The sequence below is a fragment of the Hetaerina americana genome, unplaced genomic scaffold, assembly GCF_022747635.1.
Source record: "Hetaerina americana unplaced genomic scaffold, ioHetAmer1.1.p SCAF_4, whole genome shotgun sequence".
NCBI classification, from domain to species: Eukaryota; Metazoa; Arthropoda; class Insecta; order Odonata; family Calopterygidae; genus Hetaerina; species Hetaerina americana.
In genome coordinates this window covers 39,939,112-40,000,059 of record NW_027286985.1, presented here as the reverse complement: position 1 = coordinate 40,000,059, position 60,948 = coordinate 39,939,112, and the positions used below count along the sequence as shown (strand labels likewise).

Sequence of the window (60,948 nt, the reverse complement as noted above, 5' to 3'; positions counted from 1 at the left end):
AAGGGATCCCATCCAGGACAGGTGCCATATTCTCTGCCTGGCTTTGCCACTAGATCACTTCCCGAGGGGTGATTTTGGCCTGCTGGAGTTAATTGCCCATGACAATCATATCGAGGAGAAGGGAGAGTGCACATAGGGTGTTGGGGTAGTATCTTCGTACTCTGGGAAGGGCCATTCAAAGTGCTCGTGCATCTCAAATGGTGTCATGCACTAAGGATTGGAGTCCCCACATTAGTGCCTGAATGCCTTTTCCTTGCTCACCTTACATGTTAACTGGAGCTCTTAAGGCATCAGCACCCTGTGGCCCCACCTTGGGCAGTCGTAGGAGAGAAAACTGGTGTATCAACTCCCATTATGGGAGTTGAGACATTATTTTGCATTCAATCATTCAACTGCATCAATGGTATCCAATACTCTTGGAGATTTGCAGATTCTGCCCTTCTCCTATGTTACCAGATCTAAGAACTACTGATCTACAAAATACTCGGTATGACATGTGGCAGTGAATGTTAACCTATCTCTGAAAACACATCTAAAAATATTTAAAATGAACTACCAGTCACCACAGTAACAAGGGGATAAAATGTTGATAGTAATTTTTCTGAATTTTAACGTACTTTAATATGGTTTCCACAAAACTCACAGCACATCATCAGTGCATGCATCACCAGGTTTGACAGGTGCAGTGTGGAAGATCTATTACAACATGAAACTTTATTGACAAGACAGCTATATCACTCACTTATAGAAATGTGGCTTTTAAACCAAAGGAATGACAACTATGTAAAGATGGAGATCCACAGCCAAAATTTAAAGAGTAATACATAAATACTGTTCTCCGACAGAAGGTGATATCTCTGTTAACATTATTTAGCTCAATTCCACAAATATTACTATCAATAAAAAGATCAAAGCACATACTCAATCAGAAGGCCAGTTTTATAGTTCTGGTCGGGGCCCATCAATTTTATTGAGCCATCTTCTGATTTTCCAGAAAATTCTAGAACCCAAAATATCACTAAGAGTTGGCTGATCTGTTACCCTGCCCTACAGAGATCCAAGATCTATTATTACTTAAAATATAGGAATTGTAGAATAATGCTGAGAAAAAAATGTACTATAAAATGCAAAAATATGCTCAAGAATCCTTTAATTACAAATAAATAATACAAAACATTCTTGTATGTTGACACAAAAATGTGAAGGGTGACAACAAATGAACTGAAAAATGAATTTATCGGCAGTTTTTGATGAAAATTCAAACTGCCACACAGTATTTTCTCGTAAAAATCTGAGGTCTATAGAGAGTTAGAGAGAGAAAAATACAATTAAATGAAATAGACCATTACATAGTTAATTACACAGAAAATGCAATTTTCCAATGCATTCTGAAGATAACAGAGCAAAATAAATCAGGTAACAAAATAATGAGGAATTCAAATCTAGAGGTAGTTTTAAAACATAGGAAGACTGCAGCATTCAAAGCTCAACTTCTCATCTCAAGTCATCCATATTTAATAGACTGAACATGCCATGAAAAGGAGCCTTTAGAAGTTTATCGGTCTAAAGCGTAATGTTCACAAAGCTTGATTACTGTTTTAAATAAAACTATAGCAACCGGCTTACTTAGTGAGATCTGTTCAATCATACATCTTAAGAGTTAAAGATGTATAGATGATAGATATATATATATATATACTGACAATTTGGCAGCATAATTATAGTTGTAAAGCATACACATTTTGTAAATTAGCTAAATATTTTAATCAACAACTGGCAAGGTATAAATAAAGAAAATATATGTATATATAAGCTCATGAGTTCAATAGGTAGTTAAGTATATTTATATACATGTGTAAATAAATAAAGATATAACAATATAACATTACTGGCACCATATCTGGGCTACAAATATCTTATCCCAAACATTTCATTAAAAATGGAAACAGTTAAATCAGTGTTCGTAAATTTTGAATATCAGCCCTGTCAAGACAAGATAAATAATGTGCAGGTACTGCATAAAACCCACATACAAGTTTAAAGAAAATGTACAGCCAACAATGACTAATTTAGATATGAGTAAACACTATTTGTACACTAATGTAAAGTACTCAGAAATGTATAAAGCTTTGAAGCAATATTTTCTTAGAAAATCCTGCTTTCAAAAAGAAAGTACTTTATATTTCAATTTTTCGAATGACTGTTAAAGTTCAGTCTCAAGTCCATCCAAATAAAAAGAGTACTTGACAAAAGCTTCACAGAATGCATCTTTGGCGATATTCTTACGTAAATGACAAGGCCTTTGTGAGTATCAGCAATAGGGCAGGTCTTCAGAAATATAGAAAGAGCATACCACTTCATAATTTTGCTCCATTATTCTCATAAATATCAAACCATAAAAGTTCCACTTTGGGCCAACATCACGTGTGGATGCACTTAAGTTTCTCATTTGCATTGTAACTTTTCACAGAGATAGTTAACTAATGAAGACTAATCAGGCTGCAATCCTTATCACACCCAAGATCGACAGAAGTTTCGGGAAGTCTATTTCAATAGCACCTCTTTCACCACTTAACTAACAGTACACTATCCCACTAGTAAGTTGTGAAGAACTGTCCAAGCTCTGCTTTCCTGATGAACAAAAGCACACATAGAATCAATATTCATACTTTGAAATATTGAAAATGATAATTTTAATGAACACAGACAGCTGACACATCTGAAGCGTTTGGCATTATTCTGATTTTGGTTGATCATGTTGTTTTTACTTAATTACCTAAGATACGAGTACAGGATTTCAGCTTCAAAATGTTACATTTAAAACATCTCAAGTCAATATTCTAGCTGCAATATTCCAAATGGCACATCATAAAATAAACTGCCAACCGACTGCTACAAAGCAACTGCCAACAGCTGTAATTGCAACTCATAATTCAATCCAGAGAATGAGAATAATGTTTTAGAGATACATTCCACAAGAAAGAGTTCGAGGTCACTTGACAACAGACATGAATTGATTCTTATTTCTACACTAATTAAAATGGAATTAATGGAAACACTCACCCATAAAGTTATCAGGTGCCAACACCTTAATAACCACACATGACAGGAAGTGGCTAATAGTGGATAGTGGTAAGGCTCTCCTGATATCTCATTGTGGCCTACTCCAGGAGGGGAGAGGAAAAGGGGCATAGAGATTGCATCTTCCTTCACTGTACCCATGAGGCAGGGACCCAGAGTGGTTCTGTTTCTACCTTGGCAACCGCTCTAACTAGCTGTTCAAATGCATTGGACAGGTCAGCATTTACAATAGTTTCATCAAACCAATGGCCATAGAGAAATTCTATCCTTTCCCCACTGTGAATTATTTCCAAGAATTCTTCATCCTTAAAAAACAAATATAATTGCAAAATGTATGAAACATTAGTCCAATGAGATTAAATTATTACACTACAATATATTGCCTGAGTCACGGTTGTAATATAAATTTTACAATGCAATTTTATGGGTCACAATAATATTTTAAACATTCATTCAGGCTAATTAATTTTTTATACTCGCAGATTACTCCCATTTTTGTAATTGCAATATTAGAACTTTTACAATTACAATTTTATGGAGTACTCGGGACAACACTGTCCTATTCATTAAATAAACCTTAATATCGTCTTCTGCATCAAGAATTATTTTACCTTGGATACCAAGGGTCCATATTCCGAAACTTTTTCTAAGAGCAGGTTGGTATTTGAAACACAACCCATGTTTAATTCAACATTGCAACCCATTTTACCTTGTTACTAATGTTGAGGTCAGTCCAAGCAAGCTTTATATAAATCTCTTCTTCATAAAGGAAATTTTCTCGTGGCAATGGCATTTACTCGTGAAACAATGCTTAGGACAGAACACTATTTCATAAAGATGAAATGAAAGCAAGCTTTTCATAACTCTCCTTTGTAAAGGAAAGTTTTTTGTGGCAATGGCATAACCACATGCTAGATGGCATTTACTCGTGAAACAATGCTTAGGACAGAACACTATTACATAAAGATGATGATGTATTTGTACGTAAACCAAGGGATCAAACAGTGAAATAAATTACTGAATTACATGCCATCATTTTAAAATGGATTTCTAATTGAATATTCTTTTGTAAACATAGGCTGGGAATGTTTCATTGTAAATGATTTCTGCTGATATGAGAGAATTACCTGTGAAACCAATTTTGAAACTAGTCCCTTGGAGACCAGGTTTTTCTAATTAAATGGGGGATGGCTGTTCAATTTACCATCCCAATAAAAATTATATTCGATTGCGTTATTTCCAAAAAGCACATTTTGAATTCAGACTTCTATATTAACAATGTAAGATGAATTGGAGACAAAAGGGGAATTAACAACAAAGAAAATATCAATTATTACCATTGAAACAAAATTGTCTCAGGATAATTATACCACAATAATGGTTATGGACAAAAAGTACGGGGAGAGCCATTCAGAGTATGAGCAAACAATATTATTTTTTGATTTGTGCAATGCTGCTCAGTGCAGTAAAATCATAATTCCCCTTCTATTTATTAAAAACAAACTTGTAATTTATTGTTTGAAGTTTATAAGTATTATTCAATTTATGTGTTTATAATTGTTTCTCTTGGAGAATATCAAAATGAAACTGTGAAAATATGGCTTATGACATTGGAAAAACTTTTACTTTAGTAACATTTTGCATAATTCACCCCTTCCTTGGGCTGAGAAGATGCATTTTAGAATATAAATTGTTTAAGCTCATCTCCAAGAAGGAAGGCCAGTGCATTATTGCAGAGGACCTCAACTTCATTTTTTAGAACATTGTAGAACATTATGGAGTATGCTCCTAAATGAAGAATTAGGTATAAATATGCCTGTTATCAGCAAAAATGGAAAATACAACAAAAAAGAGCATTTTATACATATGAACATATAACAGGCTTGTATCCTTGCACATTTTAATTAAAAACTGATAAGTGACTTTATTCCCTACAATTTAATTAATATGGTATTTTCTATGTTTCGAGAATTTCAACTTGCATCCTATAGTTTTCTCTGTATATTTTTCTCCATCTTCTTCCCGAATGTGTAGCATAGAGAATTATTCTCCCTTACAAAATTTATGATTATTATGTAGGATACTAACCTCCAATAATTTTCACCAAATTTAGATGAGAAAAGGTTCATTTAATTAGTTATTAGGTTAATTATCTATGTAAATCAGTGGTCAATGAGACAAAATAATTGTGACATAATTTAATTGCTGATATTTCATTTACTTTACATATATTGTTCTGAAAGGAAAGCAAAAAATGAAGTACTAGGCATAGTAAGGGAGAAGAGGAGATTGCCGGCAGAAATCCAAAGGAGGCAAGAAATATTAAGAACAAATTGACTGGTGGTGTGATGTTGAAGACTGATTGAAGAGAGAATGTTGGCCAACAGAGAAAGAGATGGATAGGGAGGTTGGATGAAATGAAGGTAGGTGGGTAGCATGAAGAATTGAAGATCAGTTTAATTTAGTGCCGCATTTCAGGTGGTGCTTTGTTAGGCAACACAAACAAAATTATCATTGTTCAATCTTGTGTTCATCCAAAACCTGCCTTAAATAATTAAATACCAATTAATATTATTTCTGGGAGTTAAATATTGCATATTGAATACAGAAAATGTATTCTATTATTTGAAATAAAATGTGTTCATCCTAGGAACAGATGGTAGGTGTCTATGGAAAAGACTATAATCAGGCAAATGAAACTTATCTAATTTGATATTAGAAATCAGTTTTTAAAAGGTACAGGGCTACAATTTGGAAATGAAATTATACTTCCATGCCAGTAAAAACAATTCCAATTTTTCTTAAATGTGCTTCCATCTTGCTTATAATAGGTACAATGAAATGGTAAAATTACAATACATTCAAAGTTACTGCAAAGGTACTCACTGTGAATCCTCGAGAATTATTCTCATCAAAAGTTGACCTGGCAAAAGCCTCATGCCGAGTTTCTTTTAAAACTTCAAAAGATGGTGGTTTAATATATATTATATATGGTTTCAGCTGGGGAATTCTCAGCATTTTCAAAGCCTAAAATATGAAATAATCACGGAAAAAAATTGATAGGGACTCAGTAACAGTCAACTCCATTTTTCCACTATGTAATTTTCAATATAATTTCAGCAATTACCACAACACTTTGTTTTACTAACTTGATAATGAGGGTTCAAAATACAAACATAGCCAGCATTGACCAGAGATTCAACACTTTCTGCTGAAGTTCCATATAAGTTTCCCTTGTACTCTCCAAATTCAATAAATTTACCAGCCTCCACATCCTCTTCCATTTTTTCTCTTGTGACAAAATAATATTCTTTTCCATTTATTTCTCCAGGACGAATTGGCCTTGATGTATCTGTAATATCAGATAAAACAAAATAATATTAGTCTAGCAATTAAGCCAGCAGACACATTTTTAAGGAGGCACATTATGCCCCATCCTGACAGTAGAAGAAAATACAATAATTTCTTATTTTTAACATAAAAAAGAAGTATCAAGCTTTTTTAGTATCATATAGTAATGATATGTAAATGTTATGTTGCTATAATGGTGGTAAGGAAGATTGTTTCTATTCCTGATTAGCGTGTTTCTACGTAGAGGACATATCCTTGGACTTCATTTACATGACAATAGTACTAGAAGCTGGAGTAAATGTTCATTTATACTTATAAATAGTAGGATAGGGAATATAAGATTTTGTTCAGGGGCTATCTAAAATATACCAACTTGAATTATAGTGTTGATAGTACCAGTTACAAATACATTGTTGATGGACTCAGAAAAACTATTACACAACATCATGCTTCTCTCAGGTACATGGCACAACCAAGCTTTTTAACATTGCATTTATGCTACAGAGCCTGGTGGTAACATAAGATGTTGAATGCAAAAATTGAATCAATTCTGCATCACAGTAAACAAGTTCCACATAGTCTCTGCCTCCTTCATACTGCCCAAAATTCCTAATCAGTTTTTCTTCTGCCTCCATTACCCAAAAGCCTTCTGTAACTGAAAATTATATGATGATCATTTCAAAATTACATAATTTATTTATGATTCAAACTTTTGCAAGCAAGGAATCAAAAGTCAACAGATGTATGTACATGTGAACCTTAATTCCTACTTGCACTGCTTTTAAAGCAATTTAAAAAAAAAACTTATTTCAGTAACTAAGTTCCAACTCCCAGTCCTCGATTATTATTCATCTAGGTTTGACTATGGGAGCACAAAAACTTATGGCTATAAATTAACAAAGTATGGGTAACACTTTCCTAACATTCATATTTATTAAAAACCCCAGTAACTCAAAACTAATAGGATGGTTTTCGTATTGCTGAATCAATCAGTACTTGAAAATATGAACAACTTGGCATTTACATTTTTAACAAAGGAGTACATTCCAAAGGATTTTGAAGGTACTTATTAATTTCAACCATAAATTTAACTTTCATTGCGAGCCAACATATATTGTCTCCTTCCTCAGATTTTCCTTCACCGTAATCACAATTCCTTGAGGAAAGTTCCCATTTCATATTCTTTAATCTTTGCCTTTCCATACTTGCCTTTGATGTCTTCCTGTCATAACTTCATATTCATCTTCTTCACCAGTTTGCCAACTTAATGCTAGAATTCTAGTTATTGCTAGGAGGTGGGAAAAGGGAGAGATCCAAATCACATTTGTCAATGTGTGGATGGAAATAAAATATTTTTTTAAACTGAGAATTGTAACTCAGATAGCATCAAACTTTTAATGCAAATGAACCAAAAATTATGATCCAGCAACAGGAAAAATATGCAATATACTTAGTTATGTTGACACTGGGAGGTGCAAGTTGGGACTGCTAAAGCAAGAAAAATCATCTATAGATGAGAAGATGTTACTGTGGGGTCAACTGACTTTATTTTTAGGGTATGAGAACCATAATCAAAAATTTCCTAAGTGTAACGTTTTACTTGTAACTTATAGAGACATTAACACTTTAAAAACACAACACTGTGGAGGGAACTGTAGTGTAATAGTTTAAGGTCCAGGTTTAGCATAGGGTGTTTAATTTTTTGGTTTGAAAATATTATTATTGGTTAGGAAATGGAATGCAGAAGCATTAACTGGATTAAAAGGAAGGAGTATCAGCAGACTGTGGAAAAAATCATGAGTGAAGGTACAGAGCTGAGTACTTTAGAGGAAAAATGGAAATACATAAAAAAAGGATATCAAAAGCCACAAAAGAAACTATAGGAACAGTTAATTAGGAAATGACAAGGAAACCAAGGGGTGTGGCTTTTTTATTTATTTATCGACTTAATTGGGCAAGACTGAGACTAATAGTCCCTTCTTCCACCTAACCCTTAGACATGACAGAAGACAATTTCATATACCCAAGCCCTAGGTTGAGGAAAATCCACCTCGAAGGGAACCGAACCCGTGACCTCTGGGGTTGACAGGCAAGAAGTTACCCCACCGCCACCGGCAAGATGAGATGATTAGAAAGATAGATGAGAGAAGTAAATGGAAGAATGTAAATACAGAGTTGGGTAGAAAGAAGTACTAAGAGTTAAATAATAAATTGAGATGTAACAAATAGAGTAAAAGAATAGTGGTGGAAGATTTAGTGCAAGGATATGGAAAGTTAACAGAGGAAGGGTGAAATTGGTGCACTGTACATGAAGGTTAAAACAATATCAGAAAGTAAGAAGGGAAGAGTTAAGTTAACAGTTAGAGATAAGTCAGATAAAATAATACTTAAAGCAGAAAAAATCCAAGAGAGATGGAAGGAACATATGGAACTGTATGGTCAAGAACTTAGATCAGCAAGGTTAGACATAGAAAGAGAATATGACGTAGATGAAGATAACTTAGGTCCAGGTATACTCAACGACGAGATAGGAAGGGTATTTAAGGAAATGAAATCAAATAAGGCCTCTGGGGAAGACAACATTCCTGCGGAACTACTTACTGGTTTAGGAAAATAGGAAGGAAGGGTCTTTGTGGACTAATTCATAGCATTTGTGAGAAAGGAATTTGGCCACAAAACATTGCCAGATCAGTTTTAAGTTCCTATTCCAAAAAAGGTAAAGGCTACATCATGTGAGGACTACATAACAATAAGTTTGATTTCGTATGCAGCTTAAGTGGTTCTCAGGATAATCAACAAATGGATAGAGAGCAGAGTAAATGGTTACTTAGGAGATGATCAGTTTGGGTTCTGGAAGTATAGAGGCACGTGCGATGCCATTGCAGTAATCCGATAACTAATCGAGAGAAAAATAGAATACAATCAGGACATATTTGTTGCCTGTTTCGTTGATTTCGAAAAGGCATTTGATAGAGTGAATTGGGAAAAACTAATGAGTATATTGCAGAAAATAGGAATAGATTTGAGGAACAGGGGGCTAATCCGCAACCTGTACATGTCTCAGACTGCTCGGGTGCGAGTAGGGAACGGAGAGTATGGATGGGCAGTGTAAGGAAGAAGATAAAGGCAGGGTTGTCAATTATCACTGGCACTGAACAACGTATACAAGGTGTGTTCAAAGAAAGACCGGACTGATTTTATTCTGTGCAAACCGTTCAACAGATCGAAACGTGATACAATGCGCCATCTAGCGACACATCTGACGACTAACATGAGAGGTGTTGTGTTTGTTTATGTTGAGTCATTACACAGCGGCAGCAGTATGTGTCTTAACCTGTTTGTCACCAAATGCAACGGCAGCAATGAAGGGGCTAGAGCAAAAGCGTGTGCACCTGAAATTATGTTTCAAACTTGGCAAAAGTCCAACGAAGACATTTGGAATGATTCAGCAACCCTTTGTTAATGAAGCTATGAGTCGAAGCCAGTGTTTTGAGTGGTGCAGTCGTTTTAAATAGAGCAAAACCTTGACAGATGAAGGTTCGTGAATGGGACAGCCTTCCACTTCGACAGACCCCAACCATGTCGAATTTGTGAACAACTTGTTGCGGGCAAATTGCTGTTTAACTGTTAGGGAGATAGCCGAGGAAGCACACATTAGTTTTGGATCCTGTCAGAAAATTTTGACAGACATTTGGGGCAAGAAGTGCGTCGCATCAAAATTTCCACCACGGTAATGCGCCGGCTTATATGGCACCGATCGTGACAGTTTTTTGCCAGAATTAGAACTTCCATGATCCTGCAGCCACCCTTCTCTCCAGACCTGGCTCCATCAGTATTTTTTTGTTTCCAGAGTTAAAATCAACCTTGAAACGGTGCCGATTCGACTCTATTGGGGACATTAAAACTAATTGTATGGTGGACCTGAAGAGGATCCCTAAGGTGGCTTACCAGGCAGGGTTCAAAAGCTTGAAGAAATATTGGCAAAGGTGTGTCGTCAGCCAATGCATGTACTTTGAGGGCGATAAGTTCGATTAAGCTGTGCCCGTCGAAATAAACAAGTTATAAAATCAGCCCTTTTTTTTTTTGATCACACCTTGTATGTGAGGGAAATGATGAAAGAGGCATGGGTGAAACTGGAGATAAAAATGAAATTTGGCGGAGAATTCATAAAATCAGTTATGCTTGCTTAAGACCAAGCATTGTTGAATGAATTGGAAATTCAGCACGATAGATATGGGATGAGAATAAATATAAATAAAACAAAGGTTGTGCAATTTTCTAGAAAGAGAAATACTACCAAATACTAAAAAACATTGAAATAGGAGGGTTAAAACTACAGCAATTGGAACAGTTTGGGCATCTCAGAAGTGTTCTGGATCAAGTTGGTCAAAGTTGAAGGGATGTAAGGAGAAGAATTGCACTAGGCAAAGAGGCTTTCACTAATAGGAGGGAATTGATGATAGGGGCATTGAGTATGGATGTTACGAAAAGTCTCGTTAAATCTTTGATATGGGGGGACGTTACAGGATGGAAACAAGGTCACTGAAGCAGAATTATAGGCAGATTGGAAGCTTTCAAAATGTGGCTTTGGAGAAGGTGAAGTGGACAGAAAGGAAAATATATGGAGTGCTAGGAATGGTGGGGGATGTGAGGGGATTGCTGGGAGAAATCCTGAGGAGACAGAAAAACTGGATGCAAAGCATATTGATTGGAAATGAGATGTTGGACGGAATGAAGGGAGGAAGGAACTATACAGAGATGATGAGGGGCATGTAGAGTATAATGTTGGGTTGTGTTCTGTTAGGAGAGACAAGATATTTATTTGGTAGTTCTGTCCACGCAAAACCTACCTCAATCGAAAGATTACCTGTAATAATGATAATTATTAATTTAAGATATTTTCAAATTAAAAATATTATATTGCCTCTATACATGAAAAGGGTTGTAACACAACTTATGACAGAGGAATATCACATCTTTGTGGTGAAACAAACAATTGACACACTTAAAGGAACACCTTAAGATTGCAATGCTACTCACTATCCTTCAGGCATCATTATGAACTCCAGATATTGGAATCTTTTCAGCAATTTATAGCTACATGTAATATTTGAGCTGGAAAACACTTATCTATGTTATCGGAGATCAAGGATGAAGGGCAGACTTAAACCAGATGTCATTATTAGCCTACTGTTGATAACAAGTACCCAGTGGCCAATAAGTTCAATTAGGTAGACAGTATACCATGAAACCTACCCAGTACACTATAAAAACTCAATGATATGTAAAATGGAAACTAATCAAATACTCATATTATAAATTTTTAATAAAAGACCATTGAATTTTATACTTAAAACACAACATTTCCTGAATTATTTCCTTACCCTTATGGTAACCCTACCCAAGGTAGCATTTATTATAAATAATTAAGTAGGTTGTAAGATTCCTATTTTCTGTTAATGGAAATACAGGGTAGTAACACTGGAGTCACAATGAAGCCAATGGTGTTACACTCATGTGCCTCTGGCCTGTATTGTAGGAGATAAAGTCGTTCTGTGATATTAATAACACCTTTTTAACCAATAAGGAAAAATTTGAAAGTAATCATTTACAAAGATTGAGGCAACATTGCTATATTATAATGATGATCAAACAATATTCATAGAGCAAGCTGTTCCTCCTTGAGAATCAAATTTAGTTTTTTTCTTTGCCTCCCCAATAACGTGTATTTCATAACCCTGAAAATAAAATAATTTTGTCCTTCAACTCTGATTTGAACTAACTCAATCTCAAAGTCAGTCTTACTGAAACTGGCTCAGCCATTTTCTTGATAATCAGCAAACTCAGGGTCTCATTACTTCTGCAACTACATTAGTTGTCCACACACAAATCTGATCTCTCCTGGCAGGTTTGTTAAACAGATACTTACATGGGATGGTAGTTTTATATTTCTCTGGATCAAGAGCAAGTAAACGACGCTTCAACTCATTTCGGCCAACCCCTGGCGGACCCACAAGCGCTATCGGGCGATGGAGACCGGGTCTTGGGTAAAGCCTGGCAACCTCTTCATAGGTGGCAATCTCCTCCCGGTCAAAGTCGTCATTCTCGGCTGTGTCGTACATAATCTTTTTAGTTTTAGGTTTGGAGGCACATCTAGGGGACTTTGGGGACTGGCATCCAGGGAGTGCTGAAAGAGAGCACAAACCTACGGGGAAGTTAGTGGGAAGCAGGTGTAGTGCAAGGGACCATACTGGCAGTTCACTACCCTTGCTTAATTCTGAGTCCACTGATTAGGGTCAATTGGGGGGGTGCAAATGAATTGGGAGGGAAAAGATGTAAGTGTAGGGAAGAGGTAGGGTAGAGAGAATAGAAGAGAATGAAGCATCAGTCATGTGTGTCATCTGACAACAGGTGAAAAAAAAAGACTTGAGAATAATCTTCAAGCACTTCAAACATGAAGGCAGACAGAATATTATGCAAAAATGAACATGCAAAACTCATGAGAAAAAATGCATCCAAACATGAGATAAGCCATCATTCTTATGCTTTAAGGCTCCAAGTCTGGTATTAAAAACTTGATGAAATAATTAAAGATAATCTCTGAAAACAAACAGACAACATGCACATGCAGTAAAGAAAACATTTTGTGAAGAGTAAATGAATTAGGGGAATAACATCAATACAAAATTAAGCAAGGATATTAAACATATACTTGTACACATTTGGTATCCCTCACACACTTAATAAGCATCAATCGAGAACAAATTTTAATAAGATTAAAATTTGCCAATTAAGAAGTATTGTCATTTCATGTACATAGATTAATCTACACAAATAAAGCCAAGGAAAGTATGCATCACATATTGCTGGGCCATAATTTATCTCACTGCGTTATTAATATAAATTGATATCGGGCAAAAATAAAATGCACAACATTAACATTTGCCGAATAATTATCTTGTTTCACCAAAATATTTTTTTAATTTTCTACAGAAAAACTATCCCATGATTGAGTTGCAAAATATGAAAAACATAACTAATTAGAATAAGCTAAATGTTTCCATGGAACCTGGCCTTTACCTATGTTTCATGTCATACATCCAAATTAATTGCATAAGCCATTATTTTAGCTGAAAAAGTCTTTCTTTCATTGCCCATTCCTCATTTAATATACCTACAGCACTAGAATTTTTTCATTTTTGACTAAGAAATTTGTTTCTCCCCAGCAAACTAGAAACCATTTCGGTTTCTTATGTGATGAAGGACATTAAGTGTTTCAAGCCTAAGAATGTCAACATGCTGTTCGAAGTCTTCAAATTGAATATTATATAGAACTGTAGTCAATGAATCTTAGAAACCTTTAACTAGAGTAAGGATGAGTTCATTTGTACAAAAAGTTCTATGCCATGTAAAATTTACAAATGCTGTCAACTAATACATCATTCTGATGTTCCAGCAAGGTAGGGGGTCAGTACATGAACCTTCCCCATGATGATCTGGTAGAGGAATAATCATAAGACCTTGGAACCCGAGCCCTCCAATTGGTAAAAATTTCTATCATTCAGGCCCCAAAATCTAGCCATTTACATTAAAACATAAAATCCCACACTATTTTATAGTTTCCCACATTTTCACCAATGCTGTAAAATAATGGTTTATTCTGATGCTCCAACATTTGGGGTTTCAGTTGAATGTACTTAATTGTATGATATGGAGAATTAGTGTTAATGACCTTCATAGGTACCTGGTAAATGACTTAATCGCATGAATCCTGGTAAATGCTTTTATGAAATGAAATCTTTATTAACCCAAGAAATCAAAAATGAAAACCTCGAAGGATATTTCAGATTGTGTACATATTGTGAAAATAGTATCATGAAGATTGCTGTCAATATATTTGTAATTTTATGTTGTGAATAATGTGTTGCCACATGTTTCTACCAAGTGATTGATATAGGTTTATTTGATGACTGAAAAATTGCACTTAACTATTGGTGAAATAAAACACTATTTTTATTTTTATACTTATTTTAATGAAAATTGACCATCTTTTCAACATATGGCATAAAAAATACACATTAAAGATGCTGGGGTGCAGAACCAGATGTTAAACTATATCCGGGTGTAACAAGGTAATAAAACCAGGTGAAGTGCTTTAAGAGCTATCCCAGCTTTATTAACCTAGTGGTTGAGGGAAGCCATCTATGATGCAACAGAATGAGGAGGGTAAAACATGAAACAAAACTGAATATGATAATCCTGGAGAAAAAATGCCATATAAAGAATTACTATAGCCACAAATGAAACACTGAGGAGAGGAAATGAGACCAGCTCTGTTGAAAGATTGGATGATCTGTAGATGAAAATTATAAAAGCAAGAAGAGAAGCAACTTAAGGACAATCCTTGATTTTAGGCAGTCAGGGATGAAGGCAGATAAGAGAGCTCACGAAAGAATCTTAAACACAAAAATTCAAGACACAGAAGATGAGTTGACCAAAGGTGGCTGTGATTAATGACAATATTAAAAACGAATGCCATTACATCAGTCTAAAGTAAATTGTGTTATGTTGACAGAAGACTTAAGACATTTGAAATAGATAGGGAATCAGAATTGAAGAAATATTTCAAGGGTCTTAGTCCTCTGGAATACTGCTTTAAGAAAGATAGAGAGATGTGGATGAAGGTGATCACAGTCAAGGTATAATTAAAAGTGACTTTGAGAGAGTGATTAAAAACTTAACCATAAAAATCAGATATCCAGTGTAGAATAAATGAGAGAAGATCAAGGCAAACAGAGGAACGTTAAAGATATTGTTTGATAACAATTAAAGACATCTGGGAATGTGTAAGATCTCCAGAGGCCTTCGGGAAGAGTGAAATGATTCAAAACTGAAAATAATGAGGACCAAGAGATGTGAGGAATATTTGACCTTTGAGTCTGATGTCACATGCTTTTCAAATTGTGACTTGAATAATCAGCGGAAGGTTGGAATATGCACTTTGGATATACTCTGACAGGAAACTATTTCGATGTTCAGAAAAACAGAGGAACGAAGGCAGCCAAATGCTGCTAAGGAATATTGGTAGAAAAATGATGCAAATCAATAATCTATCATAATATGGAATTCACAGACATGGTAAATACCTAATACAACATCAAGGAGATCAAAAGATCAACTCTACAGGAATAAAATCACCACAGTATGTGCGATAGATAAAAAAATAAAGCTAAAATAATTTTTAAAAATTAGAGATATCCCCAGTGGTACTCAATATATGCTTGGAAAATACAATAAAAGAAGCACAGATAATTTTTATCAATGGAACTAAGTGAAAGGCAAAGGCCATATGAAGGTCCTTATAGAACAAAACATATGGACGTGGCATACCCTGAGAGTCAAGGGAGGGACATATACAGGGGAAAATAGGGGGATGAGTCCCATGAGGAAGGCTATGACAAAACATTTAATTATAGAAGAGAGGGTAGTAAGGCTGAAGAGCTATTAAGGTAAATGAGAACTAAAATTTCAAAAGGGAGGGCAGATTTCAAAGGGCAAAATCAATCTAAATATGGATTTAAGCACTAATGAATTAGTCAATTGTAGTCGTTATTAAAATTGTAAAGGATATCTGAAATATCTGATACTGATAAAAGTCACTCTGTATGACCAATACATTTTTTCTGCTCAAGCTTTAGCGACACATTCAACCATGGCTGTCAAATCATGCTGATGACATAAATACACCACAATGTATCTCCATCACTTAATAAAATAAACACAATTATGCCTTAGTACACTGAAATTTTACAATGGACCAAGAGATACAACAAAGGAATAGATTTAAGATACATGCATAATTGTACTTATACAACATTTTAAGAAAAAGGTGCAAGGGGAATGCAAATGAATGTAATTTAATTTAAACTGTGCATCCCATTTTTCACCAAGATTTTGAAAAAAAAGGTAAATGGATTACATGAATAAACACAGTAAAACGTCATCTAAAAAATGCACAACACAAATTTTCAGTACTCTATGCTACTATTACAAAAAACAACAATAAGCCATGCAAAAACCACAATGACAATTTCTTTTAAAATGACCAGCCTAAGGTTGGGTTATTAGGCTTCAGTGATGCTTGGAGTCATTCTTGTGACACCACAGGAGTGCAAAATCTAATTTTTAATCTGGAACCAGAAACATAGGTGTTTAGCTATAAAACAAATACTTCAGATTAGAAATTCAGTAATTTTAATTTGCTTCCCTCTACCTTCTCCATAGAAACACCAACACTTTTATAGCAAGAACATTTAATTCACAACTGTAAAAAATTACCTCGATATCGTATGAACACTGCAATTGGAAATATTATGGACACTTTCAAACATTTGAGCAAATTTCTGGAGGTTTCATCCAAAGGAATACATTCTTGGAGCAAGTAAACATTAAAATTGTTCAGCATTATGCTGAATAAAATCCCCCACGTTTTCAGGTCCAGAAATGATTTCAAGTTGGTAGCAAATTATGTGTGATAAAAAGGGATAAATATACATGCAAGCATTATATATTTTAGTAATAATCTCAAAATATTTATGTCAATACAGATGCCAGGTCATTAATTAAAAGCTCATTTTGTTATTATTTTTACATGGGAACATATCAAAAACAAAATTATACAGGTATTCTCACCTTCTTCCCCAGTTTTGTCCTTGGCTGTACGTTCATGTATAATCCTCCTCTCTTGCAATGCACGGCTGGGAATCAAACCAGCCCTCATATTCCTATCTCCCTCACGTCTTGCCTGCCACCTGGTACAAAATTTATAATTAGAAAATTAAAATTTCCTTGATATTTGGTGCCAAATTTATTATTTCATACATGCTAAATCGAGTAGTGGGATCTTTTCAAATGCATTTCACCCATGGGAACCAGAAATATGAAATATTATCTTACAAGCATTTCATGGTAGCTAAGGGAAAGTAAATTTACAGTAATGTGAGACAATATTGCCAAGAATACAGTACTGTATATACTATACTGTCTCAACAATAGATATTACCATTCAAAACAATGGAATGGAAAATGGGTCTGATATTTAAAAAAAATATCAAATCATTAATAATATATCAGTAAATAATCATTAATATTATATCAATAATATATACAATCATTTAATATTAATTCATGGTTTGACTTATTGCGTAAAATCCTGTTTGCACATCCCTCACTAGAAGAGCAAAAAGCTATTAGAATTTGGCTTTTGTAGTATGAAAACAAGATATTCTAATTATTACAGAAAACTAAGATAATTAATGTCAAGTGCATGTTTCATCATAAGTAGCATGGCATTTAACAAATCTTACTGCTGCAATTTTCAGTCTGATCCATCTCTACCCAAAATATAATCATTGTGCCAGTTGATAATTTATTTGATAGATAATGCATTTCAAAGTAATAACAGTAGATCCACAAGTCTACTTGAAAGGAATTTGAGCAAGAGTTAATGAATGACACAGTTTCAGACCTGAAGATGTTGTTGCAACGAAAACTAGGTTGTAATAAAAAACATTCCAGGTGGAAAAGCTTCTTTCATCGTGAGTTACTGAAATGCACCATTAACATACCAATACGCATCATCCTGGCTGACAATGTGAAGGACGTCACCATTCTTGAAATCTAAACCAGCCTCTTTGCATGGGATATATGGGTCATCAGTGGCTGAATAATCAAAATATGCTCTTACACGAACTTTACTTTCCCTCAAATTAATCTTACTATCAGCTGGTACCAATTTGAAGGTTATTGTTCCTTCTGAGCTTTGCTGAAAGGAGAATAAAATACATTAATGAGCATTACCCAAAAGCTCAGTCAAGTCGTTGTAGGCATTTATTACAGTTATTACAACATAGGACCACATAAGAAATCTTTATTCTGGACGATCAATTTTATGCATCACTCACCAGGATTTTAAGAACATCATTTGGTGTTTTTCCTTCTACATTGATTCCATTGACTTCACAGACTTCATCCCCAACATGAATCAACCCTGAGCGATCAGCAGCACCACCATGCATAATTCGTGCAATTACAATTTTTCCTGTTTCTTCATCTGTCTTGATTGTGGCACCCTGGTACATAGAAAGGTTTCAGTATCATGAAGCCATAATTGTAGAAGCTACACATAAATATGGAAGATGCATTGGATTTTGTCAAACAAGAAATAAAAGATTGGCTCAAAAACAGATGTATGCATTTGTAAATACGCACAAAATATTGTCAATGAGAAATCTAAATTTTCAGGGTAAAATGTGGCAATTTCCTCATGAATTTCTTATGTCACACACATTGAGACTTGTTTTACAAGTGAATGGATTCTTTACCGACAATTCGAATTTTAATGTGCTCATTACAGTCATAGGTTGCCTGTTGAATTATCTGCTACATTTTAGCACTAAAACTGTCATGATTTGAGTGCCATAATTATATTTATAAAAAAATCATATATTCTAGTTCCACAAAAGTGCATGTCTCACCAAAGCAAACTTAACAACCTACTAGGCAAGTTTTTGGCATTCGATAGGCATTTTTACATACAAAACTACAACTATAAAATGCTATTATAATGGTATGCATTCAGAGCAGTTATTGATGTTGTAGAACTAGAACGCAAAATACATTGAAATCAAAGCTGCAAGATCAACTATTAAAATTTAATAGTTTTACGTATGATGCATATACTATTGCTTAAGAAGTTAATGCTTACAATTTGAAACTGAAAAACCAATAAAATAGCACAAGACAACAGCAAGTGAATAATTATCTTTGCTGAAGTTTATGACAAAAGAACTACCAAAGTTCAAAAAACAGCAATTTCATTGGCTCATCTAAGGAATGAAGAGATGAGTTTTCCGTACATTATGTAACACAGCCTGAAGAAAAATGATAGACAAGCTGAACTACATGAACCTAATAAAATGCAATGAGTTGATAGAAAATTTTATGATGTTAGTATATCACTTCCCTTAAAATTCTATTAAAAGTTTTATTTCACAGGAGTAGGATATCACACCATTTCAAATTCATACCATAATTTAGGGAGGATACGATGATTTAACATTTTAGTGCTGTCAAAACATTCCAAACATTTTCGTAAATGCTGCACAAACAATCAAAGATATAATATGATATTAAGAGATTATAAGGAAGATTAATAGGTTTACATTCGTGTAGTTAGAACAGCAAAACATAAGCTGTCAAATGAGTATCAAGCTGAGCCCATCAAGATGCATTATTTATATTTTATAAAATTTTATATTTTTTTAATAAATTGGCATTATCTTAGTTGTCACGGGCTCTTATGTAAGTATCACCAAAAAAAACAGGATAGTCAAGTATTGGGAAATGGGTTACACACATTAAAATAATATCACATGAGTTATATACCTGGATATACAGGTAAAATAATACAAATCTTTGTCATTCCATACAATAGATATCTACAGCTCGTTTATTTCAATGATAAGTAGAAAAAATTTAATTTCAGCTCTGTTTTACTTGGTATTAGGATAATATTAAAAGAAAATCATTCACAATTAAGTCACAATTGTCATGCCAATGCTTGGCAATTCTTTGCTTATCATTGATTGTCACATCATTGCTTTAAATGATATATTGTAAACATGAGTAAATTAAGTCATTATGACATGAGTAAATTAAGTTATTAACCTGTGATACATAAGAGTTAAGGAGTCAATTTTCTGATACCATGCCAAATTTAGAAAATGGAACTTCAATGCTGCATAATAATGTTCTTTTGTTCTTTTACTCATACCAACAGTGAGGTTATGGACAGACAATGACAATGATTTATCCCTTTTGATAAATACTTCATCAAAGAAAATCAATCAATGGTTAGAACAAATAATAAGCATTGTTACTACCAAAATCAACAAGAGAAATTAAGTTCCAAAGAAACTGCGGGAGATTTGAGATAAACACCATTAGTGTTTAAAGTTGGCTTTAACCTCGTGGACTGTGACGCGTCGCGCACGACTAAGAATGCCTGTGACATTGTATGTACGGCATTTCGTCACAACATCTTGTTCCTTTAAAAACCCCAAAATTTCAGTTTTTAATAGCATGCCTTGGAAGCTTAAGTGGCTAAAGCACTCGACCGGATATTGAGGGATCTGGGTTCGAATCCCAGTCAAGGCGAATGATTTTTACACTCTGAAATTGCTGCACAGAAATTAAGTTTTATCAATAAAGATGTCTTTATATTATAATTATCTTGGAAATATGATCTATAATACTTCTTAAAATGAGGATTTTATGAATTTCTGCTACGAATTACATGACAACATGGTGGCTGTCATATATCACTGACCATTGTATGGCAGGGTAGCACAAACCAAAGGCAGGAAGTGCCTCAATGGAAACAATTGACAGATTTTGTTCAGTATTATCTAATTATTCCCATTAGTTGACAATATTTCCTCTTTCATATTTTACTGCCAGAAGACTGTTGCTACTTTGTTTCTGATCATTGCCTTAGGTTTTACTCTCAGTTTTTAATTATTTTAGGAAAGTACATTCATGAGATATCTTACAGCACTATTAGTTTTATTTTGATTTTCATAATGCCTTAATGACTTACACCTTCCTCACAAATCAAGTCTGAGACATTGTGCATGAGTAATTTTGCTTTAAATTATTCAGTTTTTGATCCATCTCACATTTTATAATGAGATAATTGAAAAATGAATCATTTATACATTTATCATGTTCATCTATGATGGACTATGTGGTGTGAATTTAATGGCCAATGATTATAAAATGTCCAACTATGTTAAGCCATGCAAAAGTTGTTCTTGGATGATTGTGAGACCTCTAACTATAGGTGGAACTAATAATGCTACAGGTTTAATGATCCATTATCTTATAATGGCTATTCATGATTGAGTTTACAAAATGTGTGCCAGTATCAAAACTAATATTGTGGTAATATGTAATAGGAACAAATGTATATGGAAGAGTAGAGAGGAGAAATGAAGTTAATACAAATTACCTTGCTCCCATAAGTGAAATCTGATTCAAAACAGAGATGCGGCATAGTATTATAAGTTTTTGCTTTGCTACAAACTTCAGGAATGAAAATAAGAGAAGTGTAATATGGAAAAATACTTCATCAGCATGACAGAATCACCTAAAAACCTTATCACATTAAATCACATGTCACAATCACACAGGAGAACATATTTACTAACCACATTTCCTAATTTCAGATGTTTAATTCATAAAGACAGATATTTATTGCATTTATTTAACACAGCATTATGTGAAAGGTCATTCAAAATGCCCACCTTGTTCCTTTGTAAGTTAGCTTTGGCCCATCCTCAGTCATTCCTGCTTTAATATTTTAAAACAAATTGAAATGTCACATGTAACTACTTAAAACTTCGGTTGAAACCACTTAATTTTAAAAGATAATTTCCCAAACAATCATGGCTAGGATTTAAGTCTTTTGAATGAAAAAAACAGATATTTAATGAACCCGTTGCTTCTTTCATGAAAATGACTGTTGACTGATGCTTTGATGGTTTTTTTTGTTACATGTGACAGTTCTTGGTGGTGTGATCTACAAATGAGGTATTTCAATTCAGTGAAAAGGTGACTCATGCCATTCCTTTTTTGTTGCTGATGCATTCATCATTCCAGTAACAGGCATACAAAGCAAGGTGCAAATCATACTTGTAGCTCCATCAAAAATAAAAAAATTGAAAACATTCAAAAAACTATCAAAAAGCCCCAAAAATTAAATTTAACTGAGAGAATGGTAACTACTTCAATTAAGACTTACCACTATAGGCTCAACACTTTGGGCACCACTCTTTGCAAGCAATTTAATGAAAGAAAAGACGATGATAGTACAAAAGCTTTAGAAGCATTCTAACACTATTTCACAATAAATTATGCAATAAACTTTTAACGATAATAATAAAAAATCAACTCCTGCATCAAAAATCAGAATCTTAAAAAACTTCCACCATCAGGCTAGCAAGACAGTAAAACTTTAAACAAACATCACTTCTTTTCAATTTTTGGAAACATTTATCAATGCATGCCCACATACCAGTCAATATTGATATGTTACATTATTCAAATGATGAACTGTTGACCTAATAATAGAATATATCATCATATAACATGTAATATACAATTAAAATATTTATGATGCACAAACCATATTTTAAGTACTTTAAAATTGGGAAAATTTTAAAGCACAATGAAATGCACACAATTAATATGAAAATGAGAAATAGTTTACACACCAAAGGCTCATTGCTTTTAACTAGTTGGACAATTTTGATGGTCTCCTCATCTTCATCCACTTCTACTGGAATTTCCGGTAATCTTGGGAAATAGTCTTTCTGGGCTATTGCATCATGTGCACACAGCAGACCCTTGATAAAAGAATGAAAATGAAATTCCTGTTGAGTGAATTACATCAATCACAGATGTTCAACGGATGTGAGAATGAATTTCTTTTCATGACACGAATCATCTGGGAATCTCCATCATAAAAAAGTAAGCATTAACATTGGTCAGTAACAGTATCTTAATAGTAACCACAACAGTCTAACTAAATATTTGCCTTTCTCATCCACACAACATTACTTTCTAAATCACAATAATAGGCAAGGGCACATTACGGATGAGCTTGAAAGAAAAATGAGTCAAGAGGAGACCTTTGAAAGGAAGAAACAAATGAAAAGATCCTCCCAATGCTGATGGCATAGGTTAAAACTCTACTGGCGAAATCTTTGATGGTTTCATGGTTTCTCTCTGGAAGTGATATGAACAGAAATACAGTGGTGGCACTCGGCCTGATAGGTATTGGTTTAACAGTGAACCATTAGAAACTTTCACGTAGGGCAGACATGATGCCTATGTGCCACCCCATGCACCAATACTTTCTAAGGAAGGTTCATAGTTCAAAGAAATATGTAAATATGTGCTCCTCCCTACTGCCTGAAATTCAACGCACGAAAATAACACCAAATGTTCAACAGCAGAAATTGCCCCAGCAGCAATGGTCTAGCTGGCTCAAGTGGTCCCCATCGCAGCATTATTATTCAGTAAGTTTTCAAACAGTTAACAAAAAGTAGACTACATGCCCAAATGGGTGAGGGAATACAAAGATGCCATCAGGCAGGTGAGGGGAATTGGGGATTTCCTCAAACTATCCATCAGCCAAATTCCTGGAGTAGTCAGTGCGATTGATTGCATAAGCAATGCTTTCACCTATGCCTTAATTGGACAAAGAGAGCTAAAAAAATCATAAAGGGCCTCATTATTTAAATGTGCAAATAGTTATGTAGCAACTGTTTTCCCCCCAAAAATTGTTGGACTTTAATCTAATATACAATCCAAGCTTTGCTGTTTTACGTTTCACTCTCAAATCTGAATTAGTTCATTGGAGAGACATATTATTAAGTGACATTTTAGGCATGTGATGTGCAAGCATTTTAAATATTAGATTTAATCCTCGATGGATGCCTGGCTCATTTATATAGTCGTACACCTCAGTGAAAATGATCATGGAAGAGACTCTTGAAAGGTGAATGGGCCAATTTCATTTAATTGGCATTGAGAACTGTTATCAGTAATGAAACTAATGATTAAACCTCATGTAATGATACATTTCTTAAACGAAAGGGGTGATTTCATCATTGGTACCAATATATATGTCATATACTTAGTATTAGCGTTTTTCTTTGAGCTATATTTCTTTGACTGGGCACAAATATTATCATCATGGCTGTGGGAGACCCTCCTACTGATACGAGTACTCCATCACAAGCTGTGTTAACTTCCATGTTAATTTGTAAGATCAGATGGTCGTGTGTTTTCTCCCAAATTCATGGTAATATGATAAAATATGGGGTATACAAGTAATTAGGATCACTCATAGCATGAACTTAAGAAACACATTAATCAATTTTTGAAAACTATTAATCAATATTGATTTTTAATTTGAAATTGTTTTAAGCATGGCATCTTTAGGGCTATGCTGTGTGATATAACTTACATTACTTTGCCTTGAATTAAACGGTTGCATGTTCATACAAATAACAAAAGCTATGATAAGGTATTCCTATTGTGCATGCTCTTGCAATGCAATTATTGGTACACAAATGAAATAGTTAAAATGTTGTACCAGATACTTTTAAAATGAAGATTGTAGCTACATATATTAAAATAGAAAAATGATCACCTGCATATGAGGTTTTTGCAACAGGAAAAAAATCTCCTTACAATCCCCATGCAGCGTAGTTCTGGGAGAGACAACATCCAAAACTTCTAAAGCCACTTGCATTGCATTGGACAGCATCGGGTGAAACTTCTCATCTTTACCGTTGCTAAGAATTTTATTATGAACTTGAACTAAAGCATTTAGTTCCCTTGACTGCAGAAGTCCACTGAGAAAACCAAATTCTTCTTCCGAGCTAGGAAGCTGCTGCCGCACCTCCTCCAATGAGACTAACAGCCGAGACAAGGCTATATTGAAGAAAACAATGAATTTTGATGAAAGGTGGACGAATGGCTCTAATCGAAAAATTTCGTTAGTCGTAAGAGGTAATATTAAACCGTTCAAACCACATTTGGGTTTCGGGAATCCTCAGGTATAAAAAAATTAAGCATACGGAATATGCTTTAATATTTTTACTTTGGAATAGATGCAATTTTTATACATAGATTTTGGAGCATAATATAACTTTTTCGCAGCTTTAACATGTATAGAGAAAACAAATTTGCCATTATTTTTCCCCTAACATATCCGTGTTAAGTCACAAAAAACATACTGAACCTTTAACAAGACTGCATCGCCAAAAAACATACCTGGATCCCAGTTTCCATTAGCCATTACTGCAGTCATCCTACTGACAGTTACAACAAACACGAACTCCCTGAAATAATTAATACATATAACTATCAATTATAGAGTTTGCAGTAACACAAATCAATGCAAAATAACTAAATTTTATTTATATTAGATAATAAATGCGAATAAATTGCAAGGAAACTTAAAGTGGGGCTCATAGATATAATTCTAGGAAATCAAGAAGGGACTATATAAAACCCCCTTTCGAGGTCGATGAAAAATGACGCTAATATTTCTAATAATCGATGATATCACCTTGGGCGAAGGAAATACGAATATCAATGAAGAAATCAATAGAACAACTCTGAAAATACCGCTAAGCCGACAAAAGGGGTCGAGCCATTTTTAATTTTACATTATAGACAAATAAAGGGTATGTAACATGAGACGTTTGCAACGTCGCTCTTAGGCAGAAGGTGCACTTGAACGGCAATTAGGCTGATCAATACAACTATGATAGCTACTTCACTTCTATGATGCAAATACTAACTTGCGCTACAGGCCCATTTACGAAAAAACAAGACTTTTTTCTTTATATTGGGCAGGCACTGTTTTGGACTAACGCCATATTGTTTTGAACCTATGCCGATCGTACCTGGCGATATTCTTCACCAATAATTAGATTATGGTCATTAATTAGAGGAAGAAGCTTTTCAGATATTAAAATAAAGTGATATCTTTGTAGCCATTTCTTTAGATATAAATTTTTATATAAAGGCACTTATTTAAACTTGTCTTGCTTTAATCGTCTGCCACGCCTTTGCACAAGCGGGCGAAACTTCATTCTCTAGTGAATAATAACATACACCACTGGACGAGATAGTGTATTTTTTCATAGGGAGAACATGTGTTATTGCTTTCCATATCAAAATCATTTGTTTTAATCGGTGAGACTATTTGGTTGGATTTTTTGCTTTAAAGATTATTTTAAGTTTAATTTCAGTTACTAAGATGCGCCTTGTGTTTATTTGCCGCGAACTCACCCCTTCTGTTTATTTACGTTATGTTTTATTAATTTTATCTCACTAATAAGGGAGTGGGGTTTTGTGTTTTTACTCTGCAAAATATTCAGTTAATTTCTTTTAGCTTCGTTCCCCTCAGTTACAAGGTTTCTGTCTCATAAAGAGAGATTTTGAACTTCTAGATGCTACAGGTGTATGACTGCAAATGACAGTGGACGAAAATATTGTGAATTATGGAATTCACCATAATATTATGATGCCCCCGGAAATACAGAATTGTTTCCAATTTATTTTCAAACCCGAGACCGTCCTTAAACATAGGGAAATAGGAGTAAGGAGATTTAATGCAATTGGAGCGAATGTAAACAATTGTGGTACTTTTTTCTGGTTCATTTAAAGCTTAGCCATTCTGGCGCATAATGCAGTTTCAACTTAGATATTGCGAACACCTAACTCGTTTAAACTATCCAAATGCGCGGGTCATTGTGTTCATGCCGAAAACAAATCATTGTGATAGAAATGAATTTTGGCAAAATGGGAAAACTTTGATAACATTAACTGTAGTTCACAATATTTTAACTTCTGGTTGCATTGTAAACGTTTGCTGAGTTTCATTCACCAGAATAAGATGCTTCGTATTCAATTAATACGTTTATAAATGTTGATATTTCAAGTTTGCTGTGCATGCGAACTCAACTTTGATATTATGTGCATCAGAATGTGCTCTCTTTTACTTTTATTTCTGTAAATTATGGGCATAATTTGGCATTATGTGGTGTGATATTGTTAGACCACCCCTTGAAACTGTAAAGTAACCAAAATGATTATTTTTTTAATCCTGCAGTATTATACGCTACTGCCTCTAACCCGTCATTGTATGGTTTTTACGCCACATCGTACTGTTGCAGATCCATTCCTAATGATTTATTCTACCCATTTGTAATTACAGCCCTTGTCCATCAGCTGGAAGCCTTGGTGACAGTTAGTGAGATTCGATGACAATATTCTACATATAATCAATATTTTGGTAAGTTATTGTGTTTTTTTTGTGCTACTGTTTTGGTTTATATTTCTTAAGTTTACAAAGGTATCCTTTTCATCTACCAATTTGAATGAGCTTTATTTAGTGGCACTCCAGTTGCTCTGAATGCTTTGCTGGAGCAATAATTAATGCTAGTTCATTTATAGCTACTTGTACACCCGTCCTGTCTTGATTTATGATAACAAATGGATTTTGTTTGAGAAATTAGTGGAACATGTGTTAGATGATTGTGAGAAATTTGAATATTAAGTAGTTAAGCCCTTATTTTAAAAAATCGGAGGGAAATATGAATATAGATCCTCTCATATGTCATTCATGATTTTAAATTTTGATTGTACATTCAATAAATCTCTTGTTTACGGTTATTCATTTTTTAAAATCCAGCAATAATTGATAGCATGTTCTTTGGCTAGTCTGTGTCCATCCTCACAAATTATAAATACATTAATGACCAACATGTGAAAGTTGCAAATGCAAATTGTTCCTCATGTTAATTACATTAACCATAATACTTTTGTGGATAAATGGACTCTCTGCCTCAAGTGTAGCTAAGATACAGTGGGATATTGTTTGGTATTTTACAGTCTTAAAATGTACAGTGGCTATAATATTGAGATTGGGTGAGAACGATTTTGAACTGATAAAAACTTCTCAATTAGACACATCTCATATGAAATGTCTCTACTTTATGGAACACCTTTGGAATGATTTAAATACGAACTTCTGGTTTCAAAATATCAATTATTTTATGCAAAATATACCTAAAGATAGCTATAGATGGAAGTATCTTCTTTAGTACAAGTTTTTCCATCAGAAAATAAGAACATAATGCGCATTGCTTGATGAATTGCAAAATATATTGTAGAATTCATTATGCATACATTTAACATGGTGATATAGGTTAGTCTTTTGGAGTCAGTTTTTTAATAATACATTATGACCCAGGAAGTCAGTTGTAAGGAAGAAAAATAATATGAATACAGGTAGAATTAGATATATGCATTCCAGCACGAAAACCAACCATGTGGCGAACAAATATTCATTCGATGAATACAGATTTAAGGAAAAGGGATAGGAACACTAATGAGAGACGAACCCAGGAATGGTGGGGATAACGGAATTCAGCAGATCACGAGCATGAAAAAGTTTCTTTGATCTGGACTCAAACCACGGATCCTCGACTTGGCAGGCACAATTCAATGGCCAATGCCTAACCATTGAGTTTTCGATTTTATGTATTTATTCAACACTTCATTATGTAGATACCAAAATCTTAGCCTGTTGCCACATTTTGAATTAAATAAGTTTATGAGCCATGAGAGTTTCCTTCATTATGTTTGGTATCTATTTTGCCTTTATTGCTTCATATACGTACTCATGTTGCTTCATAGCTCATTTTGTTTATTTATTTAATTTTTTAATGTTTTAAATTTAATCCCCGGTAAGATGGCATTTCATGCAATCCTGCTCATTATTCATGGCCTTAGATAGCACTTCCATTTTATCTTCCAACTCTTTGCTAATGGCCCAGTGCTACATAATGCAATTACAAAAAACGCACAGGTAACTTGTTCAGCCACTTCTTTTGTGCTTTATATTAATCCCCAGGACTTGAAAGTTGTTGAGCCCTTGCTGGATGGCTCACTTTTGGCCCCACGCTGCTTTTTGTTTGACTATGATATCCTTTCAACCAGTCTAGCATATTTCTCGCATACTTTTCAGTACTTCTTTCTCTCCTAAGCCCCTCCATATTTCCCTGCAGGATACTTTATTAATATCATGTATACCTTCTCCATACCTATAAAAATGAAGTAGACTCCTCTTGCAATTTGCCATAACTTCTCTGAGTGCGTCATGCCGTATTTTTATATTTCCCTGGCAGAAACCTGAACTACTCTTCCTCTGTTGCTATTTCTTTATTGAGTTTTCATTTAAATGCTCTTTCTAAACTCTTCCATATCCTCCCTTGTATTCTCTTTGTCATTTTTTTTGTCGTTGCTCTGTCAACTTAGAGCCTCTTTTACATAACTTGCCATCTCTAGAGTTACTGCAATTCTTGGAAAGTTGTCTCTGGAGTTAGCTTTTCATTTAGTAGCATATTAAAATATCCCCCCCCCTGCTGTTTGAGTTACTCTGTGTAAATAAGGACCACTCATTTATCATTCTCCCTCTCCTTAATTGGGAAGACATTTTTTGAGACCAAGTCTTAGAATTTTATATTTTTAAAGATTTTTTCCTTAGTATGCTTCCAGTTTGATCCATTCAGCCTTCTCTGCCTCAACTCTTGCCACTGCTTTTTAGCTTCTTTCTTCACTTGCATATTTACAACTCACATGTATCCATTTTTTTGTAATATACAACTAAGGGGATGAGAGCCAGGGAGTGGTTGCCATAATATTGAATTAAAAGGTAGGAAGGAAGAAGCATAGTCAACATAGAGCAAGCAATGGATACAATATAATTGGTAGAGATAAAAGTAGAACCAATGAACTTGGTCATTTTTCAGGTAAACATACCGCCAACCAATCATAGCGAGGGAGAAGTAAATACGGTATACAATCAGTTAGAGGACATAATCGGGTTCCTGCAGTGAAACATATGATAGTAATGGGAGATTGGAATGCGTCGGGAGGCAAAGGAAGAGATGGTGATGAGGTGGGGGATTATGGCTTAGGTGCGATGAATGACCGCAGGGAGAAAGAAATTGAGTTCTGTGGGGGACACAGGCTATTCATACACAACACCTGGTTTAGACACCACAAAAAGTGTAGGCATATGAGTGTAATCTCAAAAGTACCCGACCCAACACAGAAAACACAATTTTGGAAAAAAAGGTATTAATTTTTCAACATAATCTCCTTTCAGCTCTCTAAACTTTTCCCCAGCAAAGTTCAATAAGTTTGATACCCTTTATATAATTAGAACTGTCTTGCTCCTCAAAATAGCCATTAACTGCCGACATCACGGTTGGAAAATCTTTAAACACTGATACATTTTTTCAAGTTTGCGAACAGAAAATAATCTGAGGGGGCTAAATCTGGCAAATAGGGTGAATGAGGTAGCAATTAAAACTTTAATTCATGAATTTTGACCATTGCAATAATGGATTTGTGAGCTGGTGCATTGTCTTGATGAAACAACACTTTCTTCTTAGCCAAATGCGGCCGCTTTTGCTTGATTTCTTCTCTCAAACATTGCAATAAGTTCGCATAATACTCTCCGTTGATAGTTTTTCCTTTTTCAAGATAGTCAATGAAAATTATCCCGTGCGCATCCCAAAAAACAGATGCCATAAACTTGCCTGCAGAAACAGTATTCGTCTTCTTTGGAAACCCTGTTGAATCCATTGTTTTGATTGTTCTTTTGTCTCAGGTGTGAAGTAATGGACCCATGTTTCATCCTTGGTTATGAAATGGTGCAAAAATTCTGCTTTGTTGCTGTGAAACTTTGCTAAACACTCAATTGAAACATCTTCATGACACTGGTTTTGCTCGAGTGTGAGCAAACGCGGCACCCATCTTGCATACAGCTTTGTCATGTTCAAATTTTCAGTTAATATGCGATGTACCACACTTTTTGGAATGCCTACTATGTCTGCTAGCTCACACACTTTCAGTTGACGATCATCCAGTATCACTTAGTGGATTGTCTTCAACGTTTCTGGAGTCGTCACCTCATTTGGTTGACCAATGCGATGCTTGTCTTGACAGCTCGTATGGCCTCATTTAAACTCTGCTACCCAATATTTTACTGTTGTAAATGAAGGAGCATACTCACCCTGAGTAGAATCCAGCTCAGCATTTATATTGGTTGGGCTGAGGCCTTTCAAATAAAAGTATTGTATCACATAACGATGACCAATTTTCTCCAATTTCACAAATTCATTGAAAACGCTCACTCTTGATGGCTGCCAAACAAATACTAAACAATGTGCCATCTTCAAACTTGAAGCATATGCTGTATAGATTGTATACTTTCTAATACAGTGATATGTTTCAAACAACTACCACCATCTCTAGGTCAGGCCGGGTACTTCTGGGACCACCCTCATACATGGAAAATGCCAGGCGACTCCGAAAGGTATCAGTTTGATTATATTATGGTCAGGCACAGATTTAGGAATAGCATAATCAATTTGCACAGTTTCCCAAGAGCAGATGCAGACTCTGATCATAAGTTATGAAGTGTAGCGTACATTTCAAAAGGTTAAAGTATGGGCGGTGGGTTAGGAAATGGAATGTAGACGCATTAACTGGATTGACAAGGAAGGAGTATGAGCTGGCTGTAGGGAAAATCATGGAAGAGGGTAAAGAGCTAGGTACTATCGAAGAAAAATGGGAATACATCAAAAAAGGGATATCGAAAGCTGCAAATGAAACTATAGGAACTGATAATGGGAAAAGGACAAGGAAACCATGGATCACAAGTGAGATGATTAGAAAGTAGATGAGAAAAGGAAATGTAAGAGTGTAAACACAAAGTAAGGCAGAAGGAAGTACAAAGAGTTAAATAATAAATTGGACCAAAAAGAAAACAAATGAGGAATTGCTTGGTATAGTGGGGTAGGAGAGGGGATTGTAGGGAAAAATCATAAGGAGGCAGGAAAAATGGATGAAAGGCATATTGATTGGTAGTGGGATGTTAATGACTGTGTTAGAGGAGAGGATGTCAGGCAAACAAGGAAAGGGTAGGAATAGGATAGGGATGTTGGATGGGATGAAAGGAGGAAGGAAGTACATGGAGATGAAGAGGGACTTGTAGAGTAGGATGTTATATTATCTCTCGGCCTTTAAATTCTGTGAATCCTTAACTCTAACTTAATCTTTAGTTCTTTCTCTTGAAGCCAACCTTTGGTGTTGTCTCGATTGATCTCCTTCTCGTAACTCTCTTTATTTCACAATCCTACATGATAATTTGAATTGATTGTAGACGTCCTCTGCATTGGCCACTTTTTAATTCACATGTCAAACTAACCTTTGGGTTGATAACTGTGGTTAGTAGGAGAAATATCCCCCCAAAAGAATGGCACAATCCTGTGATATTTGAGTGGCACATGACTTAATCAAGTGAATAGCCAAAAACACAACAAAAGAGTGAAAGCATTTAGTCAGAAAAGAACATTTAAGCAAAAATATTACTTCTTGATGGTGATTGAAAAGATAAAATAGGATGTAGTCATAAACCAATTAACCAGCAGGTCATAATGGAAAGAAAAAATCAAGAGAAATTTCATGAGGTTGTAAAATAAATGCACAATAAGCGAGCCAGTCATTAGTAATGATCTTTGGTGAGACTCAATCGACATGCATGCTTTTAAAAAAGATTCCCTATCTTCTGAAAATATCTTAGAAGCCTTTGAATTCGATTGTGTTAACTTTTAAATGATCTTTTAGTATTTCTTATTTCACATTTATATTTGTAAATTTTGGTTTAATCAAATGGTGTTGCTGTGGTGTCCGATTTCTGGTTATGTTTTTGCTTAGGACAGTGGCTAGTAAATTAATATATTGTTGCACAATTGTATAGGTTGTGTCCATCCAAACTGATACCTTAGCCAGTAGATTGCAAAAAAATAAATTATATTGAGTGCACTTCAAATATTCATTAATCTCATTGGCTTTACTTTTTTAAATGGGAAGAACCTTTCAAAAAAGATCTGTTGTGTTATTTTAGTGGTTCTGCACTTTGACTATTCCCCTATTTGAACTGTCTTTTCACCTGTTTGGGGTGCTTTATGTTGCAAACATTTAACCATTAAATGAAATATCTGGTGTGAATGTATTATTTCATGAACTAAAAGAGTCTTAGAAGAATGTAATTATTGTGGGTTTAAGATTAACAATGTTATTAAATTTAAGCTAACTAACATCAAATTTCATTTTTTTCGTATCTAACCAGGCCCTATGATTTGTTGTTTGTAATCAAGTTTCAATACAATATGAATGCTACCTTGTGTTCTTCTAATAATTTTGCTTTTATTTCCTTTTCACATGTTATGTCTAGTTTCCTGGATGTTGGTGATCACCATGGCTAATGTGTCTTCCTCTTCTGTTATACCTAAGACATTTCTAATACCACAGATTTACCTGTAGTCCTAACACCTTTTCAATCTCTGCTGTTTCTCATGCATGACATCTCTTTCCTTCTGGAACCTTGGCAATCCTATCTTACATGCTGATTGTAGATTACTTAACATACTGATTAAAAACAAGCATTATAACTGATTTTAGATCCTAAAAGCAAGGAATCAATATTTTAAGAATGGCAAATACTGTCTGGTGATGCTTGATTTCTGGCCAAGGACAAAGTGGTGTGCATTTTGTAAGAATTCAGTGTAGTGCTAATGCTTGTAATAGTGATTTCTGTAATCCCCAAATTGAGAATTACTTTTGTTTAACTATCAGCTGTTGGGAAACCAAACTGACAATGTTGTATGAAAAATTATTTTTGTGAATAAGCGATTCCAAAAACCATTAACTTGACAAAGTTCCCAGCATATGCAAGAGGCTTCATGCCTCTATTCTTATGCCACTGTTCCTATCACATATTTCATATGTGATAGGAACATGAGATATGACTTTGGGCGATTACCCCACTGAAGAAAGAGGAAAGTTGTGGTGCACAGCTATAGCTGCTCTACATACCTGGGAGGTGAAATTGTTGTTTCTAAAGCCATCTACTCTGGCTATGGGGTTGACAGATTCATTGTTTTTTTCATTCTGGAAGTTTCATGTTGCCAGATGTTATTCTGATGTATACAGAATGCAAGGCACCCTTTCACCCCATTTGCATGCTAGTTACTTGTCATTTCCGCACAGAAAATACTGGATATCTTTTTTTGAGTGTGGTATTCAATGCTGTGATGGCTTTCCATAGAATTAATTTTTGTTTGGCATTCCAAACAATCGCTGTGAGCATGAACAATGTGGTTTATATCATGAGGGTTTGTGAGAAGTTAAAATCGCAATTAGTGGTTTGCCTATTTCCTAATCCTAATTTTCTTTATGTAGTACTATATGGTTAAGCTGGCATAGTTTATTTACACAGTTGTGCCTTTCTTAACACACATAGAAGAATTGTGGAGGCACCAGTATTCAGGAGCACATGCTCGAGGAGAATGTACCAGCCAGGTCTGTTTTTTCCTGAATTATTTAGAAATTCTTGGACTTATATACCCTTGTATTTAAATCCTAGTATCATCATCAAATCCTAGTATTCATCAAAATTGCATTTTCCTACTTTCAAAAGTTTTTACGAATTTTCATTAATTTTAACATCTACTCATGCATTGATCATTACTGGCATGTGCGAACTGTTGGATCTTGAGCATTAATCTATGCTTACACATTTCCTTAGCTAATATTTTTTCTTATTGCCATCTTCTTTGTCTAAGCCTCTAATCAGAATAACTGAAAAACAAATATACAAAATATAAAGCTTTAATTGTATGTTGAAACAACTTCAAGTCGGTCATTACACAGGGAAATACTCTGTTAGTTGAAGGTAGATTGTTTTGTTTCAATTTTGATTTTCTCTGAAGTGTTTTTGAGATAAGTATGATCCTCTGGTACTTTTTCTAACTCACATAACAGAATGCTAGTTTAATTTAGTTTCAACTGCAAATACTTGCTTGCAAGTGACACAGCTGCATCTCAGTGGTGCTATGAACCATGCCATTGGTAGGGTATGCAGAGTGACTCTTGGTGAGCCATATTCTCTGACACAATGAGTGTGTAAGACTGCTCTGTAGGAAAGGCCATCCATTGCAATGTACTATTGCTTGGATTTACTAACATTAACTATTGCTAGCTGAACTTTGTACTGGAGAAGTGAACCACATGTTTAACTTTCAATTGTCATTTAGTCTTTATTCAAGATCACACCAACTTGCCCATTACTTTAAAATAGCTTGAAGAAAGCCCAGTTCACATGGTGTGTTTTCCTTGGATGGGTCCTTGCATGTAGTCTTATGGGCAGCTATGAATGCTGCTGGCTGTTCGGGTAACTACCTTGCTGTATTTTGAGGATAGGGCCAGTGCTATGTTTCGTGTGCATATTGTAGGTGACTGTCAATATCGGCCATTCACTGTAAAATAACAGTGATCATTCCATAACAGAGATATGTTGTTTTGAGATTTATTGAAATATGAGAAAAAATTCACGGATGAGGGAACAGGTAATGGCTTTGATGGAATCATGCATGGAAGAAACATGTTTATACTCAATTTGTTGTCCAAATCAGAAAACTGTTGCAATGAGGATATTGACAAAGATATTAAAATTGTTCTGACACAGCTTTCCACTCGAATCAACTTGGACATTGAATTTTGCTGTTGAGATCTAAAAAAATTGCTTTTTAAGTATTGGATACACACTTCATCAAAATATTTTATGCAATTCTTCTAGAATTTGAGATGTCCTGAAATATGTTTCAGTAGCCACGTACTGCTAAGTAGCTGCAAGTGCTACTCAGGATGAAATATAGGGAGATTCCGTCATGACAGTTTTTGTCCAATAATGAAAGGGATAATCAGCAGTATTAGTACCTCCATAAGATCTTAGTATCTCCTGATTTAGTTTTTCAAAGAATTTGTATATTTGGAGCTCTTATGCACCTTGTGTTAATGAAAAAGATTCATACTAATTAAAACTGAAGATGCAAGTAAATTGTTGGAAAGATTTGCATGGCATGGAGCTGAAGTATATGCATACTCATACTATATTTATTCTAAAACATGCTCAGGATATCTAGTCTTAAATTTCTCCACTCCATAACTTTCTATTCTTCACTCCTTTCTGTTTACTTCCAAAGACATCCTAACTGCAGCAGTAGCTAAATGCTTTCTTTAAATAACCTAGATGAAAGCTTCTGTGAGATATGTTCAGAAAGTAAGTTTCCATGGCAGTAATGCAATTGCAGTTTGGCATATGTGCGGTAGTTGCTCTGAGCCAAGGAGGAGATGGTGTCATTTTGAGATCACTCTTTGTTGTTAATGCTATATAGTGCTTGGTTAAATGGTAAAGTTAATGGAAAATCCAGCCGCTTGTTGTCTACAATTAGCTACCTGAAAGCGGATAACACTAAACCAGTTTACATTCATCGACAGATTTGCAAGGTTTACGCGGAAACAATCAATCCAAATGCGAGGTGACACGGTCTATGCAAGTGATTACTGTGAAATGCTTAGGAAACTCCATCGCGTAATACATGATAAGCACCAAGGAATTCACACAAATGGTATTGTTTTGATTCATGACAGGGCCCCATCTTACACTGCGAATAAGACACGACAACTCTAACAGGACTTTAGCTGGAGTTATTTTGATAACCCTCTGTGCATCCCTGACCTTGCCCCTTGCAACTTCGATCTCTTTTTGCACCTGAAAATATTCTTTTGTGGTCTAATTTCAACAATGATGACCAGCTCAAAGAACATGTTACCCCATGATTGACAATACAGGTAGCAACGTTTTATGAAGGATGCATACAAAAACTTGTGCCATGTTATGACAAGTTCCTAAAAAGTGGTGGGATCTATGTAGAAAGATAGTTTAAGATTTGTAGTTTTTGTGCAATAAATAGTTTTTCTGTATTCATTTTGTTTTTATTACCAAACAAAATTAACTTTCTAGAGACATACCTATCTTGACTTCCCTTCAATTTGTAATTATTTCTAATATTTACAAACCGTTCACCACTAAGTCTTGAAAACTCATGTTTGTCCCATAAGGCATGCAAGTCATATGGACAACCAAAGTAATCTGTAGGGCACCATCTAATCTTGGAAGAATTCTTAACTATCTCTGCTCGTGAGTTTCATCCCCCAGCTCTGAGTGAACTGTGGAAGCCATCATCAAATCACACTCTGCAGGGAGTAGCAAGCAAGAAATCTCACTAGTTAGCCAATGATGAAATATGTGCCATGTGAACTGGGATTAACTTGGATTGGGTCTCCAATGCACCTTACAAGGACTTCAACCTTCCGGAGCAGTCTTACATCATAGAAACTGTCTGGATTAAGAAAATCTGTGTACCTAATGTAACTAACAAATCCTATATCATGTTCAGTCATAAGATTCAGGTGTAATGCTGAACTATAGATCAATACCATGGTGTTTCTTAGAAAAAGTTTACTGAAAAATGCAATGGAATGGAAAGAACTGAAATTCATAGGTCTCAGAACACAAAAAAGTTGATCTATGCAATCCTTTATTTGTAGGAGTGATTTGGAGACAATGGTTTGAGGACTACTTAATTTTGTCTCTGATTGCATTGCTGTTTTTGAATTGAGTGGTTTTAGGATCCACATCATACATGTAACCAGATATTGTCAGTGTTTTCCTTTGTGCTTGTTATTCTTTGGGAAAATAATTTCAAAACAACTGCTCCAGGTCAAGTAAGTGCTTTGTGAATGCAGTTTTTGGAAATCATTTTTGTTCATACAAATTTACTTCAACTTTATTGATAATATTTTAACGAGATTTTGAGTTTATTGTTCCTTTCATCATCTGATTTAGAATGTTTAATCTAAACATGAATGCAAGTGTGATTATCTTTCTTGTGTTTGTTTCCAAGACACAGTGTCATCACTTGATGAATTGTCTAGCTCTTAAAATACAAAAACAGAACCAGGTGAAGGTACACACAAAGCAAAGATTCAATGCTTAAATGAATTCAAAATAGACATACCATGGAACTTCTATGAAGTGACCACCAAGTGCAATCCAGCAAAGTACTCAATAAAAGGGTTATAATAATGAGATTTTTAAGAATTTGTAAGATTGAGTTTATTGTAAACCTTTATTTGATTTCTAGGAAATCTGTTCAGTACATCGCAATTCAAATTTTCAAAAGAGTCATACCTATAAGGCTGGCTGGTGACTATGTTGATAGACTAACTTGGTTGGTCTGGTACAATTGTCAAACAGGCATTAGGATAGTTGGTTCCAACATTGGAGGGCAATTGCACAAATAATTTCTATGGTGAAAATGAATTTTATGGAAATGTAATAATAATATGGGCATATTAAAGTACTTTGTATCAAAAAACTGTATACCTCCAACATTTTTTGATAACCATCTCCTGGCTTGCGGCCTCTGTCTTTTGTATTCTTCTCTGTGAAACAATTTTGTTTTATTTTTATTTCCCCTTTCTTACTCATTGCTGGATTAATTAATTTTATTTTGCTCAGGTTTGGTATTTATTTTATATTTCCCTGTAGTTCATTCCATTCAGTTTTCCATTTCATTTCTGTTTTCAGCTAACCATTCTGCCTCCAGGTTTAGTTGAGCGTTTAGACCATTCCTCCTCTTGCACAGTATTTTTGGCTTCTGTATTCAACTTGACTCTTCAGAATTCACATTACTTTCCTTAGCTATGAATTCTGTCTTCATTATTTTGCTTCAACTAGCAAGGATGTTCTGTTTTACCCAAATAAAGAAGTTCTGATGCATGGATGGAGAGAGCAAGTTTAGGTTTGATGGAAATATTTATTTGATACAAGCATTATGTGCACTAAACTGGAATGAATACATTTATGCCCCAAAACAACTTTCAAACTGCAATGAGCTATCATCACTCCAAATCAGCGTTCAGTTGATTTAATATAGCTCTTTACACACTTCTCATATATCTTATCCTCTTCATCTTTGTGTTTTGTTGTCTTTTAGTGTCTATTTTTGACTTGGGATGAAATGACTTACATTCATTTAGGTTATAGTGTTGGAAAATCATACGTGCATGGAGTGGGCAGCTACATATGTGTAGGATGTTACATGCTTGGAATGGTCAAGCTTGTTGGTCTGACTTCTCTTAGACCCCTGACTTTGATAATCCTAGTGACAAATTTAAAATGAAATCTGTGCTTGTTTTGTACTTAAAAAGGATTTAAATGGATTAATGTTTCCATGCTTAATCATGCTATCTAACAAATTAACTAGCAAAAGAATCTAGTATAATTTACTTCCAAGTCTCTAATATACAAGGCTATGGCTAACATTGATTGCTTGGTGGAAGATGTAGAAAATTAATAATTAATCTCCTGCATGTGCATTTATTCTGTGCAATAACATATTCAATTATTTATTTGGATTAATCATATTTTGAAGTTACTGTGGTGCATACTTGTTATTAGATGTGAAACTAAGGACATTTACTATCGTGGTAGGCAGGTTTAAAAGTATTTAATACGTAAATGAATTATGATTATCAAATGAATATGAGATGAGTTGAGCCCAAGTGTGTTTCAGATTTCGCCTATGGGAAGGTGAATACCATGGATATTATTCATGGCATTATCCATGGACTGAAATACTTTACCCAAAGGTATAGTCAATGAGGTTTAATATTCCTCTAAGGAGTAATGCTAAGAATTAAGTTTATTACATACAATATTGCTTTAAATATCTCCCTAGGTATTATATTGCAAAGTTAGCTTGTTGAATTGATGAAATCCACAAAGGAAGTGATGCCTGGCTTGGATCTTGTTTTTTGACATGAATGTGGTGATTTTTTTTGGTAGAATTAATAATTCAATGTCCTCTGGATATAATGTTTCTGAGAGTATTTACCGAGGAAAATATGTGCCAAGCCAATTTCTTTTCTGTCTGACTGTTAAATCCTGCAATGTTGTGCTTTGCATACTTCTTATTTTTTCCTACTTTCTTTTGTCTAGTTCGTTTTGTTTTACAGCGAAGGTTTCAGTTGAATGGCTACTTTGCCTTAGTTTTCACTGATAGCTAGTGATTGCAGTTTGAAATTGGTTATAATATTTTATTGTGTAACTTATGTAGCCGAAGTGACTCCAAAGTTTAAAAACACAAGTCAATTTTTCACTCCAATTAAACTTGGTAAAATGTGATAGTCTTCATAGAAAATAGCATAGGGCCTTGTTAATTTCAAATCCAGTTGTAGCAGTTTTAGGGTAAGTATAAATTATTTTTGTCATTAGAGAATGGTTTGTTGCCTCCGGCGTAACTTTATGGAATTTGCATGATATATTGAAATGAAATGGACTTCGTAATTCAACTTTCTTTATTAAAAATACGACCCAGGTTTCGACGTTTAACCTTAATGATAATGACGTTCAACGTCGAAACCTGGGCCGTTTTTTTAAATAGTGTGAGGAATTACGAAGTCAATAATATCATTTCAATAGAGAATGGTTCTTTATTACAAGTACAAAAAATTTTAGGGAGCAGGCAAAGAATGGAGACATATCCAGTATTAACATTAGCATACTTCAGGGTGCCATGAATTTAATAATTTTGCTGCAATTTTCAATTTCGTTACGAATGCCATTTGGATGGAAGGAAACAAGCCATTGGCATAGTGAAATCTCCCTCCAAAGTATGCCTGGACTCTCCTGCCATCTGGTGAGAGAGGATCGTAATTTTTTGAAGGAAGGATTTCGTAAGGGGACAGCTGAACGAAATAAGTTTTGTGGCGATAGTAGAACCCATTCCTCTGGAATTAGTTTATTCTGTTCCCTTTTTCCTCGTTTGAACTTGGAGAGCTATAAGTAATGCTTTTATCCCTCGGAGTAGATCTTAAGCTAGGAGAAAGTGCGTGTTTGCCAGCTTGAATTAATGATGCCGTTTAGTAATATGGGATTATTAATAGCGAATGAGAGAATATTAATAGCGATGCAAAGCTACCATTAAGTATGTGCAGTTAATGGTTCTAATTATCCGCCATCAGATCATTCTTGGTTATGTTCGGAAATATGCTCAATCACTTGTTTCTTGTGATTCATTCTTGGCCTTCCACGTAATATACTGCTCGTTCTATCAAGGGTTAGGGTGATGTCGTTCTAGATTTTTCCCTGTGCCGCTAAAAATGTGTGACCTCATACTCTGTTGCTTTTTTCCTATCCTCGCTACTCGAAAGGAAAGTTCGCCACCGTGCTTCTTCTGAAGTTCCTTCTTATTGAAAGAAAATCAAACTGGTCATTAAAATCCATGGCGGCACTCACCTTCGAGGGAACAGTAATTACAAAGTAATTCATGTTAGTGCATTCCTCAGAATGTGGTTGGTTATGCGAATGTAAGCGTTTTTATGGCTGTGGACATGTCTAAACTCCTTTGATACTGAGCCATGGCAATGCAAACATTCCATTGAGCAGATGCCTTGAAAATGCCCAATTGTAGTGGGATATATTCGTAGAGTTGAGCTGAGAACTTTTTCAGAAAGTCACATAATGTGTGTCTCTGTAAATGCCTAGTATTTTTGTGTACCGATCTCACATATGGCACCTGAAATTCGCTGACATATTTTCATGTAGCAAGTGTTTTCTTACTATAACTTTTTAAATTAAAGATACACAAAACACTACGCCATTTAAAATACTTAGCATTGAATTTCTATCAGATAGGATAAAATAAATTATGTGCGCCTAAATATAGCAAAAATATGGCCTATTTTGTGAAAGCCTGAAAAATGGACATTTTGGTAGCTTTTGTATTGTCTCTGAAAACAATTACACATCTTTATGGAATGAAAAGCACTTTCTCTCTGCTTGTATTCTATTTAACTTCCATTATTTCCGCTTTCAGGTCCTGATACATTCTCCTCCCTTCCGATTGTCCCAGAACTGTTCTCTTCCTTCCTCTTACGCTTCATCTTCTCTCCTGAACGACCCTACCATCTATCTCTTTTTTTCTGAAAAGTTTTTTGGATTATTTAATTTTAGGGTTTCTACAGTAGTATTCTTCCAACTTCGCAAATTCCGTTCTTGCCAATATTCCTCCTCTAGCTGTCTTTCATGACTTCCTATACAAGTTTCCTTGTATACCTTGTTTCCATGTGAGCCTTCCCCTATTTTTATAATATTGGAACAAATGTTAACTTTTGGGCCGTCTCTGATCGTGCATAAAAATACCATTTCATTGAAGTAATTATGATTTATATGATTGTATTCATTTTAAGCGCTATTTACCTTATTGTTTATTTTCTTATACATCTAATATCGAAATCACTCACAATCATTGTACACATTCATGTCTAATGCTAAATTATTTTTAATTCGTATTTGCTATGGCCAACATTCTGACCCGATGTGATTAGTTAAATTATGGATTAGTGCATCATCATTTCCAATTTAATATTTATTTTTTATGCTCTATTTAAACGTCAATTTTTCAATTGCTTTTTACTTGTGTTATTGTTGATGTGATGTCCTTGTCACACGTGGCAGTTTAAATATTTTAGCCATCAAGATATTTTTATTCCGGTCGTTTCAGTGTCCTTAAGCAGTACGAATATCTTCTGGCTCATCATAGATATTGATTACACGGTTTTAATTGCATTGATTTTCGGCCTCATTTTGTGCAGTCTTGTGTAAGTTTTAATAATATATTTGTGGCCTCATCAGTGTCTTATGCTGTTATGGCTTGATAATCAGCGAAAAGGTGATTGTAGAGGTATTCATCTTCAATGTCAACACCCACGTCGTAGCGCTCTCGGAACTCTTTAGTGCCCCTTGTCTCTATATTTCAAACAGGTGGCTTGCTGCTGTACCCTATTTTGTTTTATCCTTTTTTTGACATTAATGGGCTTAGAGATTTTTCTATTATATTTGCTCATTCTTTTGGGTATTTTATAGGCGTAAGAAGTATTTCTCGTGTAAGTTTTGCTGAACGTCCATTTGTTGAACACTTCAAAACGTTTTGTGAGGGTATTAAGGGTATTATGTCTATCATGAATACTTTGTGCGAATTATTATTTCGTAGTGTCTTTACTTCTAGGTCCATTTTCATCCAAAATATTGTTCGAATATACTGAAGTTCAATGAAAAATGATAATTTTTTTACTGTACGCCAAAAATCATTTTCCAAATTTTAAATTGTCCTTCTTAAAATCCCTTTTTTTTCTCAATCCCTTTTTGATGCAGCGCCCTTGTCTCACCTTTTTTCCAGTCTTGAAAGAAATGCTGGAAGCCATTTTTTGACTAGTCCTTCAAAATCATCTTAGCAGTTTTCAAAACTGCTTCTGACGGTTAATAACGCTTTTCCCGAAGGTATTTCTTCACCTTGGAGGAACAGAAAAAAGTTATGCCCGGGCTATACGTAGGTTGTATGAGGAACACACTTCACATTTATTTGCGCTAATATTTAGCCTCGACATTTGTGATGTGCGGCTGTGCATTTTCGTAGTGTTTCCAATCTGTTTATTTGAAATTGGCCTTATGCGGTTGATCATGGCCATGGGGAATTTTGATTATATCCCTTTTCTATACTTCATTCAAAGTCGTGTGCACGACGGCTTATACTTGTACATCATGCTGAATATGGAAAAATGATATAACTTTCCCAGCAGAAACTACCAGTTGGGCTTTATCCGGCGTTGGTGACGTCGGATATGTCCACACTGAGCATTTCTGTTTACTCTGAGGAAATATATCATGTAACCCTTAGAAAGAAACTCCTCATCTCCTTGTACCATAAAATTCAACCACGGACAGAACGGGTACGCGACCGTCCTTTTGTTCGGGTTTGTGCAGTCTTGGAACCCACCTCGCTCAAACGCACTTCGCGCTGTTTTGCTATTACCAACCTGTGGATAGCACCCAATGAAATTTTCATTATTTTTGATTATCCTCTTCACGTTTTTTCTATTTTCTCCCACAGTACCATCAGCGCTGTTAAGGTAAACTTCGGTAAGATTTATGATCGCTCTATATTTAACGGGCGTAGTACATGAACTGTTATGTTACACTTGCTCAAATTTTGGGTGGCTGGAGCTCCGGGTTTACCTTCCTTTCAAATTGTCTCTCGTTCTAAACAATGTTCTAGGTGTACTTAAGGGAAGAACAGACTCTCAAAAAGCCTCCAGTAGCATTACATAGGTCTCGGTTGACGATTTGGTCAGGCAAAAGTTAAATTCAAATGCGGCGTATTGCTTGTCGCGTGCTACCTCCATCGTTAACTTAAACGAACTGAATGTTTCAACTTGCAGCGACTGCCGCTGACTGCAATACTGCAGTCAATCAACGATTATCCTGTGCTACCTATAGTTTCCTTTGAAGATCTGGTACCCGAAAAAATCAGAGCTGGGGTGAAACTAAGGTGCCCAGAGGCGTCCCTGGGAATTGAGCGCGGGTACTACCGGTCAGTAATCCAATCCTCCAAGAATATAACACAGAAATAAAAATGTTTCACCGGTTTATTATGCGCATAACATTTTTTGATCACTCTATACTGAACAGACCCTGTGCATTAACTGTTACACTTGCTCTAACTAATGTTCTACCGCTTTAATGTTTAAATTATTGTAGTCCTTACTACTTCTTGAAAGTATCTGACTCATGTACCATCGCTCTATTGTTTTTTCAAAAGATTAATCTCCTTACTATACATGGCTAAGATCCTGTAACGTCCACGAATTTATCTTTTTATATTTACTTTTATACAAGCGCCAATTTTCATTTGATTTATATTAGTCAATTAACTTGAGATTATGATTAGTAGACCTTTTTTATTTTTTAATTCTTTACCTTAAAACCTTAACTTAAAGGTTACAATTCTGGCTACCCAAATATTGTTAGGTTAGTGATAGGGCAATACTGTAAGAGAGGCACCATACCCTATACACTCAACGACATTTGGCATCGCGTTTTGTGGTCTTCTCGTTCCTGGCCCTGGCGGGTTGAAGTCCCTCCGCTATTAAGTATTGTTCTGGGATCAGGATACGATGAAGAATAACGTTAAATCCGATGTACTTCTATCTTTGTTTGAGTATTGAATTGACTCATGTCGGACCCCAAAAAATGTATGAATTTACACAGAAGGTGATGCACTTGCCATGCATATTTTAGTTGATTTAGAATTTTGAATCCCCAAAAAACGGGAACATCAGCTCGGGAAAATAAAGACGTTTACATTTTCAAAATGTCAAGCAGAAGTGTGAAAAAGTTGAGAATTGTCTTTGTTTTCTGCATTTCCTCTCTCAAATGCCTTTATTTGCTTGCAGTCTCTGCAAATCCGAAATTCTTTTATTGCCCGAATGGATAAAAACCAATGCACCATGTAAAAATTGACCTAGCTGCATAGCCAAGTTCACTACTATTTAACTCTTCTCATCCTCCTTTCACTGCAACTGTAGCTCTTCTGCATGTACGGGTAACTAAAATCAGTCTATGACATACTATCTTATATCTCTGCCGTTCTCTCACAAACCTTATCCTTAATTTCTAATCCCAACTGCAGCTGTCTTGATATGGAGACCTTCAAATCGTATTCACAGCGACTACCAATACACTCCTATACTCAGAAACGTTTCCATCGCTTTAGTTTCCATTTAAAAGCCACGGTGCAAGCAAATGCATCTTTCGTTTTATTTTTAATTTTATGAATGCTCATATCGACCCAATGGACTTTTTTCTAATTCAGAGTTTGAAAATAAATTCCTTGTCCTAGCGTCGTTGCGATTATGTTGTTACTTTACGCCTCATATACTACCGCTTTACCGTTTTCAGAGTGGGGATAAAAATTCACAGGCGTGTCTTAGGATACCCTCTCTTCACTTTAACCCACGCTCATCTAAAAAAATCTCTATATCCCCTCTATCTAATTCATGTAGAATTTTTCTTTGCACATAATCCAGTGTTCCTCTCATTCCGTCTTTATCTAAGTTTACTCGCGTAATATCTTTACCATAAAGTTCTTACTTCTCTTTCCACCTTTAAGAATGTTTTTCTGTTTCATAAGATATTACTTTCCTGTCATTCATAGTTTTTACAGTTTTCCTTCGTTATCTTCAGGTATTCTTTCGCTTTCTTCTTCTTTTACATTCCTACTTCCTATTCCTTGAAAATTCTTATTATACTCAATTTACTCCCTCCGCCATGTTTCCCTCACTGTTTATTTTAGCTTAGTTTATCAAGTGTTTTTGTATATTCTTCTCCGGCGGTTCTCATTTTCCTTCTCGTACGGAAGCCAGTCTCAACTTCTCATAGGTGTCTGGGAAATGATGGGAGAGGGATAGGAGAGTAGGGTTGCGGAATTAACGTGGAGAGATAACCATCGAGTTTTGCAGTAAAAATAGTTCAATAATAGCTAACACGTTGGGACTACAAACACTATTGATGCGTAGGTACATATGGAAAATTAAAGAAAGGTTCGGTTATAGGTATCTTAGCGTAATAATGCACAGAGACCCTGGAATAAACTCCGAAATGTAATGGTTTATGGAACGGAATATTATTTTTAAACCCCGTAAATTAACTTTTAAAGAATAAAACCTTATTCTGCGTCAGAATAGCATTTATTAATCAAAATAATATACTTTCAGAAGTACATAAGTTGAAGAGTCATTTGTGAATGACCAGTGCGTATATGGCCGCTTGAATGTTTATAAGCCGTATATTAATATTGGTAACTTTTAATGCCATTTTTTATCGATTGGCTTTTGCAATGACGTCATTGAATGGCTAGGTATTCCATTTAAGTTTTTAAAACTTCGAGGACCCTTGAATAATTTTGCAGCATATCAGGCACGGCACAGGAAAATATGAATTTTTGGAATAAGCACTGAATATACTAATATAAATGGACTATATTGGGCTAAATATTACTTTAGTTCCTTATAATTAGGTACAAAGCCTTAGATTATGAGGATTTTCACAGAATTTACTGCAGTAATGTATGGTGTAGGCGTAATTCTTTCCAATTATGGCGTTGCATCGTTGAAGCATTAATCCATTTGTAATGCAATTACCTCAGCTGTTTCTGTAAGTGTGGAATTTCAGGATTTCACAGCGTAAAAATCATACGCCTTGACCGGGATCTCAGTGCACATTAGCGCCCATTCTGATTCAACGATTCTGTTTCAGTAACTGTCACGGCATCTTCTTCAGCTCTTTGAAATGTGGAATTAATGTATAACTTGAGGGGAAATTGTTGTTTTCACATTGGAACTAAGCTCTTGGTGAAATTATAAACAAATGTCAAAGGCATGAGTTAGGCTTTTTGATGTTTCATCTACTGGTATTTTTCGTTTCAAACCTCAAGCTAGAGCCATTTCCTTTGTTCTTATCTTGATTGATGAAGCATAGTGCTTCTTCAAGCAATTACGTCCTTTTTTCAATGCTTCTTGCTCTGTAGATATTGGTGACGTATTTACATAGATAATTGATATTCTTGTTGAAATATACTGTTCATTTTAAAATATTCGTAATGGGAAAACACGTGGCGATAGAGTTGGCGGCTGAGTGTGTTTGGCGATGAAATGCGAAAAACCAATGCATAGCTTTTAATTTTAAAAAGCTTGTATGTAATTTATACAACGTATTAATCGACGTATGTTTGACAGTACGGATGGGAGTAGTAATTGTAAGGAGTCGAGAAAGGTAAGGAAGTGAAAGATATAAATAGCAAGAAAAAGGTTATAAAAGATTTGGTGTTTTCCCGGCATATCAGCTGCGTAAATTCCTCTCGGGTCCTCCACAGGGTTATATCGTCCATATTGGCCGACGTTTCGATGTCCAACTCGGTCATCGTCTTCAGGGCTTCTGAAGCCCTGAAATCATTCAGAAGCCCTGAAGACGATGACCGAGTTGGACATCGAAACGTCGGCCAATATGGACGATATAACCCGGTGGAGGACCCGAGAGGAATTTACGAAGCAAAAGGTTGTATTTATTTCAGGAAAGCTGTACACTTTTTTTTTACTTCTTACATACTGCTCTGTTCTTACAAACTTCTTTCACCTCTATCACATTCATGCGTTGTCTAAAAATTTAGACTATTTTGTTCACTGTTTACTTATTTATATGAAGTGTCATACAGTTCGCCTTACAACGCCTATCCTTCATCATTCGGTCAATGTCTACGTTTGCGCGCCCGTTTCTCTACAAGTGAGTTTACAATTCCTGGTAAATTTCACAAATGGAGTCTACTGGTGTAAACAAAAGGAACAGTACTTGCTGTTTCTTTACGTTACTCGGTGTATGGATTTGAAATATTTATGAGGGTCGTGATGGTGCGATAGCAGGCCCGGGACCCCGAGAGGTCAGGATCGGATCACAGAGATGACAGCATTTCTCAGTGGCATTCACGTCTCTCTCCACCTTCCTCCATTCCCGGAAGATCCTAATCATCCCCAATGGTGTAAATGATCTTAGCTGTTAGTCGTCTCCCTTAACAACTACTACGATTTGAAAGTTTTACATTGCATTAAAGGCTTTTCAGAGGACTTTTAATTCGACCTGTAGCTTTGAGGAACAGTCCCTGGTGTGTGAGTACACGGTATATATGTTCATCGCCTCTAGTGTTGTGGTGCGGGGAACTGTATGCAGGCCATTTGGGTATTCCCTTCAGAGGATATTATCTTGTTCAGAATGGTCAAGGTGGACCCAGGGTATTGCTAGGATTTGGTTTCGCGTATGTTATGCTTTCGGATACGTGCCAAATGACCAAATGACGGGTAGACTGCCTGTTGGTGTGAATGCTGCATTTGACAAGATCATCAAAGGCTTATTTCCTCTTGATAATCATGCATCCCCTTCCCATCATTGCTTTTAAATACCAACAAAAACCCTCGGACGATCTAAGGTATGGGTGTTGTAGTTGGTACAAGATTGGCCTATCGAGAAAAGGACATAGCGACACTTGGAAAGTTAATGGAAAGGAACAAGACTTCGTTAATGAGATGATAACGAGACTAGTAGGTGGATGTGCTTGGGAAAAGGTGTAATTTTTTAATAAATTGTTATGGTATAGTATTAAGATTAGGAGCTCGTGACATATACGCATCAGCAGTCACGGTGTAGGCTCCATGCTGATTGGGATGTCCAAGAATACACTGTGTGTAAGAAAAAAAGGAATAACTAGTTACCTTGCATATTCTATCTTTCATTACTCAAAAAAGTAAAATTAAAAGACATTAGCGGTGTTTTTCCCATAGAAAATGTAAAGGGAAACTAGCCCGTATAAATGAACTCGGGCTAGTTAATAACAAACACTTAATTTAGACACCATAAAAAGTGTTGGTATACATGTAAAATGCCAAGTGACTCAGGTATCAGTTAGATTATATTTTGGTTAGGCACAAATTCAGAAACAGTGATCGCACCGCTTCCCGGGATTGGATGCGGACTCAGGCCACAATTTAGTTGTTATGAAATGTAGCGTCCGTTTAAAAAAGATAAGCTAGGGGCGGCGGGTTAGAAAATGGAATGTAGAAGCATTAACTGGATTAACGAGGAAGGAGTACCAGCAGACTGTAGAGAAAATTATGGAGAATAGTAAAGAGCTGAGTACTATCGAAGAAAAATGGGAATGCATCAAGAAAGGGATTTCGAAAGCCGCAAAAGACACTATAGGAACCGTATACGGGAAAAGGACAAGGAAACCGTGAATCACGGATGAGATGATTACAAAGATGGATGAGAGAAGAAAATGGAAGAATGTAAACACAGAGATAGGCAAAATGAAGTACAAAGGAGTAAATAATAAATTGAGACAGGCAACAAATAAAGTAAAAGAAGCTCTCATAAAGTAAGAAGCAATAATTTTTTTCTTTTACTTTTCCTCTGATTTTGAAAAATTTTATTCCATATCAATTGCTCGAAAGTTGCTATGAGTAGAATTTCTTCTTATGCATATTAGCCACGAACAAATGGCATTCGCTTAAGGAAAACACTAATTTAAAGTGCTCATTTAGGAAATTCAGAAATTAAGTATTTATGGGGTTACTTCCAAAGACTAGAAAAATTAACTTCTTGAATACCATACGCCGGGAAAACCTGAGATCCTTCAAAATTAACTAAATTTGGGAAACGGTGGATGGCACATCCGAACGACTCCCATCTTATATTATGGATGCGACTTATTTTTATGGTTATCTTATTTCAGTTTCTCTAGCGTTTTCTGCATTTGTTTCGAAAACGATGTGGGTAATGCATGATCTTCCTTGACTTAACTGGGGCCTGGGAGTCGTCGTAAGCCCAGGGGTTGGACCTGGAGGAAGCGGTTTGGTGTACACCACGTGTTATCGATTGGCAGTACTATCCAACCATGTTTGGTTCATTCGCCCTCCCATCCTTCAGTGGCATTTTCACAGTGCCACGTTCCCCTTTACCCTCATCCTGGCTGAGGAATGATGGGGTTTGATTCAGATACTGGCCCCGTTCTCATCGCAATAAACAGTCGTCATCTCTTGTCCTAGGGCTTTGGGATGGCGGAAATGACAGTCTTGCCATCAGTACATTTCACGAATCATTCTTGTTTTTGGCGTTTTAATTATTTTTTCCGAACGATTCGATTCCAGCGGGCGATTGTATTTTGTAATGTTTGCCCATGATCATATTCACAATTACCTGTTATCAACTGCGAGAGTGTGTGGCAGGAAGTGTCACATGCCATGAGTTTGGTAGAAATAAGTCCGTTAATGGGAAATTTGAGCGCGAAGTTTAGACTTTTAGAATCATTTGGACACATTATTTTCAATTTTATCACTTTATATAGATGTATTGCTGTGTGGTGCTTGGATATTTCTTTGATGTTGCGAGTGCACTGACTCGATTGATGCATTTGATATACCCAGTACCGCATTGAATGGTGTGAAGTGTGGCATTCCATGATGGTCAAAGAGGTAGTGGTAGTTTTCCACTAAAAATGTTTTATTACCATCAGTTTAGATAGATTACTTCATTTAACGTCAGTGCTCAGTTTTTTGTCGCACATTCGTACCAGTTGGCAATTGAGAAAGGGATAGACCAGGGAGTATCAATTCGAGAAATAGTTCATTATTGCGATCCTCATTCCGGTTTCTAATCTGTCATTATTTGCGCTGATTACCTGTTGTTGGTCGCTTCATGTTGCCCATGCTTTACTTTGCAAATCTACGTACTGTCTCATGTGTACCATATGCGTTTTATTCATCGAACATATTTTGTATAAGTGAATTGAAAGCTTATTCCGAACTCAATCGCTGTCTATGATGTAGGGTTACAGTAAAAAATCTGTACTTAAGAAAAAATCAGGTTCAAATTTTGTTGCTTGGCACTAATCCTGGGCTGTCATTGGGAAAACCCTGTGGAAATGACTTTCCCAGACCCTGCCGTCGGTTTTTCAGCACGAATAAATGCAATGTTCAAAAGTTAACTGTTATTAGTTAATAACTGCTATATTGCATATGTATAAGATGGAGCATTGTAGAAATATAACAGGGGAACCTTCATGGAGAAGAAATTCATATGAAAAATGAGGACTCGAAGGATTGATGGGGAGTAGGTTGATTAATTGAGGTATGGTGGATATAGCTATTCGGAAGATATTTAATTGCCCTTAATGGCACATCTCTGATGCACCCAGTCCGAGTATGGACACATTCAAATCCATTGCGGTTAAGCCAACTGGCCCACTACTAAACTTGATCGCGGTGCGTGAGAATAAAAGGAACCCGTGTTATGTGCGTGGGTGCTATTTTGAAGGAACATTTTGTGCGTCATGTGCTCCTGGAGTGATGAGTAGGGAGGAATGGAAGAAGGAAAACCTGGGGATGGTAATCACCGGCACCACGCCCATTAGTTCTTAAGTGGCTCCGATTTATGCTAGTTTTGTATAATTGTACGTTATTTTAAACGATTCCGACAGGAAATTTATTTCGCGAATAATCGATGAAGCATGTATGGTGAACACGGTCTTCTTTTCCTGGCAGAAAAAAAAACTAATTTAAGATCGCTCCTCTTATATTCGATATTTTCATGCTCAATGTTTTGGAGTCCCATCATTACTGAAGTAAAAAAAACAATGTATCTTTCTACCGAAGTTTTTATTATGCACTACTTAGTTTCAACGCATCGTCGTCATACTCAGTACTTTAGGATGATGCGATGGCCGATGCGTTGAAACTTGTAGTACCTAGTTGAAAATTCGGTGGAAATATACATTGTTTTTTTTACTTCAGTGATCGCTGCTCTTATTTATCGCAGCGTGATGGGTGGTCAGAGCCAATGGATCGAAGAAAGTGGATGTAAATTGGCGAGTATCCGTTCCCTATGGCAGCGTCACGCCACGAAGAAGAGAAATGCCATCCATGTTGATATTGCGGAAAGCATGATTCTTCTATTGAAACAGGCCAACAATGATTCAGTAAAATTGTGATTCCGACTCCTGTGAATTTTTAATCAGGCGTATGGTGGATTTTTGGAGTGGATCATAATCAAATAGGTACGAGTAGTCGTCACATGTAATTCATTTTCAGGACATCATTTTAATTACCACCTTAATTAGCTCAATCAGCAGACAAAATTCACTGCTTTACCCCCACCTCCTTTTGCGCGTGAATATTTAACGAAAATTGTAATTATCACCATAGTCCTCATGTCCTTGTGATGCACGATGTGTGGCCCATTTCCATGTTTTATGTCGCATATTTAAAGCATGAATTAAGAATGAGGCCCCACAGGCCTTGTGTGCATTTGCGCGTTAATGCATTTTTATTTTCGTAGACGTTGAAAGATTGATAGCAAGGTATTTTTATATAAATACGCAAAACGATAAATTGCAAATCGGAGGTTTGTTTATTTGCACCGACTGCCGAAAAATTTCGAAAGTGAGAGAACTTGAAACTGTTGGTCATTTTTTTCTGTCATTTTGCATGCTAGGTTATTTGCCATCCTTCGAGGTTAAAGAGAGGATTTTTTCCCCCCTGAGACTTTTTCATGAATGGAAGGGTGTTATACGTAGGAAAATGATATCAAATTGGCAGAGTGATACCGAAAGGACTTGCGAAACCAAGATCCAACATTATACTAATTTGTAAATCTTGATTCTGGGAAAAATTGTCATCTTTTATGCTCGTTATTAAGTTGTTCGGTCAAAGCTGTTAGGAAACATTACGAAGTGTGTCACATTTTCATGTCTCTCTCCCCTAATGTCACCCCACGTTTCTTTATGCCGTAATATTGTTAAAGGCGGCAACGTCAATTAGTTGTACAGGTACTTACTGCGTGGCTAAGGCTCGAAAACCCAAGGGTGTTTTACCTGGCTCACAAACATTGTCAAAAGAGAGCAGAATGTGATGTAAAATTATGAATAATAACATAATAAGGATTAGTTCCATATCCCAAGGGATGAATTTTTTTTTTTTAAATACGGCTTACTGTACATGTATTTCGACAAGAGATGGTATGATAATAGCACCACGCTGGAGCTTGGTCTGTTTGGCAATATGTATCAAATAATTGCATAATATCTGCCGAATCATTTAAAAATAAAGGAAAAATTCCGAAAAAAGTAACCGCAGTCGGTAGGATTCGAACCTACGCTCCCAGAGGGAATCCGATTTCTAGTCAGACGCCTTAAACACTCGGCCACGACTGCTTAACGTTAGTCGTGTATCTCATTATTATATTGATTTATTTGAATGTTTTCAAATTTTTTTACAACATTGCACCTTCAATCGAATCGTATTCGTCCTAATCAGTGCTAGTAACATCGCGAAGTACATATTACTAACATTTCTAAGTATTACTGTCTGCAATTGCGGCTCTAAGACTATATGCTAATCATCCAATCGACTTACATTTAATACACCGTTTACGTATATTGTTATATTTGGTGCTATTTTAATTCCCTTAGAAATAAGAATTAATCTATACTCCATAGTCTATGAAAATATTAAGATGTTCAATGCAGAAACAGATTTGGGAAATCATGTCAAGTGTGAAGAGTAGATAGTGAAAAGTGAACTGTTCTGATAACGAATACAGGTAATTAATTTTGGTGGCTATATTGTATTTTCCATATTTGTATTCTACCGAAGAAATTAAATTCTTCTTTTAATCGCACCATATCACGTCTCTTAGCTTTTCTCATCCTCACCATACTCTTGGCTAAATGTGTTTACAAGGAATTCTCGAAGTGATATCTCATTAAAGTGGTTCCAACCTTACCATTTACCACTAAGCTGTGTTTCCTTTCATCGTATTATTTTTGAATTCACATTTCTCTGTATTTTCCTGCCTTTCGGCTAATTTAATTTATTATCCTTTGGTACTTCCATCTCAGTCCTCGCGTTCTTATATTTTTTTGCAAGAGAAGAAAATGCATTCAGGTGTATTACTTCCTACTTGACTCAGAACACCCCCGTAACGGGGCTTCTTTGGCTTGTTTGACGTCTTCTGCTATTACACCTGAAATGTTTTGCTAAATTTTACTCTAATTTCGACGTATCAGTATGATACTCCAAATTCTTATCCTTAGCCATTGCTCCGAAGCTCATAGGTTCGTCACGGTTTACTCCAGTTTCTTGACTCATAAAAAAATGCCTATAACAAGGATAAACGAAAGATTGAGATTGCTTCCTTCACTGAACAAATAAACTTGGTGTTTTTTCACCCAAAAACTTTATTATATTACTACCGGTTTCGACTAATAGGCGACATCATGAGGTATGATCATGAATTTTCACAAAGTAGAGCCTCAAAACATCGAATTCGTTGTCTCTATTCATATTTTATTATCCGTTGAATGTTAACGTGGATAAAAACGCCCCACATTCCTAAGAGGAGGTAGTTATAAAAGGAAGCTTAAGGAAAAATTATTATCCGGGTGATTTCCCTGGGCCCGAGGCAAATATTTGACTTTTTGGATGCAGATATAAGCATTGGACGACAGGAATAAGATTGCCTTCACACCCAGCCTAACTGCACATATAGCAAAACAATTGCGATTGATGAGATGAGCGTTTGCCTTCCACGCTAAAAACCAACCTACCAGTATTTAACGATCGCTTACTTTTGGTACGGAAATGGCGGACAGTTTTCTCCGATTGGCGAATGAGTGTATCTTTGAAGAATTCGAGTAGAAGTTAATAAAGAAAAGTTTTGTTCTCGACTCAAGGGTCTTGGTACATTATTTTATTAGTCAAATACTCACATGCGACTTTCCGTTACGAGTAATCTCTCTGTATGGGTGTTGATGGGTGAGTGCCTTGATGCCGCCAGGAATCGGACTGCTCCTGGTTCGTTTCCTGGCGACGCCTCCGAGAACTCGTACTTTCACCCAAGCTGTGTAATTTTTCGGGTCTCAGATCTTCCTGATAAACCGCGAGCGGCAGAGGAGGAGAAACTTATCCACCCAATCTTAAAAATTCAATTTCACGCGTCGTTGGGATTAGTATCAGTTGACATATTATCCTCATCTGTTAAACTAACCTCCGGGTTGATAACTATAGTTGGTAAATACACTAAAAGTTCCTTAGGAGGCGCTTGCTATTCGAAGTATACTCATTTGGTTACCGTTTTGGAAATCTCAATTAAAATACACTTCACCGTCTGTCAGAGAGGAGATTATGAACCTCGTGTAAAATGTATTTCTTTCCACCTTTTTTCCCCTCCCAAGTTTCAGACTTACCTATTGTGCGGTAAAATGTGCACATGATTTCAACGTTGGCGGAGTTATCTACATTATAGTGAGTCACTCGCAAATCTGGCTTTTTTCTTAAATTGATCTGCGATTTAAGTGTTCCTGTCCTCCACCCTTAACTCAATCTAATTCCAAGTGCTCTTATGTATAAGAAAATTACCTTTCCTGTGTCCCCATAATTAAAATGATGAATTATCGAAATTGTTTTTCCAGACATAAAAAAAAATCCCCCCGTTGGCTTGATCTTCGAGCAGAATGTAAATCATTAGCAACTCTCACGAAATAATCGTATATTCAACTGCGGCACGTAATGTGCAGCACATGGGGCTCTTTGCGATGGAGGAAAGCGGAGAAGGAAAATGGCTCTAAGGAGAAATTTATTTCACAAATGAACTCGATTATCATTGCTTATTTACAGTGCATAGTTGCTATGTGGTGATTATTGTGGCTGCACCGCTCCTGAGGTTGTTTTGAAAGAATATTTTGAACGTTTTTCTGAGGCATGGATGATAGTTACGACTATTTCTGTAAACTTATGCCATGGTCTAAAGCCAACAGCCTAGCTCACAATTACGGTAAATCATTGACTGACAATTCGTCGTCTCATCTTTTTTTTTCGATTCTTTCAATGAATTGTGTTACTTCTTCTTAGCTCACAAATGTTACGAATTTCAGGCACTGGCAATCTAATTGGTTAGCAGATATTAGAGTGATTTTCATTAAGTTTTTTCCTGATTTCTCTGTAAAGAGTGTGGGTAAATATGATGTAAATAAATTTTGAATATGGCGTATTTTATGTTGTGCGAGTCAAAGTTTCTTCGTGTGTCATGCGAATGGTCAGTGGTTTTCTTATTTAGTATTTAATCACAAAAAAATTTTAATTTGGAGACTCGGTGGGTATAAATAAAATTCACTTCACAAAAAGTTTGATTGTGTTGAGGTGTCGTACTTTTTCCTGTATTTCCATCGTAAAGTCACGCCGCAGTGATGCTTATTTTGATGATCATGTCTCTTGGAGAGAGAAAAACCTGTTAAGAGCTCAATAAATATCCCCCACCTCGCGCTGTTATTTATACTGAAAAAGATATCTTCCATAAGAAATTAACCAGGCGTAAACTAACCCTTCCCCGAGGTGGCAGCAGTTACTCGCGTTTTCAATAATATTTTACCCCCACACGCTTGCCCCTCCGGCCCAATTAAAATACTCGGGCTCGGCGCCCGTAGGTTTCACACAATATAGTTTTTCCCCGTCTCCGACCGTATTTTTCACCGATGTAAGAGGAAGTAATTACTCGTTTGGCAAGTTTTTTCCGCATCATTGATTACCACCCGAGCTGAAACATCGCGCCAGACTTTATAAAAGGTAGTTTTCAATCAATCCCCCACTCTCTCGACCTCCTTTATCCCCTTACTCGTTTTTTTTATTCCACTTTTCTTGACTCGGATTCCCTCCGTCCACTCCCGATGCGTTCCCTCGGAACTCTTTTCGAGAACTCTCCTCGAACTTCAAGGAGTCGACCGAAAGGGTTGGGAGAAATCTTTCCCGCCTTCCCAATCCCACCCTCCCCCTCCTTGCGTCTCCCCTTTCCATTCGACTTGCGAGAGCAAATATCATAAGGCGGCCGCAGCGGCTAGGTTTTATTCCCCGCTCAATTTCGGTCGGATACTCATTTACGCCCTGGCACGGCGATTTTCTTTTTTCCCCTCTATTAATATTCGTCTTTCGACGAACCCTCTTTTCCTAGATCCATCCTCGTCTTCGCGATCCTCGCGCGCGCTGCTCGAAACTCCTTTTCGGTCTCTTTTTCCGACTCCATCTTCGAGCTAAGGAAAGAAAGAAAAAAAGGCGATGGCAGGAGGGTGGAGGGGGTTTGGTAGGAGGTTGCGAAGCGAGCATTTCATATATATCCTCTCTCCTTCCCTCTCGTGGGGAAGGTCTTGTCTTGACAGGGGAAGCCTTTTAATTTTCATTCATTGGGGGCCAAGAAGCATGGAAGGTGTAGGGTTGGGGTCTTTTCTCTTTCGTCCTTCCACCGCATCCCCCCTTTTCCAGCTTAACCCTCTTACTATTCGCCCGCCCTCGCCGTTATTTCTGCTTAATATCCCTCTCTCTCTCTCGACTCTCCCCTCTCGCCAGAAGGTTTTTGTCTCTTGGTTTTTTAATTCTTACCCAGGAAGCGTTGCGGTTTCCTCCCGAGAGAGAATTAAGATTTTCTTCATCAAGGGCGTCTTGGGGTGTCTTTGTGAGTGTGTGTGTGTGCGCGCGACTGTGTGTGAGGTAGCACGCGGCTGTTTAGTGAACTACGAGTCCGCGATCTTCTTTTATTTTTTTCATTCTCCTTTTCCATCTCCCCTTTGCGTTTTATTTTTTTTCTTATACTTGCGAAATATCCTTTTTTCCTTTATTTTAAGTTTTCTGCCCTTCTAAGGCGGTGTGTGTGAGCTTTTTTCGTCGCTTTCTTCTCGTTTTGTCTATTCCTTCTGGGATTGTTATTAATTATTCGCGTGGTAGTTCCAGAAAGGTGCTGGGTTTTCGAAGGAAAGAGATAAACTGTTATTTATAAGGTGTTAAGAGAAATATTGGAGGTGGTTTCTATTGATTTCGCTGAAATGACTTAATTATACAATTTGCACAGTCAGCTTTTTTGTAACGAGCCCCGACATTACTCCTCTCGATCTTCACTATTTTTGTAAGTAAATTTTTCGTACTCAGTTTTAGGAGTTGGAGTTTTTTGTCATTCACGGTGGTGCTTACTGTTTGCAGTTTATACTATAATATCTTCGTATTACTTGTTGGAGTTTCATTTATTTTTTGTCTCCTTAGTCTACTAATGTATTTGTGGTCTTGGATTCATTTGGCGTATTAATATCGATTGATTGAATTTATTAATGTTGGCCTTTTATCCACGAGTTTTGCTTTCACTTGTGAAATGAAAATGGAAAACTATCCCATTCACAGTAATCAGTCCAAATTATTTCATAGGTAATGATAGACCTCATCCCCACAACATGTGGTATTCACCCCAAGGTAGGGCATTGGAAAAACTAAGAAAATGTAGAATTTGCTGAATTTAAATTTCTGTTTACTGACTTGATTGTTTTCTGCCGTCAATGAATACAGTCTATACGATGGTTAATATTGTAATGTGCTAATAAGCTTTAAACATTTTTGGATTCTATCATCATCGTCATCCAAAGGCACGAAGACGACTTGGGATGGTAACCGGTACCTGGGAACTAATCGACTCTTCACTTGTTTCATCCCGGTGAAATAGTAGGTGGTTAATGGAAGATGATTACTTTACTCTTTGGTGAAAATAACAAATGCGATAGATGCATGTCTAGCGCCATGGGTCTCGTTGTATTGCTCCAATTTCAATTTTTTCTAAATTGTGTGAAACTATTTTTGATGAACTATTCATAAAAAGTACATTTACTGAGTTCTCTCATTGAGTTGTTTTTCGTGTTTGGTAGTGGAGTCAGAGATGAGATATGTGGATAATTGATGTAAACAATAATGACTTTGAGAGTGGGATTTTTCATTGATGCAATAGATGGTATTCGTTTCAAACGCATACCTTAAACGATGACGTAAATAATTAACTTTTAAGTTACTCATAATGATTTGGAGACTAATGGCGAGATATTTCAATGTGAGACTTCCAGTATTTATGTAGTTTTTCTCATCATTCAGTCTCACAGTTTATTTATTTTCAAGTCACAGCCCACGAATTCTTCAATAATCGTCGGTATGACCAGCTAATGTGTAGGCATTGAGTTTATATGTTGAAAAGAGGATAAGGGTTCTCAGGGTAATTCAGGCAGCGAAAATGAATTTATTTCCTGGAATGTTAAGAACTATAAACATTAAAAAATCTAATTAAATGCGAAAATTATTTTGCCCATTGCTGAGAATGCTAGGGTATATCTTAACCCATACCGATGTCTTTCTTAGTTGTTGCTCAAAAAATGCAGTAATCTCTGGAGGTTTTGTCGCGGATAGCCATTATTATCAAAATGAATTAAAATATTTACTAACTAAAGGCCCAGGACCGCGTTAAAAATAAGAAATGCCCTTATTCCGCAAGATACGAAAATTAAGATGATGTAGTCAGATCGTAAAAAATGGAAAAATCCGTTTCAAATGAAGGCGGACATGGCTGGAGAGTTAGAAAAAATGTTCTAACGAGTAACCGTAATTTTAATTACTACAAACGTCAAGTACTACCATCATTTATTGTAAAAAAATATCACACTTAGCGTTTATTATTATGTGGTTTAAATATTTTGATGTGTGTAGTTTTTAAGACATGCTTGCACCTTCGTGGTAAGCGCTTGGTACCTCTGCCCTGAGAGTGTCTCGAAACGTAATTATAATTTCCTATAAATTGTTGAGTTTCTCCTGGTTATTGATTTATTTTGTCTTTCAAGTACTGGCTCTTACCTAAGTGGAAATTGTCACACTATCTGGCTCATTGTCCTTTATTTTTTATCGAAATGTTCATGGGCGTGCAGTGTCAAGGTGTTTATCAATTTTGTTCTACCAACATTTTTCTTCATTCCTTCTTTTCGAGAATGGTTTTCTTACAGCGCGGATGTTCTTCCTTTCTCTTTTTTTATATACCCATCCCTTTCCCATTTGTCATCTAGATGTGGCCTTCCAACTCCCTCTCTGTCACTGAGGTATTGTCGATGTATGGTCACTATTTTTCCCTGCGACAGTTCCATATTTTGGTTGCATACAACCGCTCCTTAAACTCAGGGATTTTTAATTAAATCGCCCACCCCATAAATACCCATTTTGGTTCACTGGTTTGGTTCCTTCAGTCGTCGGCCGAAATTATGACTGTACTAAGCCTGAAATATAGTGTAGGTGATTCTTGGGATGTTAGAGTAGATATTAGAAAAGGAGAGCAATGGATTCAATAGATTATAGGTTTACAGGGTGTGATTATTCATGATTTGAAATGAAGAGCTGCAAATTGTTGTAAGTTGAAATTTCTGTGGTGACTTTTTAAGGAAGATTGGCCATTCTGGAATTTGAGGTAAACAGCGTATTCATTTCAACGAGATTTTGCGTCATATTTTCCTAAAGATGTATGTATATTAGCGTAACGTTCGTATTAAGGTGTATTTGATAATTTTTTCCCTAGTAGTTTCTAGAAGATATACGAATAAGTTGAAGAGCTAG

At 35.8% G+C, this 60,948-nt stretch overlaps 1 protein-coding gene and 1 non-coding gene across 7 annotated transcripts; both read right to left on the bottom strand.

Annotated features, from left to right (window-relative positions):
- Window positions 1-1,133: 1,133 nt before the first annotated feature.
- Window positions 1,134-25,981, bottom strand: metro (membrane palmitoylated protein 7-like protein metro). Of its 6 annotated transcripts, none has more exons than XM_071589708.1 (13): window positions 25,872-25,981; window positions 25,339-25,406; window positions 24,713-24,996; window positions 22,767-22,898; window positions 22,295-22,324; window positions 18,396-18,563; window positions 18,060-18,256; window positions 17,125-17,243; window positions 12,362-12,718; window positions 6,231-6,433; window positions 5,968-6,108; window positions 3,064-3,386; window positions 1,134-2,631 (listed from the first exon to the last, which is right to left on the bottom strand). In XM_071589708.1, exons 2-12 carry the CDS (start codon window positions 25,373-25,375, stop codon window positions 3,210-3,212), a joined length of 1,845 nt encoding a protein of 614 aa, XP_071445809.1. In that variant the 5' UTR covers window positions 25,376-25,406; window positions 25,872-25,981; the 3' UTR covers window positions 1,134-2,631; window positions 3,064-3,209. The 6 variants fall into 6 exon arrangements, with proteins under 6 accessions (XP_071445809.1, XP_071445812.1, XP_071445813.1 ...); XM_071589711.1 differs by having other exon boundaries at window positions 12,362-12,637; XM_071589712.1 differs by having other exon boundaries at window positions 12,362-12,541.
- A 27,648-nt stretch (window positions 25,982-53,629) lies between these two features.
- Window positions 53,630-53,711, bottom strand: TRNAS-AGA (transfer RNA serine (anticodon AGA)). Its single transcript has one exon. It is a non-coding gene; the product is annotated as a tRNA-Ser (tRNA).
- Between the last annotated feature and the right edge of the window lie 7,237 nt (window positions 53,712-60,948).

Excerpts from the sequence above, each read along its gene's own strand:
- metro (XM_071589708.1), bottom strand. The coding sequence starts at position 25,375 with ATGACTGCAGTAATGGCTAATGGAAACTGGGATCCAG. Across the intron at positions 24,997-25,338 it reads TAATGGAAACTGGGATCCAG|CCTTGTCTCGGCTGTTAGTC; the intron begins GTATGTTTTTTG and ends TCTTCAATATAG. Across the intron at positions 12,719-17,124 it reads GGACAAAACTGGGGAAGAAG|TGGACTCAGAATTAAGCAAG; the intron begins GTGAGAATACCT and ends GACCCTAATCAG.